Source organism: Erithacus rubecula (assembly GCF_903797595.1).
Source record: "Erithacus rubecula genome assembly, chromosome: 8".
Taxonomy (NCBI): Eukaryota; Metazoa; Chordata; class Aves; order Passeriformes; family Muscicapidae; genus Erithacus; species Erithacus rubecula.
Window position 1 is genome coordinate 21,526,404 of NC_136659.1, and position 52,705 is coordinate 21,579,108.

General features: G+C 38.6%; 1 protein-coding gene across 1 annotated transcript; it reads left to right on the plus strand.

Moving 5' to 3' along the window:
• Positions 1 to 5,186: 5,186 nt before the first annotated feature.
• LY75 (lymphocyte antigen 75) lies at positions 5,187 to 48,666 on the plus strand. The gene is made up of 35 exons (XM_079310482.1): positions 5,187 to 5,403; positions 7,491 to 7,865; positions 8,727 to 8,900; positions 9,161 to 9,325; positions 9,887 to 9,997; positions 11,657 to 11,797; positions 13,367 to 13,555; positions 14,219 to 14,376; positions 15,194 to 15,304; positions 16,528 to 16,616; positions 16,962 to 17,134; positions 17,313 to 17,509; positions 18,526 to 18,668; positions 24,070 to 24,151; positions 24,697 to 24,768; positions 26,153 to 26,276; positions 27,096 to 27,131; positions 27,394 to 27,569; positions 28,146 to 28,210; positions 29,041 to 29,117; positions 30,221 to 30,357; positions 31,372 to 31,477; positions 33,356 to 33,516; positions 33,890 to 34,019; positions 36,399 to 36,625; positions 38,325 to 38,493; positions 39,644 to 39,805; positions 40,697 to 40,819; positions 41,255 to 41,449; positions 41,810 to 42,030; positions 43,061 to 43,235; positions 43,740 to 43,907; positions 45,096 to 45,218; positions 45,660 to 45,827; positions 46,796 to 48,666. The coding sequence occupies exons 1-35, from the start codon at positions 5,202 to 5,204 to the stop codon at positions 46,978 to 46,980; spliced, it is 5,310 nt and encodes a 1,769-aa protein (XP_079166608.1). The 5' UTR covers positions 5,187 to 5,201; the 3' UTR covers positions 46,981 to 48,666.
• The last annotated feature ends 4,039 nt before the right edge of the window (positions 48,667 to 52,705 follow it).

Genomic DNA, 52,705 nt, shown 5'->3' on the forward strand with positions numbered 1-52,705 from the left:
CAAGCTCAAAATTCCAGATCAATCTGGAATTTTGCCCTTTAAACCATTCTCTCATCTACTTGTTGAAGGTTTGCTTCTTCCTGGTCAAATGTAAGGCTGTGGGGCATTTTAGAGACTGTTATGACTCAGGAATGAATTCTGCCTCCAAAACATGTGAGATCCAAAACTACAGGCTCTTTCCCACCACTTTCAGGAAATTGTTCTGCTTTGCATGTTTAAAGAACAAAAACCAAAAACACAAAAATCAAAAACCAAAAACCAAACCAAACCAAACAAACAAACAAAAAAAACCCACCAAAAAAAAACCCCAAAAAACACAACACAACCCCTCCCCAAAACACCAAACACCTTTCAAATTTTAAATTAAAATCTCTTCTACCTGAATTGACTTTTATTTGCTTAAAAACCATTTTTCAGATGATAATTGATTTTCTTTTAGATCATTCCTTCAAATTATGTTTTCTGCAACAAATGTAATGTGATACAAAATGTCATCTTGTTTGCCAGTTCCTGTAATCATAATTTGAGTATTAATCCCACACTGACACAGTGACAAGGAAGAACAGCTTTTGAGAAGATTGAGCATATTAAGTCTGCCAGTAGACCTACTAAACCAAGGCACATTTTCGGTTGAAAATGCACAGTACAGATGTCAGAGGCCCCTTTTTCCAGTGCTACAGAAAAGTATCATTTACCACTTTACAATTTCAAGCAGTTGTCTCAATGTTAAAGTACTGCTTATATTGCTTTGTCATTGTTCCAGAAGCACACAGAGATCCCATCAGGAGTCAAAGCCAAACCAACACCCAGAGAAAACAAACATGCAATGTGGATGTGTCCACACTCTTTGTCTTATTTCCCAAAACTGTTTCAAGTATTTCAGTGGGCCTGAATAGAAACATTTGAATATGAATCAGGGCAGAGCTGGAGGCAGCAGTACACAAGTTGCCACAGTCACATTTGAGTGAAAAAGAAGGTTGATATTAGAAAAAAGATCTGTAATTCCTTTTATTATTTCTGAAAGTTATCTACCCCATCCAGTAGAATAAACAGAACAGTCTCTAAAATGCTATAATAACACCTAGGTATTTATTATGAATGGTGATACCTAAAGAGAATCAAATGTTAGAGTCCCTGCAATAATAAACCCTTAAAGCTCAACAAAAGCCTCAAAACTTTGGAACTCGTGCCAAAGATTCATATAGAGATTGTAGAAGAGATGTAAGAAATACATATAAACTCAGCTGAGAGAGCTTTTGAGTCCATCTTAAGTTTACTGTGCAATATGAGAGTTTCATAATGTGCTGAAAGGTTAGGCCACCACAACTGGAAACAGGAAATCTAGAGCAACAACAGAAAAGCCATCTTCCTTTGTGTTCCCTTTTTTGCTAGAAGCAAAACTTCTTTGATGTTTAAAAATAATTAAGTCCTCGATATCCATTTAAAAAAACAAGGCAGCAAATAAACTCAGTGTCCCTGAAGAAAAGACCATCCCGATGGAGTTTATGCAGAGCTAAATTGAAGTTACTGCTTAAAGATCTCTCTGGGTAGTCTTTTAATCCAAATCAGTTGCTGGATGCTTGTCACCTCTCCTCTGCATTTTAGTGACTTTTTTCATAGCCATGTGTAGGATCAACTCCATCAAACTAAACTTGTGTATCTGTCAAAAAAAAAGAACTCTTTGACTTTTAGCTGCATTTATGGTAGAAATTGGAATTGTCCAACTTTCTTCTCCATTAAGCTATCTTTAAACATGTCTAAGGCTGATATTTTAGATGATTAGCAGGCACTTGACTCAAACCAGAGCCATGTTCTAATATTAAAATTAGCAGCAGAATCTAGGTAGCACTGAAATCTTTGTCTGCTGGCTGCTTTGTGGGTACCATCACTTTCTTGGAGAGAGTCCTTTCCCTCAGGAAATAGCTGCTCCTGTGACTCTTGTAAGCCTTCATGTGGCTGTTGGGTTAGGTTTGGTTGATTTTTAATTCTTTTCTGTAAGAACTTAAGTATTGTAAGCACCCACGTTGCAAGGTTAAAAATGTAATAACTAACTAGTGATCCCTGTTCAGATGTCCCAGTTTCAAAATCACTGGTGGAGGAAGCAGAGAAAAGCAGAAGTTACAATCTTCAGAGCCTCTCTCTGCTCTCAGGAGATGCTGTAGGTAGCAAATCCTTTTCCACCATTCCCTTTGTGCTCACTGGCACATGTGGATGCACCCAGCCAGAAAAACTGGATTATGTGTTGAATGTAAAAGGAGGAAGGCTGCTCATTGCAAAGCATCTATTTCATGTGGTGAGCAGAACAGAGATGGGGTGGAGATTTATGGATAGACAGGTGTTGACACTTTCTGAAGGCAATGCTATTGTTAAAAACATACAGGCATAAGGGCAAAAAATTATCCAGTGATAACCCACAAAGACTCCTGCTAGAAATACAAGGCTCTTAGTCATGATGTTGGCACCTTGAAAGGGTTTTTGTTTGGAAAGGCAAAGTAGTCTTCTTGGAAGCAAAAGGCTGCTGTGCACGACTGTGAGCTCTGTGGCTGGGCCCTCCTGTATCTGAAATTCTGTATTTGGTTATCTCTACAGGCATGGCTGAAATTTGCTCAGCCATTAGCTCTGCTTTGAAGTGAGCTGAAGATATTCATAGGGATGTATAATGTTTGAGACTTGCCATACAGAAACTGCTAACTGATTATGTTCAGTAATGGCTACTGTACAGCTCACATTAAATGCAAAAGCCTCCTTAATAAAGAATAAATCCTGTAAGAAGTATGCTTTGGCATTGTTACAATTTTGATAAGCTTTAATGCAAACCCATTTTTCCAATAAGAGAAAACTTTATTAGAGTTCCATAGGTTATCACATGACATACAGCAAATCTCATTTTTTCCTGCAGGTTCTTTCAAAACTTTTGGTTGGCTGGTGGGCTCATCAGGGCTTTACGTTTTGTATCTCCTCTTACATTAATGTATAGCAGAATTTAAGTATAGGACATGCACATGAACCCAAAACTGAAACTAAGAGGCACCATTGCAAACTGCAATTTTTCCTATTTTTGAGCATTCTTTAATTTTTGAGCCAGGATCAGGGTTTGAGTCTGTATAATCAAAGATAATATTTTATAAACCAATAAACAAAAAAGGAGCTGAAATCAGAAGTGTGCATCTGAAAGCATATTTTACATATGTCAACATACCTTAGAGAACCTCTCCTCTATTAATATAAATATTTGCTGATGTATGTGTTATAAGGAGCATGCTGGTAATTTCAAAATTGCTGTTCAATAAATATGCACTGCATGTTTGTAATTTTGAAGTGAAACTCTACTACTAACCATTCTCAGTCTAGGACATTACAGTACATTAATAACACACATTTGAGAAGATTGATGGGAACACAGGGTTCACACCTGCTTCTTGTTTTATTTTGAAAGAGACACACCATCCCATCCCATATTTAATTTTAGTTTCAACAGCTTGCTTTTGTATCAGGCTCACCAGTGGGGAATTTCTGCTTCCCATTCTCTGTGTGGAGACTTTAAAACTTTGCTCCTGAAAATGAATTATTTCTGGCAACACAGATTTGATTTTGCTACATCTACAGCTCCTCTCTTCCTGAACCTGTTTTTTCAAATAGCTCCTGCCTTGGCTGCCATGTGTTGCTCTGCAGTTTCCAGCAGGAGAGAACATTTGTTAACTTGCAGGTGTCTGTTTTTGTTCGCTGCATCTCCACTCAATTCCCAGCCTGGCATACCCTCAAATCCTGCATCCCCAGGTGTGCACACTCCTGCAGGATGGGCACACTGCAAGCACATAAAACAGACTGCACATTGCCTTTCCCATCTTTATGTACATTTAGTATTTATTTCCCTGAGCTGGTTCTTCTAAGTCTAATGAAAATAGATTTTCCCAGAAAGAAGAAAAAAAAAAAAAAAAAAAAAAAAAAAAAAAAAAAAAAAAAAAAGGCTTTTTTTCTTGGAACTTTTCAAATCTCTTTTCAAACAGCTGGAGCTTGAGCTACACAGCCTGTCCAGGTAAGCATTGAATCAGACGGCACGCAGCTATAAACTTGATTTCATTTCACGTAAATTCTATCATTTTCCCCTTCTTTCTCTTTTCCTCCTTCAGCCTAGCTGGATCTCGCCACGTAGGTGTTTTTACTTTTGGTTTCTGTAACTTCCCGTGGCCACGCGCGCTGGTTCCTCAGCCGCGGTTACTGCAGGGGCGCGGTGCCACCCCCTCTGCCACCCCCTCCTGCCATCCCCTCCTGCCATCCCCTCCTGCCACCCCCTCTGCCACCCCCTCTGCCACCCCCTCCTGCCATCCCCTCTGCCATCCCCTCTGCCACCCCCTCCTGCCATCCCCTCTGCCATCCCCTGTGCCACCCCCTCTACCACCCCCTCTGCCATCCCCTCCTGCCACCCCCTCTGCCACCCCCTCTGCCACCCCCTCCTGCCATCCCCTCTGCCATCCCCTGTGCCACCCCCTCTACCACCCCCTCTGCCATCCCCTCCTGCCACCCCCTCTGCCATCCCTCCTGCCATCCCCTCCTGCCATCCCCTCCTGCCACCCCCTCTGCCATCCCCTCTGCCATCCCCTCTACCATCCCCTCTGCCACCCCCTCTGCCATCCCCTCTGCCATCCCCTCTACCATCCCCTCTGCCACCCCCTCTGCCATCCCCTCTGCCATCCCCTCTGCCACCCCGGCAATAATCGCAATTCTGGCAGCCGCTCCCCCGGCCGGAGGGGATCGGGGATCGCACCGTGATTTGTATTATTTGTACCATTTTAAATATTTTACTTCAGCGTGCTTGTTAAGTTTAGATTATTCTATTCACCTTTTGGCTTTTCTTCACTTCTAGCAGTTACGCGTTCCCCTTTTTACCCAACAACTTCAAAAGTTTGTTTTGTTTGTTTGTTTGCTTGCTTGCTTTTAAGTTGTAACTTTAATGACCACGCGACAATTCGATCTGCTCTTCCGCTTTTTCGTCGGGATTTCCACTTTTTATATATATTTTTAATTTCTTTATTTTTTTCCCCATTTACTTTTTCTCTTTTTTTTTTTTTATTTTCTCTTCTCCCCGCCTTTTCCCCTCACCCGCGCTCTCCCGTTTTCGCTCCCGCCGGGCCGGCCCCGCCCGGCCCCAACCTCGGGGGCCGCTTTCCTCCTGGCAACAAGTGACGCGCGCGGGGCGGCCAATGGGGCGGCGCCGGGGCGCGGCGGGCGCGGCGCTCGGGCGCGGCGGGCCGGGCAGCGCGGCCGCTCCGCGCAGCCTGCGCGCCGCGGGCACGGCCACCATGGCGGGCACGGCCACCATGGCGGGCGCCGGGCGCTGCCTGCGCGCCTGCGGCCTCGCCTGGCTGCTGCTGCTGTGCTGCGCGGCCCGCCGGGACCCCTCAGGTGAGCGCGGAGGCGGGTGGGCGGCGGGTGCGGAGGGTCCCGGAGCGGGCGGCTGGGCGGGTCACGGGCGGTGTGACGGGCCTTCCGCCCCGGCCGCTGCGCTCCGTGGTAAAGTCCAACGGGGAAACTTAGAAGGTTTCCAACCTGGGAAACTTAGAAGGAGAAGCGAAGAAGGCGGGGAAAAGCCCCGGAGCGCCTCCCGGGCCGTGCGCTCGGCCTGGGGCGTCGCGAAAGGCGCGGCTGCCGCGCTCCGGTGCCCGCGGGCCGGGCCGGCCGCGGCCTTTGGCCGGACCGCTCGGGCACGGGAACCGGCCCGGCTCCGCGGCGCGCCCCGCTGCGCTGTCCGCACCGAGACACGGGAGGAGGCTCGCCTTTCCCCGCAGGAAGCAGGTGGAAAAGTTTCACGTTGAGCAATTTCTTGTAAACGAAAGCCGCTAGTGTGGTCACAGCTTCTGGGAAACAAGCTGAGCTCTTCGCTAAGTTGCACCTCGTATTTTTTATATCCTGTGATAGTAAAGGCTCAGGTTGGTAGCTGAACATGTCACTAAAACTTCATGGCCAGAGCATTGAACGGGAATAATCATTAATAAATTACTGCACAGAGAGATTTGATGAGACAACATCAGCAGTTTTTCCAGGGAAATTTTAAGAAGTGACTTTCCACTCTGTAATAGCGTGAGGGTTGTGGAGGCTGAAGTGAAAGAAGACGTGAGAAGAGGCTAAAATCTTGTTACAAGAAATAAAAAAGAAGAAGAAAGTCGTGAGGGGAGAATAAAAAGCAAAAGCAGATACAGCACTGTAAATGTACAGGGTTAAAGGATACCACAAAAAACGAATGGTTGTTAAAATGTCTTAATTAATAGGATGAAAGGACAATTGGTTGAAATGTGCTACTTAAAAAAAATTCACTGTAATCAGTGGGTGTCTTAGAGATTCTTGTTTATGGTGTGATCAGCTAGGTACCATTTAAATACTGTTTGGCACTTACACAGTGGAAAATTCATGGGTATACTTGGAAGTAGTGGTAAAATTCACTGCATAACATCACTGAATAGTTTCCTTCCTCTTCAGCCAAACCTATTAGTAAGTCATAACAGAAAAACGCAGTGGGAATGTGATTGACAGTGCATTGGTATTAAACACAAAACGCTACTCAGCAGATTCTTTTTTTAAGCAGCAGAATAATAGCCTTGTGGGTCTGGGACAGCCAAGGTCTGTTTCAGCCTGATTAGTGAAAGGTCTATGCTGTGGCGCCATCTTTATTGTGGCATGGAGGTAGTTTTAGGGACTTTTTCATGGTTCACTTAACCTATTGCTGCTCATCATAAGTGTTCTTCACTGACAGAGGTGTTAGCTTATGTTAGGAGGGTGATCCATATGCTTTTTAAATGGTATTCTATGCTTTATAAACTTTAATTTTTCTCTTTAATCACAAGCTACGCCAGAAGTGAAAATGAAACTCATCACAACTGAATATGAAACTGGGGGCGCTGCGTTATTTTAAAAACTATACTCCTAACCCATTGTGTGCTGTCTTTAGTGGGATATTTATTCTACAACTGGCAGAGCCAGTTAACTTAGTAGTACTGCAGTTGCACCCACAAAACTGGTTCAAATGTAAACCATACAAGCTGGGTTATCATACACGATACACAGTTTTAACAAAAGTGCTTAGTAAGTGAAGATTATTATTAATTATGTTTTATGCTGTCTGTTGTGTGTGTTACTGTGTTTGCAGATGGGCATGAAGATGAGATTCTTTACCCAATAAGCCTGCAAATTAATCAGGGGCTGATGCAATCATCATATGTTAAATATTGAGGAAGAATTCTTATCACTAGAATTAGACTTAGAAGTCTCATTTTATCTCTCCTTGTTTTATAAAGACTTAGAAAGAGCTCTTCTCCCTCAGAACACTGAAGAGCAGGAAAATGCACTTAATGTGGCTTCTACAAAAGAGGTGGTTTAACATACGAACAACAGTTGTACTTTTCTGAAAGCATTTCTCAGAATGTGAATACCCTTTTAAAGATGAGCTTCCTGTGAAAACGGTACTGATTCATAGCCATATGTTTGTTTTGATACAGGCAATGATGCTTTCACCATTCGCCATGGCAAACAGAACAAGTGCATGCAAGTTAAAAACTCGCTGATAGTCATAGATGACTGCAGGGATACAAGGGAAGCTCTATGGAAATGGGTATCCCAGAATCGCCTCTTCCACTTGGGCTCCAAACAGTGCCTGGGACTTGATATATTCACCAAATCTCTGTCTCGCCTGAAAATGGTCGATTGTAACTCAGAGTTAATGCTGTGGTGGCGATGTGCTGATGCTTCCATCGTTGGTGCATCTCAGTACAAAGTGACTGTCAAGAATAACTATGTGACTGCAAGCATAAATGCAACAGACCAGTGGAAAAGCAACAATTCCTCCAGTGATATATGTCGGTATCCCTACCATGGTAAGTTTGCGCTTCAGAGAATTTTTATTTGTTAAGGGCTTTTTGAGTATGTCTGTGCCAGTAAGTTCTCCAAAACAGTTGTGTGAAAAGACTGATCAGTAAAGCAATAGAATGTTGTGCTGTAGAGAGAAATCTTAAAGGTTTTTAATAAAAAGTAACAGTGCAACTGCAGGAGTTGCATTACTGAGTGGCTTTCTTCGCATGTTTAAATCCCCCCTGCTCCGTATTTCAGTGCAAACTTATTTATTTATGAAATACCAACCACCTTCTCTCAGAATTGACACTGTCTTCCTCACCATGATGGGAATTTTCCTGTTAGCAGAGTTTGAGGATGTTTTCTTTGCTGGTAGGCTGTACAGTCAAATTCAGAGCATGCTGCCAGCTCACAGCCTGCTGGACTGTGAGCTTTGGTATGGTAGTGTGTGCACTTGCCATGGAAGCCAGTCCTGTCTGAAATCTAATGATTGTTGGAAGAAGTGGTGAAAATGTGCCTTACCTTTTCCCTCTTCTGTATGTGTTGATTTTTAAGAGTCCTTTTTCTGTAGGACTCTGCAAAGCATTTGGATTTCAATAGGACAATTGTGGCTTGCCAGGATGGAGACATGCTTGTGCTGTTTCTCAGAAGAAAAAGTACAGAAAAATATTCCTCAATGTAAATTTTTTCTTTCCTTTCTGGCATAGCTGTATATTATTTGTATCAAGAAAATATGGTATTTTAAGACCACAAGTGTGATTTGCATGCATTTAGGTTAACTGTGTCTGTACAAGCAGTAACACTGATTTGCTGTACTTCCCATGTCTAAGCAAAGGGGATGTATTTACTTCTTTGTTTTTTATTTTCTTTTATCTTTTTTCCTGCAGAAGTTTATACCAAAGATGGCAACTCTTATGGTAAACCCTGTGAGTTCCCCTTTCTGTACAACAAAGTGTGGCATCATGACTGCATTCAGGATGAAACACACACAGGAGGGAAATGGTGTGCCACTTCTGAAGATTATTCTCGTGATGGAAAATGGGGAATCTGCTTACAGCCAGGCATGTTGGGTTTCTAAATAGACATCCTGAAGGCATTCTGTCACTTCTCTGGTGTACAGCTGCACCTTCATGTGGCTGTTAAGCTGTGTAAAAGCTTTTCCATTGCAGTGTTGGCTTACACTGCAAGTATTTGTGATGACCAATATAAAAATCAATAGACACTCACTACATTATATTATATTCAAAACTTTTTCTTTTGAAACTTTCATAATGTTTCTGTATAGTTGTAGTTACAATTACCTTCTGCTTTCTTTAAACAGAGGATGGTTGTCATGATATCTGGGAGCATGATCCAGGATCTGAAAATTGCTACCAGTTCAATACACAGTCTGCTCTTTCTTGGAAGGAAGCTTATATTTCATGTCAAAGGCAAGGAGGAGATTTGCTTAGCATCCAAAATGCATCTGAATTAAGTTATATACAAGGTAGGTGTAATTATTTACATATGAATATTGGAAAATCTTTATAAAGTGGAGGCAGCACTTTAGTTTCTGTCCTAAATCTCTGGGTTAAAAGTTGATTGTACTTTAAAACATTTTGGCTTTCATTTGTGTTGAAAAACTAAGCTGCCAATCTCATTTTAGGGAGTTATGATTTCATTATAGCAGTTAGATGTTGCTCATATTGTTAATGAGGAATGTCCCCAAAATCTTAAGTACAGGTCAGAGTGGCAGTTGGTGTTTTAGCAGCATGTTACTCTCATGTTATGAAATTGACCTCCCTGATGTTCAGTCTTGACCTGGAGAAATTATCCAAGTGCCTTTGGGGCTATAAAACCAAAAGAGAAACATTTGAAGACATTAGGAGGGAACGCTTGTGTGGATTAATTCCTCCTCAGTTCAATAAAGTTTGCATGTCCAATTATAGTAGCAATCTTTGTTTCCTGAAATGCATGCCATTTCCAAATGCATTTTTAATTTAAAGGAGACCAATAAATGATGAGCATTTTATACTAATTGTTTTCTTAAAAAAAAAATTATCTCTAGGCAAGGATGACATAGCCAAGATCTTCTGGATTGGCTTAAATCAACTGGATGTTTCTGGTGGTTGGCAGTGGTCAGATCACAAACCTTTGAATTTTCTCAACTGGCATCCAGGTACTGATATTTCTGGTGGAATAGACAATATTCTCAACAGTAACTAGTATTAATTTGTTTTTTTCCATCACATTCCATTTTCAGAAGCATGTTTTCCTCCTAGCCAGCAAGTCTTTCTATTCTCATTTTATATTCACGGCACATTAGGTTAATAAATCTCTAAAAAGGTAAAAATTAAATAGTATTTTTGAAGTCTATTTCAGCAAAGTATCCAGAGCTTTCCTGGTTGCTGAATTTCTCCTCCCACTGATAGAATGACACTAATTTTCCTCAAATATGCTGATTGTTTGTGTTCACACACAGACTGATGTTACCTAGAAGTTTCACTTGGATTTTTGAACTTCAAGGTGTCACCTAAATTTATTTCAATGTGAAGATGAAGGAAGTATAAAGCCTTTGGAAAACCTTTTTAATTACTCCAAGGGTGCTAGTAAAATTAGTGAGACTATTTGAAATTTTCAGGATGATTTTGTAATGTTCTCACAAATATTTTGTGAATCTATGTGTATATGAGAATCCTAGAGTAATAGTTATCAGGAATACTGAAGCTAATGTTCTGTCATTCGAGCTGTATTTGATCTTTAAGTGGAATTCTCCTTTTTTCTTTAGTTTCTAGAATAGTGGTGCAACTGGAATTCTGTGAAAAGTTGAGAAGTGGTTTCTGTTACTTCTTTGATAGCTTTGCTAAGAAATTTCTGTGGGATTTTCCAAATGTACTCTGTCTTTAGGAAAGGTTAAGAACTTTGCTGCTTGTGCTATTAACTGCACCTTCTGGAACTGTGACCACTCTGTAGGACTGTAATGCAGAGCTAGAGGCCAGACTGTCCTGAGATGTAGGGGCATTGTTTAGTCTGCAGTCGTGGCAGACATGTTCATCTCTGCCCCTCTTGTGAAAGTACTTACTGGTGCCTTACAGGAACTTTGATACCTGCAAGTTGAGTCTGTTACTTTTCCTTTCACTTTACCCCTCTGAAAGGATCCTGGCCCTGTTCCACTGTTCTCTTTCATGGAGAACTGAGATTTACCTTGAGCTTTTTTTCTGTGAGCCTGAACGAACCAGTACAGGGGGAGCTGAAGGTTGTAGGTCACAGCTTGGATTTGTATTGAGGCTCAAAGAAAAAGAAAGTGAAAAGGTTGCATTAGAAAGGGGCTCCAAGGGAAGCAGAAGACTACAAAAAAGAGTTATTCTCGGTGTTGTTTCAAATCTGGGGCCTTGTCAAAGGTTTGTTGTTAATGTAAAGGTTATGATTATCATTGAGAGAAAGTGCAGAACGGTGTTTGGAGTGAGGGTGGAATGGGATTGCCAAAGGAAACTGAGGGCTGCAAAAATGGCTCTCCCCTGAGATATTTTTAGTCTGGGAAAGTGCTCAGCCAAGGGTTCCTTGTATTGTAAATAGAACATTCCTCCTGGTTCTGTGATTAAACACTGGAAAAGAAGTCAAGTTTCTTTGATTCTGAAACTTTCTGTCTTAGAAAAAAACATTGTGTGGGACCTGTGCTAGGACAGCTTCCCTCAGTTGATGCAAATTATGTTCTTCAAATACAAGGTGCTGTACTATCCAAAATTCTTGTATTGAAAACCAGTAGTAAAAAGGATCACTCACTGCCTTACTGTTTGGTAACTTGTACTGTTATGTTTTTATTTGTTGCTGTCTATAGATATGCAGAGTTTATCCCCACTGGATGGGACGAGTTGTGTGGTGATGGATGCTGCTTCAGGTCAGTGGCAGAGTTACCACTGTGGGACTCAGCTTCCATATGCTTGCAAGAAGTCACTCAATGAAGTTTCAAGCATTCCAGGTAGGACAGTTTGCATTTTTGAGTTTTGTATGTTAATAGGAGTATAATGTTCACTTATGGAGTCTTTCTTTTCCCTCCCAAGCCTTTTCAGGCATCTCTGCCAAAACATTTTCACAACAGCTTTGGGTTTTTTAGCAGAGCAGAAGCAAACTCTGTTTCTTCAGTGTCAAGATGATGCATCACAAACAGTTTTCATTTTTTGCAGCTTTCTCATTCACACATAAAGCATTTTGCAGCAGTCCTGCCCTTTTCATCACATTTTCCTCCATGGCTTGTGCCTTATTTAATGTATTACTGGAAGTCTGGAATTGACAGTTGCATCCCAAACCTTTCAATCTTTGCTTTAAGCCTGTTTCTCTCACTCCTGGTGTGTATTGACAAAAAATGGGACTTACCTGGGTCTTGGATCAAACTCTGTTGAATTCAAATAGAGGTAGTCAAATAACCTTACTGTCCTCTGAAACCAGGCCAAGGGCTGAAAATCAGAGTGCAAGAGTTGGTAGTTTGTTCAGTGTGCAATCTTTACTGGACCCAAAGCAGCTCTTAGAGGATAATAATTCCTTTATCCTGACCTACACACAGAGAGAGGCCTTCAGTGTTTACAGTGTCCAGCCATGACATATAACTGCTTCCATGCTTTTGGCCATTTATCTACCCCTGAATATCCAGCCCTTCCCATGTCCATGACCTCTTCTATGTGTGCTTTGACCTTACTCAGTTCCCAGGGCTCCAGTTTGCAGGGCTCTCCTGCAAAAGCTTGCTGAAAGGCAATTGTCTTAGAATCGCAGGGAAGACTAGAGGATCAGAGGTGTGGAGTGTCTCTGGCTAAGGTGTGTTCTCTTCTGTTGCCTCTGGAGAGGTTTGTGCATTTGAAGAAGAAATGGTAATCACTTTAAATTTAACTGAACTGGTTCAAATTTTGCAGTGATGCTCTGAAAGCTAGTTGTCAGTTAACAATTCTTGTCTGTTCTCTGGCTCCTCAGTGGGGTATGTAGAGTTATTACCAGTGTGTTTATATAGTGTTTGATTCATTAAAAAACAAAATTCCAGTGGTTGGAGTATTTTATAGTGTGTTTTGAACCAGAAAGGCTATTAGTGTATACCTTTTCAGCAGCCATTAAAACTAGCTAGAATTCTTGAATATCTTGAGAAGAAAAAAATATTTAAAGCTAAGAATTTGTTGAGTTGTGTGCTTCTTTCCTGCAATGAATCAATTTGATTTATCTTCAGTTGCTTTTGAAATCTTGTTTACAGTTACTTTTGAACCTTTCACTTACACTAATACCAGTTTAATGTAATGCAATCCTACTTTCTACTTTCACTCCCACTAACTTATTTCTCCTTCTACCTACTTCATGCCCCCAAAATATTATGAGTTTCCTAATGCTACATTGAATGTATTTGTTTGACTAAGCTGTGACCCTTTTTTATACGAGCCTTAAAGAGATATGAACACATTCTGATTGCTGCCTTCTGACTATTTTCAAGGTGCTGCTGACTTTACAGCCAACTCCTTGCAGTAGGCAATGTAAAACAAAAGCCTCTAATTCCATTTCTCTTCATTATTAGAGTTTTGGAGACACTTGGATACTCGCTGTGATCCTGGCTGGCTCCCCCACGATGGCTTTTGCTACAATCTGGTAAACAATGAGGCATCTTGGAGTACAGCAGATGAGTTGTGCAAAGCAAATAAGAGTAACCTCATCAGCATTCACTCTTTAGCAGATGTTGAACTGATTGTTACAAAGCTTCATAATGGTAAGTTGGGGTAGTTGTGAAGGTCAAGCAGCAAGTGCTGCACACCATAAATGACAAACTGCTTTCCACGTTCTAGCATATGGTTGTCATAACCTCTAGCTTTTAAGTGTGGGTATTAATGCTGAGCTTGTACTAAGGCTAGTGTTGAATATTGCTGTGCAGATCCAGGCTGTGTTAGGACTTGTTCTGGTTCAGTCTATTAATTTATTTATTTACTAGGCTAACCTGCTTCTAGGTTTTTTAATACTTTATGCTTAATTTGCTCCTTCAAAGAGAATAGTAGATAGTTAGGTCAATATTTTGACTGCTGAGTCACTGAACTAATAAATAGTATCCATAGTGTTTGATGTTATGTCTGCCTACACTCTAAATTTGGTTGAGGTCTTTTTTTTCTTGTGTGTTGGTTATTTCTATTTATTTGTAGTTGGGTTTTTTCCTGTTTGTTCCTTCTCTGTGAAACTTACTGAAAGTCATGAATATAAGTTAAGAACAAGATGACAAACATACCTTATGGTTGTGCCAAATACCTTTTCTCACTATAAGAAAAAGAGTATCACTATACTGCTGCACAGTATGATAAAAAATTTAATTTGCTGATACTAAATTTTGCTGATAAGAAAAAAAAAATTGAAATGACAATGTTGACCTAATTTTAACTTACAGATGCTGAAGAGGAAATGTGGATGGGTCTCAAGAATGATGATGTGCCAACCTTGTTCAAATGGTCAGATCACTCGCCTGTGGTTTTTACCTACTGGGATCAGAATGAACCAAAAGTTCCCTTTAATAGCACTCCTAACTGTGTGTCATATTCAGGCAAGGTAGGAGTACCTTAAGTGTTGAGTTTGGTTGTTGTTTTGTATTTTTTCATCATAGTAGAGGCAACATTGGTGTGTGTGAAAGTCGAGGGGGATAAAGCAGATAGCTGGTCTATTTCTGGAATAATCTTTAAAATACATTTTTCTACAAGAAAATTTCTTAAAATTATTTAGCTAGAACTTTGTAGCTGTGTACTGCAAAGAATGGAAGAAATGACTCTTAGCTCTGAGACAACCACATTGTTGGCCAGACAGTTGACCTTGTCACTCTGTATTTTGGGTTACTGTATTCTTGCTTGTCTCTGGCAGAAAGGTAGGAAGGAAGGGAAATCTGGATTCAGTCACCTCCCAGACCAATTTGGGTCACCCAGTCTGAGGATGGAATGTTCTAAAAAGGGTGTTGATGAAGGAAGGAGGTCACTAAGAGTTGGAAGCAGGCTATATCCTATCCTGCAGATTTATTAGGAAAGGGGAGCATGCATTTGCCTGCTTGCCCTCAGCCCGGCACTGGAGCTGCACTCACCTTCTCTGAGCTGAGCACACCTCCTGCACCCATTCCCTTCCTGGGCTAAGAGAGTTGGCACCACCCTGGCCTTTTCTTTCCTTTTTGGATGTGATCCAGAATCCTCCCATCTCCTTGTGTGTCAGTTTTCTCTCTCCCTTCCAAACATGTACCTGTGCATATAATCCAGTCCATCCCACCCAGTACCTATACTAGAGGCATTTTGTCTTTCTTGCCAATGGAAACAGCCCCTGAAAACATAGAATTTGAAAGATTTCCAGAACTTAAAATGCTTTCTTTTTTCTTTCATTCTCACAGCTGGGACAGTGGAGGGTCAAATCCTGTGATGAAAAATTGAAATATGTTTGCAAGAAAAAAGGAGAGATTTTGAATGAAACAAAATCTGATGAAAGTTGTTCATTGGAAGAGGTAATAGGAAGCCTCTATTTCTTTTATTGTCATTTGGCTCAGAAACCTGCTTGAAATCACTTACTTCCTCTACTTCCATTTCTTTCTAGTCTGTTCAGTAAAGTCTATGAAACATTTTATCTGAAAAAGGACATTTGTATAGCTTAAACCAAATGTCACATTTTCCTAAGCAGGCACTGCATGTATTATCAGTCTGTTTGTTGATGAAAGTATTATGAGCTTGAACCCAGGAGAAGTTATGTTTTATTTATTTATTTAAAGTAGGTTGATTTTATTAGAAATGTTATTGATAACACCATTTGTTCTGTTGCTTTTGCTCAAATTATGTTTTAAAATTTAGGATAAACACTTTGCAACATAAAGATATGCAGAGATTGTTGACTGAGATTAAGTTTGTTACACTTCACTGACTCATTTTTGTTACATGACTTGAAGATAGGGGCTTTCTGGTTTTTTGATTGTTTTTTTTGTTTTTTTTACAGCATGGCATCTTATGGCTTGAATAAAGCTTTTCTCTTTTAAATAGCCTGGGATGGTATTCCCAGCTACTTCAGAATTACTTGGTTCAGTTTTGTGTGGCATATTGCTTGCAACAGGAAAGATGTTTACCCTATCTTTCTTTCTACATGACTGTTGTACTCTGTCATTGCAGAGACTTAGAGCATGTAGAGTTACAGCTTTCTCTGCTCTTTAGATACTTAGTGGCATTGCTTGGTTAGAAAAGAGTTAACACATTAATGTTGAAATTTCCGTGTAAATATGGGGAGAAATGTTTGAATAATAGAGAAATTTTGTAAGTTCACAGGTTTTCATTATCAAGTATTTTTCTGAAAAGTGAAGAAACACTGGTGTATGCCTTCCTAGTATCCTTGGGTTTGAATCCTGGCGTTGGTGGAACAGCATGAAAACTCCTATTGTTTTGAATAGGACTGGGCTGTTGCCCTTGTGTTTCTCTCTGTAAATGCACATAGTGGTCAGAAGACTCTGCCCAGGCAAGCTAAAACAGTGGTGTATTTTATTCCTGTGGCTGCATTATTTTTTGCAACTGTGAATCTGAGAGTTGATGGTAGTAGACCTTGTGTGTGACACTGTGCATTTCTTTCTTGTATATGCTGTGCCAGCTTGTGGGCACCAGCCAGTGTTGGCAGTGATTTATTTTTCTCCTGTAGGTAATGCTTAAACTAAGTTGTTTTGTATAAACGTGTTTTTTGTTCCCTGACCAGGGGTGGGAGAGACATGGAAACTACTGTTACAGGATTGATAAAATGGAAGTTTCATTTGGAGCCCAGTGCAATCTTACAGTGATGAACAGGTAAAGCACATTTGTAATTTATTAGCAGGTTTAACATCATATTCCTGGAGATAAAATCAGAGATTAAAACTGCTGTATCATAACTAATGGTTTATAAAGAAAAAGTAGAGAGAAAACTGCTTTTGCCAAGAACTAGAAAGCTGTGTTTTCCATGGTGTGATAATGGTTAACCTAGAATGTGAAACCTTGGAAGTATGAGAATTCCCAGCCTGCTGACCCCATGTTGGATATGGGACTACCTGGATGACTGCTTGAACTGGCTCATATAATATCCCTGTTTTTTTAATTGTGTCTATAGTTTAGTATCATTCAAATATTAACTCTGAATAATCTCTGAATTTTCAGGTTTGAGCAAGAGTTTATTAATAGTCTAATTAGAAAACACACCAAAGTTGAAGAAAAGTACTTCTGGACTGGTTTGCAGGATATTAGCCAGTCAGGAATATATTCCTGGGGTACAGTGGATGGGGAAACACCTGAGGCTGTGACATACACTAACTGGAATTCCATGCAACCAGGTAAATTTGAAAACTGAAAAACACATAAAACTACTGTGCTTTTACATTGAGCGAGCACTGGAGTACCATGTCACAGAACTCCAAGCATGCAATGATGTAGTAATTCACAATTATGTCACAGGTTTTTTTGAAAACCAGCCAATGGTTATAAATGTGGTTTTGGTGGCTTTAATTTTAGAGTTTTCAGGAGGATGTGTGGCCATGTCCAGTGGAAATTCTCTTGGAAAGTGGGAAACTAAGGATTGTAAAACCACTAAAGCATTTTCTGTATGCAAAAAATACATTGGGAAGCCCAAGGAGCCAGAAGTAATCCCAAAGCCAACTGATCCCTGTCCCCCTGGGTGGCACAATGGATCTGGCCTTGCCTGCTACAAGGTAAAATGTTATTCCTGTTTGGTGTTAATTGCTCATTACTGTCTTGGAGGAAGTGAGTGATCAGCTGCCATTTTGTGGGCATGGCTGCCCTGGAGGGCATTTTAGAGGTGCTCCTCACCAGGAGAGGGAATTGGTGTTGATTCAGATTGACTGCAGTAGTGGAAACAAGCAGCTGTGCTGTTTAGCTAATTAAATTTGTATTTAGAAATGCAGGTTTTTCCCCTCCTATTAAAAATTAAATCAAGTTAAAACTGAGGTGGTTCATTGGATTATTTATTCATTATTTTTGGATTCAGCATCTGCAATGATCTGTTTCTTGTAAACAGCTCATGTAGCAAAGTGGGGAAACCCAACTTGAATAACAAGGGTGTGGGCAAGCATCCCAAAGGGATCAGTCTGTGCTGCTGTGCAGTGTCACTGTCCCATAGTGATGGACATGACAGCTGGCCTGGCAGATTCTCCACAACTGCTGTTGACCAAATGCAGCATGTCTGTGCAGAGAGATCCAGCTGATGGGAATTGGCTTGGACTGAAACCAAGGGATCAAGTGTACGTGTTAGCTGAGGTGTATGAGCCAAACCTGTAGCTCAGATGCATGCAGGTAGCCAAGGGTGTGCCAAAGAACTTCATTCATGCACATCGCTTTAGTGAACCCAGTTTCAGTGAACATCAGGTGTTGTAGTTCACCATAAACATTAAAGAACAACGTCCCTTAAAACTTAACTTGCAGTTAGGGAATGAGCAGGCTGCTGGTTTCTAGAATCTTTCTGGTAAAGAAAAACAGAGGAAGTCTGTCATGTGGAATATGTTGTGTTTGAAACAAATTTTGTCAGCTAAACTTCAGAGTCTGGTTGTTGTCAAACAAACTGAAAGAAAAATTGTTACAAAGTCAAGTTCTTTCCCTATGGAAATACCAGTTATTAAATCTCAAGTGGCCATATTTTAGTAGAACAGGAGTGTTTTAAAAATACTGCCTCATGTGTCATTTTCTGCTCTGACATTTGGCTGTTGTGAAGTTCTTCCACAGTGAAAGAGTGCTGCGAACCAGGACCTGGGAAGAGGCAGAAAGGTTCTGTGAAGCCCTTGGAGGCCATCTGCCTAGTTTTAGCCACTCAGAAGAAATTAAGGCACTTCATTCTATCCTGAGAAAAATGATCAGGTAACAAACTAGCCATGTTAAAAAATTTTGATTCTGCAGTGGACTGCAAATGCTGCTGCTGACCCCAAATGGCAAATATGAGATAGTGTGTGACAACTGTGTTTCCCACAGCTATTGGTGGCATTTGAACTGCCTTGCTGGAAAATGTCAAGGGAGTACAGCTTGGGCAAATATTTCACATTGCTAGAGGCAGCACAGGAAGAGAAATTTATGTAATGGAAGATGCTCGAAGCAAATCAGAGTCAGTTGTTAGAATGCATTTTTCCTTCTCTGTGTTGAATTTTGACACAGCTAGATGTTAAATGTACCTATTCTTTAGAGATGAGTTATTATTTCAGTTTTTCAGATACGTCTCATTTTTATTCATGAAATGCATCCTGACTAAACTGGGTGCTAACTTTTGAAAATGTGAATAATGTAGTGTCCAGCAATCTGGTTGGCACAGATCCTATTTGGCATAGCTGCACTAACACTGTATGGGCATTAGATGGGTGTGCTGAGTGTTCTGGTATCAACAGATTAAATGCTAAATAATTTATGAGTTTAAAGCTTTATTTTTAATCAAATGAACTGTCATTGCTAAGGTTTATTAGGCATGGGTGTGATGTCAGATCCTTGTGTAATATGTTTTTTTTGATTGACAGTCTGTTTTTTCAGAACTTTTGCCTGCTTAAACTCAAATGCTGCCAGTTATGTGATTTAAATTTTTTCATCAACAAACTAAATCAGGATTATTGCAGAAGCTGCCAGCATACAACACCGTGATTAAATTTTTAAATCTGATGACTGAAGAGGTGCCTACTTGAGAAACCAGCGAACTTTTTTTAGAAGTGCACGAGTCATGAACATTACTCAGTGTTTATGTTAATAAGAGACAAAACCAAACTTGTATGCTCTATATATAGATAGTTTAGTTGTGTAAAAGCCACTTGTGATTCCTTTGCTAAACTGGCTGAATTCTCACAATAAAAATCAGTGCACAAAGACCTTATTTGATTAGGAATTCTGTTTTAGTGCACTTAATCTACTATGAAATGTGAATAGAGAAGTAACATTTTATTTTCCTACAAGTACTTGGAACTGCTTTTCAGCTTGCAGACTGTCTGAGGTATTAATTATATTTTCTGTTAGGAGTTTAAAGGTGGAGACTTCTGTCTTTTGAGGTAGTCAGTTGACACACAATGCTTCTGCATTTCCCATAATTCAGAAATTTTGAATTTAGTCTGAAAGATGATGAGTTCCAGTATTTCAATATTATTCCAGCAGAACTTAAAATGAAGGGCAATATATGGAACCTGGTAGAAATTGACTCTGCAGTCAGTGTTGCAGTAACTGCTCATATCAAATACAACTGAAAACACAGTATTTTTATCTGGGTAACCCCTTTTTCAGCACTGCAGAACATTCAGCTATGTAGTATTTCAGTTCAGATATTGCCTGAGGTGTTTTAAATAATGTTTGTTTAGATAACATGATGAATTGTTGAAGATAGTTATGCCTTTAAATTATTCAGAGGTGTTGATTACATAAAATATTTTGGAGGTCAAATGTCAAGGGTAGTTAATCTAAAAATCAAGCTCCTTTGAGATAGGAAACCATGTGAATTATTTCACCAAGAACAAATACTTTAGCTAACTGGGAGAAATCATGCTAAGGTGATATTAGATGGGACTAGCTGCTGGAGTGTGCTGGCATGCAGTTTTTTCATATTCTCTGTATTTACTCAGTGCAAACTCCAACCTAAAGCATTCATTCAGTGCATTCATTTCAGCTTGGGGAAGGAGCCACACCTCAGCTCTCTTGGTTTCGGGTTTTTTCCCCTTGCACGGTTCTCTGGTGACTCATTGAGAATTGTTTGTTTTTAAATGTTAGCAAGAGTCATTTTGGTTCACCAGGAAAAGGGCAGCTTGCCTAGTCCATTCTGTTCTTTACTCAGATTCCACCTTAGAGTCAAATAAGAGCCAAAATTACTCTAGCCAAGTCAGGCTATTGCCATTGGAAAGGAAAATAAAATTTGCCTGCCAGCCTTCCCCTGTCTAGAAGAAATAGGAGATAACCTCTTTTGGCTTTAAGGGACATGATACAGGCAGAACAGATCTGGTTCAGTTACTTCCATTTCTTTTGGACTGCATTTGTAAGCATTCTGCATTGGCACACAGGAGAAATAACTTGGACTGCTTAGAAGTAACATTTCAGCAAGGATACCTTACTGGAAAGAAATCCAGGTTACCTTTTATATGAACAGCTCTGCTGCTGTAATTGGTTTGAATCTAGAAAGCCACACAAACATTTGAGTTGTAAAGGAAAAAAAATCACCTTAACAGAACAGCTAAAACAGCAGTAAAGCTGAGATGCAAGTTGTACTAATTGCATTAATTCAGCTTCTCTTTCCTTTCACTCAAGAGCAGGTAATTAGGAGGACGTGATTTAGCTAGTGCAGTAGCCTGTTACAGCAGGGAAATCAGGGTGGCCGGATGGGCTTCATGCAGAGTTTTAGGTCAGCACTGTGTAAGATTAAATAATGCATTAAATTGCACCATTAAGGAGTTGGCCCAGATATATACCTTACCTCTGGTCAAGAGCTAGCTTGACCTACAAGCCTCTAAAACTTCACGTAGGTACTTAATCTTGTGTTGGAGCTGTCATAAAGGACAGAGAAAATAATTTTATATTTTGGCAGTTAGAATATGATCATAAAAATTGTGGGTTTATAGTCCCTTCACAATCTGATGTATTTCTTTGATCCTGTAGTACTTTGACTTTTAGGAATGTTTAGCTCCATGTAAAAGAAACTACCAGTCTTCTGCAGTTATTGCTAGAGATTTAGGATCTTTCAGTGTGGAGCCCATTGCAAAGCACAAATTGTATGTATGTTTTAGTTTAAAATTCAAGATACTTAAAGTTTTTAGAGACAGTTCCAGGAGTGAGCTCAAAGAGTACCCTGTCACTGATAAATCCATTTTGATATCAGTCCATAGGTTGAGTTTTAAATGCTTTGCACTGAGGAGACTGATACTTGAAACATAAGCAAATTGCTTGCTGCAAGCTTAATTGCAATAGAGAGTCTGAATTCATCTTTGTCTTAAATGGTGGAATTCTCTTCTGTGATGAAATGACAGTATAATTTCAGAAGGTTATCAAAAGGTTTTACTGAACCTTAAAAGTACTGTCAAGTGTAGTGTAGCAGTTACTAAATTGCTCATGGTCATGTCTGAACAATTCTGAAAGAAGCAAAAAAGGTACATTAATGTGTAAAAGCCCAGTCAGCTGAAAACATTGTTGTTTGCAGGCTAGTAATTGTGAATGTGGAGATAAACTGAGAAATTTTTGACCTGGCACATGTCATGTTTTTAATTTATTTATTATACAATAATCAAATGCAAATTTAAGAAGTTTGAAAAATTACTCTAGAGCCTCAGTTAATTGCTGCAAATAATTTTGAAATGAGTGTCTCAGATTTTCTTTTTAGTAGATATTCCTGTGTGGTGATCAGCTGCTTAAACTGCACAAAGTCTCTAGGTGACAATTAAGAAGGGAGGTCTATTTCTTAATTGGAAGAACAGCCACATAAAAATAAAGTCCTAAAGACAAATACCAAAAGTTGCTTAGCTTCTTGACAGCTCTGAATGCTTGGCTCACAGTTTTCCCTCTGCAGTCATATGGGGCATTTAGGCTCTTTAAAGGCTCCTTGGTTGTATCATTGGAAGACTAAATATTGATCAGTATGATAAAATCACACTACATTGATTAGACTGTCTCACCCATGTCAGAAAACTATTACTGGAGTTGAGATCAAAGAACAAAAAAGTTGAATCTGTTGATGGCTGATACTTTTCTTCCTAAAGGAAACTTTACCAAGTAAAGTACTGTTGTTGATCTTCTTGGATTTCACCTGCTTAGCTCACATGCCCTGGGTTAAGCTATTTCTTGGTGCTGCAACATCAGTATTTGTGGTGGTACATGTGGAAAGCTAGTGGCAAAGCCTGATTCTGAGTCCATCCTCCAGGTAATAAAGTAATTTTCATAAATTTTCCAAGTTCTGGCTTCAAATCACTGAGTTTGTCAGCACTACCCTCTGGGGAGCCTTTTACAAACTCTGACCTCTGCTGGTCAGATGTCTCTGTTCAGTTTTGAACTTTAATTTTGAGTCAAGGTTTCCTCAGATATGATGTTCTTTTTGCTCAAATCGCTCCTCTTCTTGCAGATTTAGTCTCCTAAAATATTATAAATAATTGTATCCTTTACCTCTTTCTTTGGGAAGACTAGACAAGAAAATCCTTAAGCTTTGTTAACAGCCTAAACTCTTCATTTCCTCAAGTATCCTGTGTTCCTTCTGTGTATTTGGTGCATCCTGATGGGACAGTGCTCCAGATGCAGTCCTACAGGAGCCCTGTAATGTGGCATCAGTGCTTTGCTGTTGCTGTCAGACCACCTTGATGAGAGTGCCTTTCCCACAGCTCTTCTGCAGAAGGGTTTCATGTAGTCTGTGATTTCTTGGAAAACTCATGGTCTGTCTCCCCTCTGCTGCTTCCAGCTGATACTGTCATTCAGAGAAGTGTCTATTGACTTTTCTTGGGCTGGGTAGTGGATTGGAGTGAGTTATAAAGTTCAATACCCTGCATAAAATTGAATCTTTGAGAATTTGCAGTACAAAACTAACCTTGCAATTGGACTAGGACCTTTAACTTTATTATAGCATCTTTAGATTCATAAGCAAAAGAGTATGGTAAAGGATCTTACTGCAAATGTATTTACATTGTAAACCTGTTTTTTTCAGGTAATTTTGTATCTTGGAAATGCGAAACTTTAGATTTAAGTATCCGTGGCTTTTGAAAAATGAGGAAGTAAAAAACAGTTCTGGATCTAAATTTCTACTGTCATTTTTCATGCAACCATTGAAGTCAGTGGAACTAGGTGCTGATTTATGTCTACACCTCATTTGAAATAGGTGCCCATGTTTAGTTTGTTTATGCCACTTACAGAGTTAGGGGAAATATGCCAGTTCTTTGAATAGAAGTTTTTGTGTTCTTTGAGGAAGAGTGTATTTGACCTGATAGCCTGATAGTATTTGAGAGATAGCCCAAGGTGGATAAGAGAAGGGGGACCAAACCATATAAACACTCTGAGTGTGATTCTGGAGGAAAAGTGTAGAAAAGAGACCATTAAATCGAGTGACAACTGATGAAGTGGTGATGCAGCCCACAGACCTGATTCAGTTAGTTTTCTTTTGTACAGAAGAGGTCCTAGTCCTTGTACCTGTGTTCTCTTTGAACAGCTACAACTTGAAATAGTAAAACCTTGGGTTTGCTGCTTGGTCCTAAATGTCAGCCATAGGTCAGTCTTCTTGTTAAATGAGCTGAACCATATTCTTGGCATAAGATTGTATCTTGTTTATTTACAGCAATGACAGATGGGTCTGGATTGGGATGAATAAGAGGAGTCCTGATTCTTTGGGAACTTGGCAATGGAGTGATAACAAACCTGTAAGTTAAGTTTTACTCAGCTAATGTCACATACTGATTTGTTTCAACTAGCAGTGAATTGAAAGTAAATTGATAAAAATTTTAATTAAAATATGTCAGGTTTTTCAACTGATTAATAATTCAAAAGAAGATTGTGCACCTGAGAGCTGCCATCCAAACAGATTCCCAAGCAAAAACATATCTTTAGCAAGGTTAACCTGGTTTCCATCTCCATTATATAAAAATTAATTCACAGAAAATGGAAGTGGAGAGAACGTGGTGTATTCATGCCACAATAGAAGGGAGGGTTTATCAGCTCATTTCCTTGCTATGTCAGACTTTTCCAAAAATGTCTTCCTCACTGTAACTTTTTTAATTGTCTGAAATTGTGAATCTTCCCTCCCACCCCCAAAATGCAGACTCAAAAGTGAAGGAGTAAATGCCATTCAACACATATTTTAATAGTAATAAACATAACGGGACCCCAGGTTTGAATGCTTATTTCTTGGGATTGCCACAGCAAAGTGTCAAATGCTGATTCTTTCACCCTGTCCATCATCCTGTAGGTAACCAGTGTTGTTATGCCACTTGACTATATGGAAGATGAGTATGATACAAGAGATTGTGCTGCATTAAAGGTTAGTTTCAAGGTTTTTAATAATGTGTGTTTTATTTGGAAGTACTTGGAAAAAATACTTTTTCCAGATGTATACTGAATTTAGGTTTAGTTGTTTTCTTAGTATAGTGAAAAAGCTGTAGTGTTCCTTTTATAAATCTACACCTATTACAAACTTTCCCTTAATCAAGTATTTTTTATGAGCCAAGTACTGTGCTAATGATAACCTTTCATAGGACATTTTTGAACTTTTAAATTATTTCAGTAACAATTCTATTCTGTATTGCATAATGCCATAATATAGATCTCTTGTATATTACATATAATTCTCAAAGATGTGTTATGGAATCTAAAACAAAAAAACACAGAGAGCCCTACCAGTAACTTTTAAAAATCTGTATTAGCTTTTCTTAACTACAGATTAAGAAAAAGTTTGAAACCTGAAGAAGGGGAATGCAGTAGCCAGGGCAGAGCATGTGTTTGTGTTTACTGTGTGTATTTCCTTGTTTACTTGTGAAATAGACTGTATGTGCTCTGTTGGTTTCTAATTTCAAATGTCAGACCTCAGCTTGATTCCTGATTAAGCTCTTCAATACTTAATTTAGTCTTGATGCCATGAGTTTTAAAATAGCCTTTAATTTTTCTGAAGTATCATCTGACTTTTTGCAGTACCTACCATCACTTTTAACCTAAATAGAACCACCTCTGCTTTTAGGATTTACTGGGGGAAAGGATAATTGCATCACTTTCCTTCTCTTCACGGCCATTTCCCTCATTTGCTTCTCCTGTGTTCATGACCCCAGACTGAGAAGCTGGTCAAAATTGAGCTCCTAAAATTTTAGACAAAGGAGAGCACTTTGAAGGGAATGCTGTGAACATAGTAACTTTCCTCTTCTCCCTGCTTGTTATTTCAATAAATGATAAAAAATTCTCCTTACTGGAGAGACCAGCATGAATGAAGTCTGTTCCTTAGGTTTGATTGTAAGAAATAATCTTAAATAAGAATGATTGTTTTTGTGCCAGTGCAGATGATTTCTTCTTTCCAGCAGAAATGAGAATCATTTCAGGAGAACAAGTTGTAATAGATAATTTAATAATAAGCATTGATAAAAAACTGGGCACTACAAAAACCCTAAGAAACATTATTTTAGAAAAAGTTTTTAAGACATTTGTATGTAGACTAACCTTAAGCCCTTTACATAATTGCTTCACAGCTTTGGCTAACATGGAGAGTTATAGTTGAAGTTACAACTGTATCTTCTCTTTTATTTGCAAAATAAATTGCGTGACTAACAACACAGTAAAATACACTGACTTTGCCAAAGGACCTTTTTAATACAGTTTAATTTTATAATTTGAAGGCCTATGCTGTCCTAACTCAGTTCTCTGTTTCTACTTGAATGCAGACCTCGCATTTTTCACGGAGATCATTTTGGAGATTTTACTTACATGAAGGCAGAGACCTGGAATTTTACTTTAGGCCTTTTGATTGTGAAGCTAAGCTTGAATGGGTCTGCCAGATAACAAAAGGTAAACTGCAGTTACACCTATTCATTCATATAAAGAGTTTAATACAATGAGTTGTAATTATTGCCCTATTACAGAAACTTTGCAGACAATATTTTGTTGCCTCTCTGAAGTGCTGGGAGGACAGGACATGAAATGTCTCACTGATATCACATACAAACAGATGTACACTTAGATCAGAAACTGACCCTGAGGAGGATGCAGTATCACTGCTCTCATATTCTTTCTAGTCTCATGAAGGAAGAGTTGATTTATTGTACAGTGATACAAGGCACTGAGTTGCAGCACTTATGAATTTGACTTAATCTTTCTTAGTGATATTTTTAACTAAATCACCCCAAGTATTTTAGATGTACAGTTGGCTTCAATCGTAGACAAACCAGGCTATTTCTGGTAAAACTGGTGTACTAGCTCCTCATTGTCAGGAAACAGAGGAGTGGGAATACAAAAGAGTAGTGTGGCATATCTGCACAGATCCAGGTTTTTTCATGCAGTGTGAAATGTAATCCAGGAGACTTTTACATTTGAGTTGTTGATTGAAAGGTGTCTTGGGATGAAACTTTCTTGTTGTGGTGAGATACTGGTAGAAATACTATGAGAGATAAAAAAAAGAACCACAGATGTGTAAGATGGAGGTATGCAATACTCCCATTAATTTTATATCAGTTCATTTTAAAGTATTAAACCCATGTATGATTTCATTCTCCTTTTTTTTCATCATGAGTACTGAGAAGTATGAGTACTAACCATCACTTCATTATTGGTGGCCACAGTCTTGTTGGAGGGTGAATTCAGTGACTTTTCCTTTTTTCCTCTGGACAGGTAGTACTCCAAAGACACCAGAGTGGTATATACCAGGTAATTGGACTTCTTTTGTTTTTTTCCATTATGTGTGTAGGGTTGTTAATTCTGTCTTTTCTTAGTTTTTTTGCATTGCTGCTGCCATACATGTTTCATACCAGAGAAGCTTATGACTAATAGAATTTGATTTTGAGAGAGTTCAAAATGCAGAACCTTGCCTCTTCCTTGTGTCAAATTGAGATTTCTTCATACATTCAGAAAAGAAAATATTTGTTTTTCAGAATTAATTTCTTACTTTTATGGTATTTCTTCTGTATAGATGAAATTGGAATTCATGGAGCCCCACTTGTTGTTGATGGAGCAGAGCTGTGGTTTGTACCAGATAAAAACCTGAGCTACCAGGAGGCTATTTTCTACTGTCAGAAAAATGATAGTGATTTAGCCTCTGTAGAGTCTTACCCCAAACTCAGGACAATCCTATCTCAAATAGAAAAGGTAAGGGGGTGTAATCTGTTTTCACAGTCACTTCCCATTGCAGGGAAATTTACATGCCAAGTTTTCCAATATAAGAAAATGTTAATCATAATTTCTTTTTCCTGTTGGCCTCAGTTTTCAATGTACTTAAAAGAAAAAGATGGGATAAAAGAGAATTATTTTAATGATAGTCTGGTAAAATAATTTTTAAATTTAAAAGTAGGTTTAACAACATTAAAAAGCCACAAAACTCTGGTGAAAAAGTGTCAGAGCAGGACCACCATACAAGCAACCCATCATCTGCAAATATTTCATTAACAATTGTGCTGTTCTTAATTTTGTGCACAGGACAACATATAGTTTTTTACCTGGTGAGAGGATTTAATTTAGAAATGCATGATGGTCTGATAGGCTTTATTGAAAGGAGTTTGTGTTGTTCATGGCATGAAAGTACATTCTTGTAAGGAATCTGAGAAAAACATGTCAAGTTTCAGTACCTCTGTGACTAATTTTGTCACATTGCTCTATCTTTGGTAGAGTCAGAAGCTCTTTGTGTGTGGGTTGTAAAATATTGGGTTTTGTTCTTTGCTTCCACAGTTATCAAACAGTGAACAGAAGTGGTGGCTGAAGTTTATTGATTATGGCTACAGCTATCATTCACCGTATGTAGAATAATTATGAGATGCTTTATGTTAAGTTTTGTCATTTTTAATTAGAGTAGTTAATTCATAGTAATGCTAGTGTAACTGAGTTAGTAATCCATTTCTTGTGTGTGTTATCAGAGCCTCTAGATTTTGGGTTGTTTGGCTTGGGCATGTCTTAGTGTGAATCCTTGAAATATGTGATCCTAGTAGCTAATGTATTCCCTTGATCTTTGAAATTATTTTATTGGGATTTTGAGCCAGCTTCTATGTTCTGTTAACATTTGGAGAACTGACCCAAAAAATGTGCCCAGTCTGTTGACTCTGAGGATTGAAGATTACCCAAGAACAGGGGATGGGAAATTGGCTTAAGACACCACTCTTCTAGTTAAGTAATGCCAAAATCTCGGAGGGCTTTTAGTATTTTTAGTTTTAACTCAACAGCCTTGTAGAGTTGAGATGACTCACAGCAAATCTTGCATCATTCCCTTCTTGGCTGCAGAGAAGATTGACTGACTTCTTACAAGGGAAGTCACTTTCCAAAATGTTATAGCAATTTACTATTGTGAAAAGAAAACCAGGGCTACTTCCTGTTCCCTTCACTTGTCCTGACAAAGTGCTGGAATTGCAGCATGGTGATAAATAACCTCATTCTGTACATCTCAACACATTTAATTTGGGCATGGTACATAACTGTACCTACCACATATTTATTTCTAGCCTAGTTTGTGTAGGGCATCTAGAAACAATCAATAACCCAAATTTTTGTTTGCACTGACACTTTTGCTATCAGAGTTTCTCCAGAAAGGTCACATTGAATTGGAAATTAACTCTGAAATATTTATATCCAGTTTACAGTTATTTCCACGCTTCCATGATAGACTGCTGAGAGATTGCTGGTATATTTCCAGAAAGAACTGGTATAGAGGTAAGGCTGTTTTGATTTTTTCACACCTCTACTATTTTTGTATTTATTTAAAAAGAAAAAAAATAGTAATTACTGTTCTACCCAAACTCTTCTATTAAATGCAAATTAATACCAAATTAGGAGTGAATGGCTTCTTCATGAAAATCTGATTGACTGTCGAATCATTGTTACTTCCACATGGTAGAAGCCAGGGTAATATTTCTTCATCACCAGAGGCAAACCTGAATTCAAGTGACAATTTTTTATGATAGATTGTCACTCTTTTTGCAGCAGAAGTTAATTAGGTGAAATCTGGTTTCAATAGCTACCTTTTTGTGTTCATGCTACATATTCTGGCCTCTGGAGTTTGTCTGACAGCTATTAGAGAGGTTGACTGTATGCTTGCAAATGTGTGCATATCTGGAGACACAAATTCCATTAACTACTGGAGTCATATTGTAAGGGATAGCCAAAGCAGTGAAAAAGCCACCTGGCACTTGAACTTATTACTCCCTTTTTTCAAAACTTTTATGTTGAGGAGAAAGTGCAACCTCCAGAGAACAAAAAGCTCCTTCTGTCTTCTACCATTTCCATTTAAAGCACATTTTCCCCATTATTCAGTTGTTTGCTGCTAAACTGTTTTTATCTCTGTTAGCCAAAAATTGCTCTAGACTAGGAAGTCAGTCCATTTATGACTGCAGGAGTCATGTAAAGCAGTGCAGGTCAGATGCTCTCCATGTAGATGTTATAGGGTTCCTTTTGGTTTTTTGACATTCAGGCATGTCCTCCTTGCCAGAATAAAACTTTAGTCCTCATATAAAAAATATTTTTTCAATATTATTCTGTTTTCAAGTTTTTTCTGCCTATGCAAAGTGTTAATACTGGAAGTAAGAATGAGACTCTGTATCTTTAGGAATATTGTACTACTTTCTGATGCAAATGATTTATACTTGCCATTTGCTCTACTGCTACTTTTAATGCTTTCAATTTCATAGTAGCTAATTGTGGTTGCACCAAAAAGGATTTCCCTTCAGACTGGTCTTTGTCATGTTATAAAGTATATATAGCAAATGGAGTGTGATAGGCATTGCCATAACTGTTTTTTAAAACTTCTATTTCTGCAGACTACCCAGTTAACTGTAATGTGAAACTGCCCTTCATTTGTGAAAAAAATAATGCCTCCTTACTAGAGAAACATGATCCCAGTTACCGCCCAGTCAGAGGAGGCTGCCCCAAAGGCTGGCATCAGTTCCGGAGCAAGGTACAGCAACAACTCACATTCATCATCCTTGCCTATTCTTCATAGACCAGTAAGCTGGAATGCCTGTCTCAAAGAAAGGAGGAGGTAGCCCCTCTCTTGAGAAATAGACTAGAAACAGGCTTTTGAAAACAAAGTGATTAAAATAATCTGCTCCCTTTTTGGCCCTTATTCAGGATCGATGGTTTCTTAAATTCAAAGCATTCATTTTCAGGTTGTTTTGCTTTCCCATCCCCATCTTCTTAGGTCGAAGAACATGGATTGTATTGTCTAATCTTGGGCTTCTACTTTGAATGAACAGAAGGGTTAGTAAGAGAGAGGATGAGGTTTCTGTGGCAGAAGCATGTTGTGTTTCTTCTGGAGTAATCATAGGCAGGCAGCAAGTTGGCAGACACTGTTTCCTGAGTTGTCTTAATGACTAAACTTATTTAAGAATTAGTGAGCAGCTTTTAAGAATTAACCAACAAGTCAGAAGCCGTAGTACTATTAATTATTTCAGTACTATGTTTTAAGGCAGGCTGCTGAAGTCTTAGTGAGACTCATTCCTGTTGTTTGCTCCACCATTATTCTGTACATGTGCATCAAAACTGCACATTATGTTGTTCCAAGGTTTGCAAACTTAACTTCACATTATTGCAAAATAGACCTTGGAGTTCCCATGTAGGTTTTCCCCAAAGGTAGCTTGTTGCAAGTTCCTGACTAGCACTGTCTGACTGCAGAGTTCATGTGTGAGTTCTTGTTCCTAAAACAGTATATGATTCTGATGTAACAAATAAGAATTACTGAATATGAGTGAGGAGTAAGATGGGGGATCATTTTATATTTAGCTACTCTGCTGAACCAAATAAATGCTTGCAGCTATTATCAAGTCCCTTGCTTTCTGCAAAAAATAGTTATATGTTATTACAGGAAATGAGAAGTGAATCTTTAGGGTTGGTTTAAAAACCTTTACATATTGATTTATGTCTTAGGCAGAATGGTACGGTGAAAATAATTTTCATTGTATTTATTTTGCAGTGTTTTCTAAGGATGAAACCTGAACATTTAACATTTAATGCAGCTAATGAAAAGTGTGTAACTTTTGGAGGCTCTCTTCCATCTATCTCAGATCAAGCTGACCAAGGTATGGTGGTGAACTGGGCACACTTTAATATGCAGCTTCTCTTCCAGATTCAGAATAGTTCTGCTTAAGAACTTGAGCATAAATCTCAGGATGTTCACAGGCATACTAGGAGCTTTCTAAAAACCCAGGGCTGGTTAAAATTGTGTTGTCTGTTGTTTGCATCACTGGAAACATAACATAGAAAAGCAGTTAGCAGACATTTGAACCAGTTTGAAGAGCAGCTTCTGTGTATGATCTTAACCTGTTCAAAAGATGAGAAGGTTACAAAACCTTGCACTGAGAGTTGAGTATAAAAGGGTTATCACTGAATGAAGGATTGTTTGCCTTTGCAAGCTAAAACAAAGCTGATACTCTAGACTTTGCTCTGTGAAAAACCACCGCAGAAGCTTCTTCCAAGAGAAACTCAGCTCTGTGTGGGGGAATGAGGTGGCAAATACAATGCCAGCTGGAGCACAGGAGCCTTTGTTTCTGCATGTGCCAAGCAGCTTAATGTGGCAATGTGTCCAAACTGACCCCCTGTGAGCTCTGCAGGACACTGATAAGAGGATGAAAAGCAGGAGGACTGGAAAACAGAACTATTTCACTTAAATCAACTAAAGTCAGTGAGACAAATGCAGTGAGGAGGAAACAGGTTCACATTGGCTGCAAGTAATGTTCAGCAATATACTGCTGAATGATATGGCTGAATTTGCAGCTATATTCTTGTGGATAATTCAGAGTTCTCTGAGGGTGTACTTGAAGTAGCTCAGTTGAATTCTTCAGTGCCCACAGCGCATATTTTCTTCATAAGCAAATAACCTCTTGCCAAACAAAATACAGTAAGTAGACTAGAGAAGTCAAGCATGTACCTGCAGGCAGCAACTTAATGGTAATTTTTTTTTTACTGCTGTTATTGGGGAGGAATAGGGTTATATACAGGAATATACATGTCTCAGGTCTGAATGTTTTTGTATGCATTTAAGGCTGAAATAGTACAGCCATTCTGAAATGTTATGTAGCAGGATCCCTTGGGTGATGTGGTCCATTTGAAAGTGTTTGTTACTGTGCCTTGTTTGTTTTATCTTTTCTCTGTGGAGACCACCTCTATGGAAGGACGACACAGTCCCTTAAAATGCACTTCTTTCTGTAGGCTGCCTCTGTTCCCCCTGACATGCAAATCTACAGTGGCTTTGTCTTGTCCAGAAAATAGGTTTTGGCTAGTCTGGCATTTGACCAATAGCTGAAACATGTCAGCAGTAGCTAATTACATAGCTTAGATTTGTCTTCCTGAACTAGTCAAGTTTAGTGAATACCTTTGATGCCTGGGGGGTTGCAAAGCCATTGTTTCTTGCCAGAATGCTCCCTAAGAGGGGTCTGATTTAAGGTTTACCTGGCTGAATTTTTTTTCAGCTGATTCTGACTTCCTTTGTCCTGTCCTGTTTTCTCTGATGGTGGAGTGAATGACTCTGCCAAAATCCAAAAAATATTATTTATGGTATGTGAAATAGAAAGATGGGAGATAAGACTTCCTCCATCAATTCAGAAAGGGCAGCAAGGCAGTAGAAGATCTTGCAGGCTTGTGTAAAAGCAGCTTCTTAAATTTGTGTATAAGTAAAAGACTCCAAATTAGTGGGCAAGGAGCAGGTTAAATCCCCTACCTTCTCCACAGCTCAGAATTGGAAGGACAGATACCAATAACCTGCTCCTTTCAGATAACATCAATATTAAGAAAGTGTTGTCATATGGAAGAAAGGGCTGATAGGCATTTGATAGTCATGAAGGGCTGGAAAAATTAACACAAACAAGGATTGCATTGCCTTACTTATGTGAGGTATTCTTTCAGATGTTTACAGTTGTTTTCCTGACCACAATATGTACATTTACTGTTCTGTCCAACAGATTATATAACATCCTTGCTTCCTGGCCTGCCAAAAGATATTTGGATTGGTTTACAGTTCCTGTTCAGTACAAGGGAAAACAAATGGATAGATGAGAGTAGACTCTTGTATAGTAACTTTCACCCACTCCTGACAGGAAGATTAAGGAAAATTCCACTGGATGTAAGTTCTGACTTTTGACTTCTCTTGCCTGTTGAGTAATGAAATTTGGAATGTTGTGTCAAAAAAAAAATAATCCCATGTGTAAAAAAAAAAAGCCCCCTTGTAACAGACTGAATTCCTCAGTCATTTTAATTGGCCAGCAGGGTGGCTGTTTACCTTTACTTGGATGACAACTTCTGAAGTGTATTTAGCTTAGGAAAACTTTTTGAGTGCAGGCACATGGTGGTGTTTGTAAAACAGGTAAGCTGTATTGCAGCACTCTTTTGAAACTTCTTAAACAAGTTCAGACAGCTGGAATTGTCCTAGACTCATGTTTCTTCACCTCTACACAAGTATGTTTATATCTTATTTGAGTCTGATTTCTGTTTCTCAGCTTTTTGATGAAGAATTTAACAATCAGTGCGGTGTAATCCTCAATGATCCCAAATCCCAGTATGTTGGAACATGGAATTTCACTGCTTGTGCTGACAGGCACTTCTTGGGTATATGCCAGCGGTCTGTAGGTAAGTCTGAAGAGTCAAAATAAATTGCTGCCAGATTTTGAACTTAAGATGCATGTGCCAGCAGACTTTTATGTATGTAAAGATTTCACTTGAAAAGCAAGATACTTGTAGAGAGTGAGCAGGTCAATTTTAGAAAAGCAGAGTGTAGAGGAGGATCTGGAGCCTGTTTTGCCAGCCATTCAGAATATTCCCTCTTGTTTTTCCTAGCCCGGTTCAGGGAGAATCTGTCTTCCTGAGAGACTTTGTGCAATTTCAGTGGAATTCAGCAGACAGGTCTTTAATGTTCTGTGGGTATAAGGGTCATGTACACTGAGGGGTGGAACAAGTGAAACATTTTTCCTTTTCAGAACTGTGGAAGTCAGAAGCCTAGGAAGGAATCTCACAATATTTATATGCTCCTTAAATACATCCTCTGTCTTTTAGTTCTATGAGAATATAAAGTATCATAGACTCTTAATGTTGAAGTTGGTCTCTCCCCAGAGCAAACTTGAGAGTTGGTGTGAGTGGGATTTTTTAATCTGAACTAAAAATAATATTCAGATATACCCATGTGGGTTGGCCAATACCAATTACTGGAATAAGATCAAACACATACAGTTATTATGTGCATTTAATTACTGCTGCAGGCTGATGTTCAGCATAACCACTTCTGAGTAGGTTCCTTTATATTAATAATCCTTTTAAGTGATGAACATGCTATCTTCTAAAAAAAAAATCAAACACAAAGAAACCTAGGTGTACAAAACGCCCAAGACTACGCCCACCTTCTTCATTCTCAAATAGGCAAAGATTTCCACCTCCCACCCCCCACCTCCATTTCACTTACAAAATCTTCTTTACTCAGTGCCAAATACTCCAGAAATTCTAAGTGTTAAGATTAAAAGTCTGGATTGAAGAAATGCCATAAAAATGTGAAAAGGAGACTTTTATGAATTGGAGGTTGGCAATGCATCTGTTAATATCAATCTCTTACTAGTCTGGAGTGACTAAATACTCAATGTTTCTTTGCCACAGCTGTAGAAGATTTAATGAGAAAGGTTTTTGGACTGACAGAGAATGTGTCCTGCTGTGGTCTGATTTTATACTGTGTTAGGGATCTAAAAATAGTTTGGGTTGAGAGGGACCTCAGCAGGTTGTAGGGACAGTTGTGAGAGAGTCCAAGTTGTCTAGGACTTTATCCCCAGGGAAAAGATGATTAATGTTCATTGGAAATCTTGGTATGATTATGATTTGCAGAATTTCTTGAGATGATAATTGTCAGCAATTACTTTTTCAGAAATGAACATTTTACTTGCTGCCTTGTTTCCAATTTGGTACCCCTTGATGTGTGATGGCACCCTGGGTTCCATGGTTCTCTTTTGTAGCTGTTTACTAAGTGAAAGTATTTGGCAGCAGACAGAAACCACTTGAAACAATCTGTTTAAGCCTTGTCATTTTTCTGATCTATTGAAAGCTGTAAATATCAAATTAATATTGTGTTTCTGTCATCTTGTGGTTCGGAAAATGGCCCTGTCAGCCTATCAATCAGCCATTCATATACTGTTATTTATAGAGTGACACCTCCCCTCACCACTTGCAAGCCTTTTTCTACTTTAAATATTTTAAATATCAGGAGGGTTTTGCTTTTTGCAGAATGAATTTATTTTTGGTTACGTATAAAGCTTTTGGGATTACCATTTGTATGTTTAACCTTACCACCCACAGGAGTATTTGCATCTTCTATTAACTGCAGCACCTGAGCTGTGATGCTCAGGTGTGGTGCTGGTAGCTGTGATAACACTCTGTGCTCAGAGCACAAACAGGGAATTACATCCCTCCCTGTGCAAGCTGGATTCTCTGCAGTTAGCTAAGTGGAGGTGAAAACAGTTCTCACCATATTCATGAATGGCAATAAGGATTTCTGGGTCTGTGCTGTACCAAGATCTGCATAGACAGGTTCTGTGGCTCATTAGATTTGCATAAGCATCAATCCACAGGCTCCACAGAGATAAGTGAGTCAAGTTTAGCTGTTGCTGTTTTATTGCAGAGAGCACTTGCTCTCTCGCATTTGCTCTATAATTAAAATTATAAAATATGCTTTTAATTCAATAAATTGTTTAGGAGTTAGTTAAAAATATGAAAAGATGTGAACCTAAGTTGAGAAAAAGATACTTAATACTACATTGGCTGAAAGTAATTACTTTTAATATATATTTTTCTATCTAAGATATCAAAGATGTTTGCTTCTAACTATAATTATCAGCATAATTTGCTATCTAAGATTTTTTTTTTACCAAGTGTGGTCAAACAGGTTTTTCTGATTGTTGCAGAGACATTGGGAGTTTAAAATACATTACAGTATTTAACTATCTAATTACTGGATTTCTTTCTTATGTATAGGAACTGCTGATAACCAGACAGAGCAAGTAATTAATGAAACCTTGAGCTATCAAAATGTTCAATACATGTTAATTCTGAAGAATTTGTCCTGGAATGATGCAATGGCTGCATGCATAAATAACAAGATGCAGCTGGTTAGCATCACAGATCAGTTCCAGCAGGCTTTTCTTGCTGTTCAGGCTGCTCTTCATAACTACCCACTCTGGACTGGACTCTTCAGCAGAGATGTAAGTTTTGTTTGTTCCTCAGACTGTGGCTTAAGGTAATTTTTACAGTTGTGTGAAACAAAACCCGAGTTAAATAAATGCAATGACAAATTACTTTCTGGGCTAACTTTTCATTTAGGGATAACCATCTGGTGTGACTCAAGATAAATGTTTTAAACATTCAGTTCTCCAAGTTACATATTCTTGAACTCTGCTGGATGAATTGATGATGATGATGATAAAATTCTTTTAAAAGACTGATAATGAATATATTGTAGGGTGGCAATAACATAGGTTACTGAGTAATCTCTTCTGTTAACAGTAATGAGTAATGAGTGTTGCCATTTAATATCATCACCACTGTTTACAGTACCACTCTAGAAAGATGACCCAAAAATCTGTTTTGGAAGGGAGAAACTAGAAGTAGCAAATAAAATTCAAAATTAATCATGGAATACTTGTAAGATACGTTTCTGAAGTTTAGCTTAGATTTCTACTTCTTGTTATTTGTGCCCATGTTTTGAGTTTTGAGGGAGGCGTCTCTGAGAGAGATTAGTGGGTTTTTCTTTCCCCCTAATTTTTTAGGAAGTCAAAAACGTTTGTAATAATGCAGGAAGTGCTGTTTTTTATCTTTATTAGCTGGAGGACCTCTTGAATATCTTTATTGTGGATTGAGAGCTGTTAATGGCTTGGGCTTGCTGGCAGGTTTTATCTTTTTTGTCAAGCATGTAAGTCTGGAGATATTTGCAGGAAGAAAGTTGAATTTTTTTTAGAAGTGCCTTACCTACAAAGTATGGTGGCACTCACTCAGCACTGTGCTGTTATGTTCTTCTCTTGTCAGTTCTGGGCTACTGAATACTTTGGCAAAGTAGGGGAAAACAGAAATTGGAGTATATGCTTTATGGAGAATATTTTTAAATTTTTAAAGGGTTTAATCTTAGTGAAAATGGGGAAACCAGACAACCTATTTTCCCATCCCTTGATTTTTTTATCTGTGAGGATCAAATGATTCATTTTGGGGCATATAGCTCAGGTATGCACTGGCTCTTCACTATTGCAACACTTCATTATTTGGACACAATTAAAATGTCACATGAAAGGAAATTATAATGCAACTGGTCAACAGAACTTGTTAGTCCAGTGCTGAAATAAGATACAAAAGAAAAATACAAGATAAATTACACAACAGTAAGGGGATTTCCCAAAGACTTTCAAATGTGAGATTTTTGAAGGATAGCTTGCTGCTTCTTTGTGGGTTTTTATTTCTTGCATCTTCCAGGGCAGGAACATGTCTGATATATTAAATCAATTAAGTATTTCATAGATTGCTTTCAGCTCAATATGGAGTAACTGAGACTGGACCTTCCCCTCAGTTATTACCAGTTTTCCAAGATTGGGAGATTGTATCTACCACTGTTTTGCAGATGATGCAATTTGGACATCCAATTGCTAGGCCTTCCTCCCTAAGTTCAGTAGTGAAACATCACCTTTGGATAATTTTACATTCAGCTAATTTGTATTTTTGCAACTGCAGAACTTAAAATAGCAAAGCTGGTTGTATTGTGAGCAGAAAATCAGCTCATGAAGGCAGTGGAACACTTACAGTTTTCATCACAGACACTGAAAATGTCTAGCCATTGTAAATACATTATTGTATCGGTTTCTGCACCTTATTTTATTTTTACTATGTGAGCTCATCCTTTTTGCTGAATAATGCTAGGGTGGAAAACATTATGGCTGGCTGGATGGGAAACATGTGAGTTTTAGTCGCTGGTCTGAAGATTATGAAGAAACAAACGAAGAATGTGTGTTTCTGGATACTGATGGCTTCTGGAAAACTTCTGACTGCTCCTCTGAAAATCGAGGTGCTATTTGCTATGCATCAGAAAGTATGTATGTTACCATAATTTTTATAAAAGTTTACTTTTGTTTTATTACAAAATGTATTCAATGATTGCATCTTGTAACTTCAAAATTGCAGCTTTTTAAAACTTACTCTGACAGTCTGATTTCTATGCCATTAAAAAAAAAAGTGACTTCAAAAATGGGGGCATGCACCTCTTGATCTAATTGTACCTTAGAAATAAATTCAGCGTGGATGCATTGGGTCAGTACCCTTATTGCCAACTGATTCTATCTTGCTCTGCTTGTCTAAGATTGTTGCATACTAATCTCTCCCACTTGCCTGTGTTAGAAGATTAAAATACCTCTGTACTATTTGCATCTTAATATCGGGACCTCCTGAAATCTGTTCAGACATGGAAATCTTCTGCAGGGAGAAGGTGTATGACTAAATGGAGAACAAAGGTAGAAAGAAGGTAGACACTGAACTGAAAATAAACATCATCTGAAGTTCACAAAACCCTTCTAAATATCTGCTAATTATAACAAGATAGAGATATAGTAGGGTGTGTTTTTTTTTATTTCCAGGAAAGAGCTGTGCTAGTTGTGTATCCTTCAGAAAAAGATTTTTCTGAGAGATCATCACAGACTTCTTCCCTATGAGACCATTATGATTTGTTTTGCTTTTATTCTGTGAGGGGTCACAAGCCATTATACATCCTGAGTCACAGTAAAGTGTGGTGTTATGATATCATTAACTATTTTGTGCTTACAAGCCAGGGAGCTGCAGGAAGAGTCCTTCTCACTCCTAAAGTATTAGATAAAGCCATAGAACTAAGATGTGTTGCCTGCTGTGAAGTAGCTTTTTTGTTACAGTGATCTGGTACTTACACTAGAGGCAATAAGGGCTTTTAGTTATTGGCCTACACTTAGCACTTTTATGTAGGGATTTTATTTTTAAACCTATTTAAAGTAACTGAAAACCTGCAAGTATCTATATTCGTTAGTAGAGCTTACTGATGATTTGTTACTTTAAAAAATCACCATTGTGGTAAAACTAAAAATAACACTTCTAAAGGATGACAACTTAATTTGTCTTAGATGTTTTTAAGCAGTACCTGAAAGTGGTTTGTGGAGTGCCAGATCAGGTGGTGTTATTAGTAATTCATGTCCTAATGTTATCTTGTCTTTTTTTAGAGAAGACTGAAAAAGACCAAGTTACACAAGTAAAGTGCCCACATAAGATTAAAAATACACCCTGGATATCATTTAGAAACAATTGTTACACTTTCATGATAACAAAAAATAGATGGAGAGAACTGAAGCCTCAAGAAGCTCATCATTTATGCAGGAACATGAGTAAGTACCTTGTCATACTGCAGGTATTTATGGATTTAGATCAGCCTGGGGGAGATGATGAGTGTTAGATCTGAGTGAGTCTTGCAGTGACAGACAGGAGGGTGAGTGCTGAGAGAGGCTGTAGCAGTAAGGCAGGAGTGTAGCACTGCCTGATGCTGTTTGCCCTTGCACTACCCTGATAAAAGGTGCCAGAGCATGGATGGGAGGGGTGAAGAAACAGGCAGCTTGGAACTACTGAACTCTGAGATCTGTGAAATATGGCAAGGTTTTTGTGTTTGGTTGAGGTTTCTGTTATAATATGCCAGTTTTAAATAGTTTGGGTAATTGTTGTACCCTTGGCAACATTCTGTCCTGCTGCCTCCAGCTTTGGTGTGTGGAACAATTAGGTGAACAAAGTAAATAGATTGAAAAGCACATGGATGTTTTCTGTCCATCCTGAATAATGTATAACCTTAGAAACAGCTTTCCTCTTGTATTAAACCTTCAGACATTCATCCTTTCAAAATTTTTTTTTAATGTTTTTGTGAATTGATTCATTCTTTTTTTTTATACTGTTTCTCTGCTAGAGCAGTTCAAGCAAATCATGAAAGTTTGCTGGTATTTTTATGTTCTATTCAGAGAATTTTTACTATATACAACTTGAAGTGACAGTAGGGCTCACAAATATCTCTGGAACTGAAACTTTCACTTATCCACAAAACCAGGGGTGGTACCATTGATAATACCTTTGAAAATTAATTTTGCACTGTTCAATTAGTAATGTTATAAACATCTGGCCTTTACAGATGTTAACCTATCTGTAATAATTGTTAACAGTAATAGAGAAAAAATATTTATTTTTTAACTTAAAGGTGAATTTGTAAGAAAGTAATGTAACAAAATTTTCAACAGACCCTGAAGCATTTGTTCTGAATGTTCGAGATGAAGAGGAGAATAACTTTGTTACTGAGCAGCTCCATTCATTCAGTGGTCTGGCTCTGTGGGTCTGGCTGGGTGTGATTTATGATGACAGTGGTAAGATTTAATGGTTTGGCTTTTTTCTTATTAACTGAATCGGAAACAAAATTTGCAGCATTAAGTGCATGTTTCTTGCATGTTTCAGTTTATAACTAAAGTCAAAGTGAATGCAAACCTACAATAATGATTTATATTTGTACTTAATCTTCTAGAAGAAAATAACCTAACATGCTCTCTGTTTGAGAGATAATTAGATCTGATACGCTCTGTTTAGTCTAAATTTGATTTCCCTGGAAAGCAGGAATTAAAGTGGCCAGGATGAGTAATGCTAACATATTTAGAATTGCATATGGAACTGATTTAGAGTGACTTGCAGTATCCCAGAATTTTTTCCAAACTGAAGGTCTGTTAATATTATTAATATATTCAAAGTTAAATGGTATTTGTAGACATAATGCCAGTGGTTTAATAAATATGCAATGTTTTCCACAGATAAAGTTCTCAAGTGGTATGATGAAACTCATCTGACTTACAATAACTGGAGGCTGGGAAGACCTATCATAAAGGAGAACAGTTTTTTTGCTGGTGTAAATCTTGATGGGTTTTGGGATATTTATAATTATTCTCAAAGTTGGCATGCTAATCACTACAACATGTACAGTATTCTCGCCTGTAAAATCGAAAGGGGTGAGTAGTATTGGAGTGTTGGAGGGGGGTCATAAATTAAGTAATGGTTCCTGCTGAATAAGGCTTTGATTTTGCTGCTGGTGAAACAGATGGCACAGCTGTCATGAGCATCTGGGGTCATCTGGTCACTCTGCATCACTGCTGTAATACTCTGATCAGGAGAAATGTGTTTGCTGTGCTCATCCAGGAACTGCTGAACTCAGTGTTCCAAGCAGCAAAAGTAAACTTAACTTGATAGAATTGTATGGAGCACTTTAATGCTTGAGTTACACTGATATAGGTGGATTTTAATGCTTTCTCTGTTTTTCCTAGTAACAGGAAATAAATGCACACAGCTTATCTTCTTATTCTTTGTAATAGGACACCAACAGCACAAGCCTCCATTGCCTGACACTATTCCACATGGAAACAGAACATACAGGATCCTTCAGAAAAAATTAACGTGGTATGAGGCATTGAGATTGTGCCAACAAAATAACAGTGATTTAGCAAGTGTACACAGTGAATCAGAACAGTTATTTCTAGATGATCTTGTCAAACAGGATGGTTATCCTCTGTGGCTTGGGTTGTCAATTCATGATGTAAGTATATAGATCTGTAAATAATATTTTGGACTAGATACAAAATATTTTCTGGGTTTTTTTCCAGTTCCTTAGAATCTCTTTTCCACATAGTGTATTTTCAACCCTGTGTAATGTGTTAATGCTAAATTTTGGTGAATGTAGGCACGATAACATATTTCTTCCTAACACCTGACAGTTTAAAATAATAGAGCATTTCTTGCAGCACAAGGAAATGTGATTTGCAGTGCTACCCCTAGAGGCTTCAGACTTTATGGCCTCTGTCGAATCAGATTTAATTAACAAATTGAGACAGACAAGACTGTGTGGAACCTGCTTGGCTGAGGTCAGGACTCACTCTCCAGAGCAGTTCAGGAGCTGGCTGTCAGTAAGTTCAGTGTCCATTCCCCAGGACACACAATAGCAGGAGGCAGCTGAAGATCTTCTGCCTCCTCTGTCTGCTTTACCATGGAGCCAAAAGCCTGTGGCCCTGACCTTGTTCCCCTCAATAACAGCCAGACCTGAACATAGTAGTTAATTGGCAGGAATACTCGTCTACAGAGATGTGTCCTTTCTGTGCATACCTGTGAGTGGGTCCCTCACAACTCCTCAGTGTCATGAGTTTCCAGGAATGTGTCTGAAGTAGGAGCTAGCACTGCAAACCATCCCTGAGGCTGCCCAGTTCTGCTCACTGAGGCCATTTCAACAGTTCAGCAGTTTGCACTGTACCCACTGATGTTCATAGCAGGGAAATGAAATGAAACAGCAGGGTGGAACTAAGTAAAATGTTCCCCATAGGATAAAACAGGCTCATTGCAGGTTCAAACTTGAGAACAGGCTGTCCTTTCTCAGTTCCCACAAATAATGAAAATTTCCACGTTAAGAAAATGCAGACTGTGTTGTACATTTATTTGCTGTGAATTTAGATGAGACCACCTACTCTTTAATTTGTCACTCTACAAGTGACAAATATTGCTACATGACTTAATTCATGATGGATGACATTTAAAGCACATGTGGTTTAAAAGTTGTGGTTTTTTTCTTCAATTAGGGAAGTAAAACTAATTTTGAATGGTCGGATGGAAGTGACTTTGACTACTATCCCTGGGAACTGCAGAACTCCAATACTACTGACAACTGTGTTCTGTTGGATACTAAAGGATTTTGGAACCGTACAAAATGTACAAATATTGCTGAAGGTGCCATTTGCTATAGCCCTCCAAACAGTAAGTTTTGTTTTTAAGGTTTTGTGCAGTTGTCTTTACATGTTGTATTTAGAAGTAGAAATGAAGGTTGAAATACTGCACATGGTTCCCTTTTTAAGACCAGTTTTCTATCAGGAATGATAAAACACTTTTTAATACTTCAGGGAGATAAATTCTTATCATTCCAGTGGTGAAATCAAATCTGGTTACTTCTTGATCACCTGTGACAGGAATATCAAATGTATGTATCTTTTCTAAATCTAATATATATTCTTATCAAATATATATTACAAATGTCAAACCCTACAAAACAGAAATAAAAAATTGTTCCCAAGCCTTTGGGATTTGTTCTATTCTCATTCTTAAATAAATTTGTACATGACACAAGAAGAAGGAATGTAAGCTAATTGAATAGTGGTTGTTGGTAGGAATAGTAGCCCTTGTTAATACTTATTGTACTGTTATTCCAGAGACTGTACACAATCTGATGCAGCAGAAATAACATCAGTTTCTTTGTCTTTACAGAGAGAAAATTAGAGCCAAAGCAAGCAAGCAGAGCCTCTAGATGCCCACAGAGCAGTGGCTCCCTGCAGTGGGAGCAGTACAGGGATCACTGTTATGCCTTTGACATGGCATTCTACAACTTCTCCGTGTATAACGTGGAAGAGGCTAAGAGAATCTGCCAGAAGCTGGGTAGGTTTAGACTCTTTATCACCTTACAACTTGTAACAAGTCCAGTATTTATTAGAAGAAATAAAACCCAACAACCTAAAGTGTTAACACTGGTTATATTTCAGCCTTGCCGTTTTATGCTGCTTTAGTTTAGGAAAGGCAGTAGCAGGCTTTATCTTTGAACATCTCATGAAAATTCTTAATAAAATATTGCTACAGATCATTTGACACACAGATATTGGCAGATAAAATGCAGGTAGCCAGTTGTAGAAGATTCAGAAATTAAATTCTTACAGTTTGGAGGAAAACATTTTATCTGCATTGCTGTTAGTGCTGTTGGCAGGGTTTTCTTATATCCTTGCTGTAGCTGTTTGCTAATAAGGAGCTTGCTAACCTGTCAAGTAGTTCAAAGAGCATGTATGTTATAGATATTAAAGCATGTAAAAAACTTAATTTTATGTCAAATTAATGATTTTTCTCTCATTGCTGAGCTACGTGGGGAATTGTATTGCAGAGACAGTGCTAATCAGTTTCATGGACAGAAGTTTTAACCACCCTAATGTAGAAGTTAATGACTGTTGCTTTCTTTTATGGAATTATCTTACAGGGTGGTGTTGAACTCGCTATTTAGGGTCTGAAAAACCCAATCCTGGATGCAGTTTTCTGTTGAGTCCAGTTTGGTCTGCTATTTGGAAGAGAAAGCATATGGCTTATATTTATCATTGTAGAGGATGGGTACATGCTGAGCATGCCTCTAGCATGCTTTTCCCTCCCTCTTATTCCTTAATTACTGTACATAAAAAACCTGAGCCACAGTGGGAGGATTGATTTAGAAATTAACTTGACTCAGCAAAATGCTGAGCTTTAGTTCAACTATATTTTTGAAAACCTATTACTTGGGCTAGTAATTCTCAACAGGCATATTCTTGATATCTTCCATGTATGCAGTCTGCAGCTACAGTTTACTCCCATTTTGTCCTGTATAAGCTGCTAGAATAACCAGCCATCTGAAGCTATCTCATAGAACATGCTGTGTTTTAGGGGATGGGAGGTTCATGTCTTCATTCTGAAGGTTAGTCTAAGCTAATTTTACATGCCCAGATCAGCAAATCCTTTTCCATAGTCATTGTTCCCACAGAAAACTCAGTGTACCAGCACCATGAAAAATTATGGAAGTTGCAATTCTGACTGGTTTCCTCTGCCCCTTAGATCCTTCAGCAACCCTTCTGACTATAGTGGATGCTGAAGAAAATGCATTTGTGAGCACACACATAAAGGAACATGATCTCATCACCAAGAATGTATGGCTTGGCCTGCATCAGAGCTTTAAGGGTAAGAAGTAGCAACAATGTATGAGCATGAATGTTTCATATTATAAATATAAATGCATAAATCTGAAATAAGAACAGTTCTGTAGTCTTGGTAACCTACAGGAGCTTCTACTTGAGGTTAGAATCCATCATTTAACATTTTAAAGCACTTAGGACTTCATTGTAGTTAAGTCTGTTCCTGTTGTAGTTAGGGTAATTAGGAGTCCCTGAAATTAATTTTTGCCACCTCTGTTATTGCTGCCTAATGTGCATCAATTGCTAAAGGTCTAGAGAAGAGGGGTGGCTAAAAGTTGTGTGTTCGTATTTACTGTATCCAGTACATGGGATGGATAGTCAGCCCTTTTCTTTTTAGCAATGTAAAGAAATCATCAGATTGTGAATGACATTGTGTACATTACAGGATATTTTGGTGGTCTAGACTAAGTAATGTTTTTTCTAACAGGACAGTCCCTGAACTGGCTGGATGGCTCATCAGTTAATTATGTGAACTGGGAGAATAAAACTGCAGAAGCCAATGAAAAATGCAGTGTTATCCTGTCCACAACTGGCATGTGGTCCAAAGTTGACTGTGCACGTAGTCGAAGCAGAGTGGTTTGTAAAGCTCCTCTAGGTATGGAAGCATTATTTTAGCAGAGACTTAACTTTGCAGAGACTGTTTTCAGGAATTTCTGTTATATTGGATAAAGTCTGTGTTGAAATAATGGAAGTGCAATTCACAAAAGAATCCATCAAGTACCTCTGCCTAAGCAAGTGTCTTCTGTTTAGCCATAAAATTGCCTTCAGAGGAATTTACTTCCAAGAATTTACTTCTCCTGGCTCTCACTATCTACTTGATGGGTGAGGAAGAGAACTGAAATGTCCAGGAAGTATAGAATATTGCTATTGCTTCTTAACCACAGGGTATCTGTCATGGGTGAGTTGTGTAGGTGGAATCAGAGAGAGTTCTGCTTGTAAGAGATGCTGAGTAAGCAGGTACTGCACACTGTGGTTTCAGTTGTGGGGAGGCTTCTGGAAATGTCACCCCATAGTTCCAGAAAAAGACACAGGCCTTTAGTCCCTTATCCTTGGCTTTGTACAGGAGAGTAAGCAGTTAACTGAGCATTAAGCAAGCAAGTTCCTGAGAAGCAGTGGAATCTTTTTATTTTATATACATTTTCACTTAAGTGAAAATGCAGGAATAGATTAAACTTTGTGCTGCTAAGGAAGATCTCAACAAGATCTTTTCAGTCTGAAGGGGGTGTAATTACCTTTCCTTCCAAGAGCCCAGGATCTCATTAGATTTATGAAGTATACAAACCTCTAAATGAGTGTAGCCTTTGCAAGTAGGTTTGAACTCCAGAGGTCCCTTCCAACCTAAATAATAGTAAATTAAAAGCAAAATTATCAAAAATAAGCTAATGTATTCCTGCATGAATGAGCATCTAATTTCCCATGTGATGAAGACTATTAATAGGAAGCAGTTTGCCATGCCTTGGGCTGTGCAGTATTCAAGTGTAGCTACCTAAGCATCAACCCTATGACAAAATACTCTTGCCAAAACTCTTAAATAATAACTATTCATCTTTTGTTCTGTTTCAGGTTCTAATCATACTGGTGTGGCTGTAACATTTGCCCTGCTAATTATCTTGGTTTTAATTGCTGGACTGGTGTGGTACCTGTACAAAAAGAAGCGTCTTCACTGGAGTGCCTTCTCTTCCGTTCGCTATCAAAGAGGGGTGAATGATGATGAAGCTGATGATATGTTCACAAAAGATAGCTATTGAAAAACTCTCTTCTGATCAATTGAAGCATGAACTTCACCGTGTGAAGCCATAAGAAAGGAACTACTTGATGTTTTATTACTTCTTTTTGGAAAAGTAACCAAGGTTATTAATGGGGGCTAAAATTTGTTTATATACAAGTGCAATTTTTATTCAATGTTATGGTAATTCTTTACATTTGGCCTCAGCCTTTTAAGATGCAAGGTGTTTAGAGTTCTATTGTATTTTTAAATTTATAGTATTATCTGTCTTTACTGGAATTTTTGATGGAACAAATTAATGCCAACAGTACTTCATGCAACATCACTTTAATGAATACACTTAAAAATTACTTCTCCCAGTACTCTTATTTATACTAGGATTAAATGCCTAATTTTATAGTTACCAATCTATAACTTTATAGGTTAAAGATGTCATCTGTCCAAGAAACAAGATAAAATATATGTCAGAGGAAAGACTGAGAATATATGGTAAACAAACTTGTGTACATAAATGCTAAAAATACTTGAGTATTTTTCATAAAACTTAAACTTGATTTTTGTATGGGATGTGTCACTGTAGCCTTTCCTATGCACTCCAAAGAATGCTATAAAGGGAAAAAGGGAAGACAGAGTTGTAAATATTAATTACTCAATGATTTGATGAATTACTGTTTTGAAAAAGTCTTTTGACTTTTTTTAATGCACAGTACAAAGAACAGGTGCATTTACTTTTATGAAGGAGGATATGCCAAAGACCAAATCCATTGTGCATGTGTGGCATGAGGTGGTAAATAGGAATACATTGGCCTGGTGTGCTGAGAAGAGTACTACTGATTGCTCTGAAGCAGCAGAGCAAGGTCACAGTGTTCAACTGCCTTCTTTTCCTGCATTTTACTTATGTTGATGGCACTTTTCTTTGTTCCTGTTTGCACTATTTTGATAAGGAAGTGTTTATCATTTGTGTTGAGAAGTAGAGAGCTCCTTGCAGCTCCCCCTTTGAGCCTGTTAGAGGAGCAGCCTGGAGGGGCATGGTGAAGGAGCCATTGTGGTGGTTGACTGATAAAAGGAGTAAGCACTTTCATTGTTTGTTCGGTACTTTGGGCACAATTGTGAACATTTGCTTTTCCTGAGGTAACTTGTAGAAAGTGTAGTTATGATGAAAACTCTCATTCTTTAATTTACCCTGGTATGAGAAGTTTGAAACATTGCATAGTCTGGTTCCTGGTATCTTCTGGTTTATTTTATATGCCTAAGTGCTTTGCCAAATGACTTCTGACTTAAGGGACTAAAAAAATGTTGGTTATTGTCTTTTTCTAACTACAGTAATAAGTGGGGAAAATTATTTGCAAGTTCCCATGTTTTGAGATTTACTAGTTTTATAGATGTTTATACTCTGAGCATTTTTAGGTGTGAATCTGAAATGGAAGTGGAAATTAGTAATAAGATCCTAATTCAACACAAAAGGATATATACTTTTTATTAAAAATTGTATGTTTTATTCTTATAAATGATGTAAATAATTTTTTCAGGTCCCATTTCTCATGTTTGTTTCATCACATCCAAGTTGTCTAATCACTGGTAATTCCTTTTTGCATAAGTGCAGTGCTATGGCCTTACTGCAGGTAATTAACCCACTTCATTTGAAATACACAGGAAGATTATTTGGTAGTATTGTTATTGAAAGAATAAAGTTAAATAAAACACTGAACTGCTTGCACTGTTTTTATTTCCATGAAAGCAGTTATCAGAGTTAAGGTATGGGTCATTAATCACTGGGTAAAAAAGCACAGCACAGGGGCTGGGATTAGAATTAAAGCCAGTAAGTGTGTGTTGCCACAGTAAGAAAACTTTAGAGGTAATAAATATCTTTGATGTATTTAAAAAAGAGTGCTGGTAATTTTCTTTTTGCAGTTGAAAACTTGGTTATACCCAGCTTTTATCAAGCTGCCTCAGGCTTACACAGGGAACATTCCTCTGTGCATTTTTATTTTAATCAGGGTGTAGTTCATTAGCACCTTGAGGCCCAAATTAAGCTAATGTATAAAGGCTCCCTCCACAGAGCCTTTTAAAATACAGGCAAAGTTAAGCAACACTTGCAATTAAAGCATGAGATCTATTCATTTTAGGTGATGTCTGAGTTCTGAATTCCAGATGTCCAAAATCTCTGACTGCTGGTCAAAGGGCAATGTTATTTTTAGCTCCAGTGATGGCTTGCTGGGAGAAACATCCTATTGTGCAAGATGACTAACAAGGTCATCTGCTTCACAAACATTAATCTTAAAACTGAAGATGATGAACAGGGAAATGACAGCAAAGAAATGCTTTCCCAGATCCCAGGGCAGTGGACATGAGAAGGCATCCTAAAATTCCTTCATCCCAGGGCACAGACTATCTGCCAGCTGTGGTAACTTTAGGCAAAAGGTAAAAAACTTCAATTCCTCTTCCTGAATTTTGCCCAGTCCTTGGAGACTCTGGATCTTGGAAGGGTTAATCCACATCTGCCACTACACCAGCCACCATTTTTATTTTAAAAGTGTTTCTGTATCAGTAACTTAATTGGCATAGAAATCAACAAGTCTTTATGCATGAGCACCCTTTGGGCTTGAGGCTTTTGTACTTCTCAGCATTTTTCCCTTAAACCAAATGCACCATCTGCTTGTTGCTTTGGACATATGTTATACATGTAAACATTTTTGAAAGGCCTGCTAGTGTTTTTAGTTTTTGGGGGTTTTTTTCAGTGTGGCTGCAAATAAATGATGATCAAACATTGCAATTTTTGTTGCTAAAAGCTGGAACTACTATTTGGGCCCTTCATGCATCTGCTGTTGCTGTGTGTATGGAGCACAGTGGGATATATCAACACCCAAGTTTCTAAAGGTTAGTCAAATTCATTCTGTTGTCAATAAGTACATGAAGTTCTTATTGACCAAATTGAACAGACACTGCACAGTTTTAAAGCAAGACCAATATTAACTGAGCTTAGGAAAACCAGATTCCTTGATGGAGAGTAAAATCCAGTTGTCACTCTAATGCACCTTTCCCATTTAGTTGTGGAGTTTTATGATGAGAGTTGACAAAGTACTAGAGAGGGAATATTCTGTTAATAGCAAATTAACTTCCAAATGGTGCATAGCATAAATGCCCTTATAAAATACTGTTATCTTGGGTATAGTCTTTATGGCTAAACCACAGCAATGGTTTTTGCACACTGAAAACTCCCGTCCACTCAGTCTGTTGTAATATCTGTCAGTAACTGAGATTTTTCATTGATTTTTGGGGATAAGGGAGGATACCAGATGAGGTTTTTATTGTGATGACACAGTACTACAACACAAACTGTATGTCCTTATGGATTTCTCTTTACCAATGCAGAAGGCACTATAATTGCAAACAGTACAACAGTTCTTTGTTTTAGTACTTTTCAGCATAAATAGAGTAATTTACTTCAAAGTGACTTTTTAAAAAGTGCATTCCAACAATATAATTATTTCAAAATGTTGCTGAATTATGCTGGCATCTTATGCATTTTTTGCTAGAACAAATGAGAACAGAGATCTTTTTCTGCATGCTGTGTCTAAGGACACTCATGTGATAGTAAGAGTACTGCTCCTATTGATAAAATATCTCTTTTCAAATGCCATGTGTCACATTCCCTTTTATATTCAGAGCAGGTAATTGTACAAAACCATGGCGCTTATATTTTGTTAAAGCTAAGAAGCCTTGTATGCATATTTAAATTAAAAAGTAGTGGGTTGAGATGGTTTTACAAATAAGCATGATTGAATGTCATCACCATTAGCAACTGAACTTTCATTGAAATGTCTTTTTTTTTTTTTTTTGTAAACATGATCTGGGTATTTGGAGAGCATCATGTGTTAAGTGAGAGTGTGAATTATAAATGTGTATAGATAATGGGAAGTCACATTTGCCCAGGGCTTGCATCGTGAGCTGCTTTGAGGAAAAAGACCAGGTTTTTGAAATTCCATCTTTTGCTGTCTCCTGCAGACACTGTTCTTCTTTGTTCCTCTTCTCTCTTACCTGCTTTGCAGCACTGGCTGTAAAGCCACCAGATGGAGAATGTGCTACCACAGACACAAGATCCAAGCAGGCAGCCCTACACCACCACAAGCTGCCAGGAGAGGGGACCAGAAAACAGCTCTTGCTCTACGCAGCAGCAGCCACAAGGCTGGAACACGTGGGATGAGCACTGCCAGCAGCCCCAACACTGCCATGGGCTGCAGGGAAATGGCTGCAACAGCTGGAACATCCTGGAGCAGCAGGACGCCCCAGCCTTGGCAGGGTGGGTCTGTCCCCCTCCTCTGCAAGCAAGAAAGCCAAGAAACCTTCCTTGGCCCTGGCCCGTGTACTCACAACAATGTGCACAACAATGGAGAGTTTGCAGTGGGCAACAGGCACTTCTCCCCTCTTACAGCCCCAAGGGACTCCACACCTCCCTTAACCTGTGTCTCTCTTCCCATGCAGATTCAGTGCCTTTGTTCCCCACATCAGGCAGCTGAATTGCCTTCAACCTCACACTGCATCAGGAGAAAGGAACAGATAGGTATGTTGCTCCTGTTAATATATGTGCCTCATTAGTGGCCCTGCAAAAACTATGCCCAGTACAGACCCTGGAATGGGGCCAAGGTGTATACCAGCTGTGCATTAGGAATCTCTGGTCAAAAAAGGTAACCAAGAGCCTGGAAAAATAAGCACCCACTGATTTAGGAGTTCATATTTTACAGAGGGGGCTGGAATTCAAGTGTGAGATTTGCTTAAAGGCCCAAGGGGAGCATGTTACTTTGAAGCAAATGGGTAATAATAGAATACACAACCTACATAGGGAGAGGCTGTGTGTTTTAAAACTAGGTACAAATAAATGTTTTAAGTTTACAGCCAATAATAACTAGACACATGAACTTGTGAAGCAACTTACCTGAGGCAATGTCTTTGTGTACAAACCATTTCATGTTTATGGTGTAGGTGCTAATTATAATTTGTCATTAAACTAGTTCATATAAAATAAACAAGAGCATTCAAACTTGAATTGACTATTACAAAAATAACTGGGTGGGGTTCCAGAGGGACTGCATATCACACTGACAGGGTGATCAAACATTTAAAAAGGGAGTCAGAGAAGGCTTTTAGTTGGCCACCACTTTGGGTTGTTACTCATGGTTACCACTCAATAAATGCATTTGTCTGTCTCATTGCAGTCATACTGGACCTGCAGCAGTGCATGTTTTGTTTTTACAGAGATGTATTAATGAAGCAAGTGCAGTCTGAAATTCAGCAGCTGCCCAGAAAGAAGACTGGCTAGCTGGCAGTAAGCAGAAGCAGCTGCAGCCTCAAATAAAGACCTGGAAAGTCTATGCAAGGGGATAAAGATGGAGAAAAATAATCTCTGAACAATTGGAAGTGATATTGCATAGATTGATCTCCAGGATCCTGAGGCTCTCAGAGCATCTGATCAAGGTATAAGGGAGCATAATGATGGGGATTATGTATCACTGCTTGGAGTCTGTACCTGTGCATGGATTTGAGGGAACTTTTGCCTGCTAGTCTGTCTGTGTTGCTGACAGCTCAGCTGCTCCCAGTCCCCATTTACTTCAGTGACACAAGCTCTTAGGTGAGCACTGTGGCCCAGCTATGCACTTGTGTGCAAAGCAAAAATTGGCATCTTATTTGAGCCAGAAGTGATTTTCTGTTATTAGTGACTTTGGAAGTGCTGGAGAGAAGGTATGGAACTG

Coding starts and splice junctions, on each gene's coding strand:
- LY75 (XM_079310482.1), top strand. CDS start 5,202: ATGGGGCGGCGCCGGGGCGCGGCGGGCGCGGCGCTCGGGCGCGGCGGG. Junction 16,617..16,961: donor AATCTTACAGTGATGAACAG/GTAAAGCACATT, acceptor CTGAATTTTCAG/GTTTGAGCAAGAGTTTATTA. Junction 27,570..28,145: donor TCCTATCTCAAATAGAAAAG/GTAAGGGGGTGT, acceptor TTGCTTCCACAG/TTATCAAACAGTGAACAGAA.